The following is a 70,160-nucleotide window of genomic DNA, read 5'->3' as shown; positions in this document are numbered from 1 at the left end:
AGGTGTAGCTGTCGTTACGCAGAGCTACACGACAGTTTGGAGTCACCTAGTGGCAATTTGACAGAAATAATAACAGAACAGTTTAGGTTTCCTGATTCCTTGTACTTATTTTAATGAGTAAAATGCATTTTTTTCTCGTTTAGCTCCATCATACTTTACAGTAAATATTACAAATGGACTCAGCTTTTATAATACTCACATCATTGATGTCAATGTTTTTGTCCACATCCACCACAAACTTTCCCTCTGGATGCACCTGAAAATGATGAACAGACATAAATTTAAACTATCCACGACTGATTCAAAAAGAAGGATGCTGCATGGTGAATGTACACAGCATACCTTAACTAGCACTTTCTTTTTGTCCATGACCCTCACCACCTCTCCCACGTAGGATCCCTGTTCCTGTAGTAGCTGCAGCTCCTCACGAAGGAGACGCACTGAGACCAAAGTAACAAAGGAAATGTCTGACTGTGTACATCAGAATGACACAATTCCCAGTAATGTGGCAGGAAGATGAAGCACCATACCTTTGGCATTGAGCTCATTTCTCTGTGCCTGCAGACGTCTGAGATTCTGACTCTTCTCGTTCACAGTCAACTATGAAGAAAAAAAAAAAGCAGGTCAGGCATGATGGGCGAGCATGCGTTAAAAAGCAACAAAAACAAAAATGATTTTTCATTTCCTCACCTGCAACTCTTCTATCTTAGATAAGTAGTACTGCCGCAGACCTGATCCACCTTTACTCTCCCCCATCTCCATCTGCTAAAGAAACACATTGCAACATGGTGCAACTTCTTCACAGTGAGCTCTTGAACATTTAAATATGGCATATTTAATCTCCTAGGACCTGGCATCCACATATGTGGACATCACATTTTGGGTTATTTAGACCAAAATAGTCAATTTTGCTCCACAAGGGCCTGATATCCACTTACGAGGACATAATACTGCTACTGTTCTATTGAAATTTTAAAGGAATATCCTCATATGTGGCTCTCATTTTTCTTAGAAACAAAAATTAGGTTAAAAAAAAAAATTCTGGTAATTCTTTATTTTTACATCCATCGGGTCCCAATCAGCCCAAATATCAAAAAGAAATTAAAAATGCATGCTGTGGAAGAGTTCGGGTCTTAGGAGGTTAAATATGCATTAATCAATGACTGCGTTCATAAGCCATCAATTTTGTTTCATTCTTGTTTTAAGATAAGAAAGTATGTTGGCCAGTTGATTGCTATGCTGCCTGCCAATTTGTGTTAGTGATGATGATTTTGATAGCAAAAAAACAGCAAACTGGGTCAAATGAATTCTCACTGATGAGAAGTGCTTTTCCTTTAGTCCCCATTTCCAACTTAAAAGTCGTCCATCAAGTGTGGTATGGTGGTTAACACTGCTGTATCACAGCAGGAAGGTTCTGGGTTTGAATCCAGTCCAAGGTGGTGTAAGATTAATTGGTGACGGTGTGAATGTGAGCACGAATAGTTGTATATATGAATTAGCCCTGCAAAAGACTGGCGACCTGTCCATGATGTACCCTGCTACTGGCCCTATGACAGCTGGAATAGGCTCCAGCCAAAACGCAATGCAGAGACGTCACTGTGTACTCTGTATACCCTCAATATGAAGCAGCCTCTATGCATACAGTTTTAGTTAGGCAGATATCTCCTGAAGGATGCAAACTACGTCTCTTTTTCTTACTATAGCATTTACGCCACTACATTTAAAATTAAAGATTAAGATACCAATTATATAGCAGCCTACAGACTTATGCTGTAAAAATACTGAAGAACTGTAAAAATTTTCCCGCGAACATTATTTTAGATTAACCCAGCAGCATATAAATCATCTACATTAGCTTTTTGTGGTCCCGAAAAGTCCAACGTACATGCCCGATGAGAGGATCTTATGTTGGACAATGCAAAGTACACAACCTTTATCAGTAAATAGTGTATGTCGAGCTTGCCATTATCTAATATTATAGAAGAAGAATAGAAATGCACATTTGTCCAATTTTCATTGATTAAATTGGTGGACTGAACTGGTTGAAATTGACCACTGTTTACATTAGCCATTAGGCCTAACCTGTAGCACCAACACAGGAAATATCTTTTAGGCAAGGAATTAAAAACACAAACAAAAAAAAACAACCTATGTAACAATAAGCGTTAAAGTGTGTGATGCTAACTTTCTCCCAACAATTACAGTTCATTAGCAAACTAACATCAGTTAGCTTACGTACAGACGTGCACGTATATTAATAAAGTAACGCTTGGCGTTTCCCATATAATAAACTCAGATATATCTCTCTCATAATATGCTGAAATAAGCACCCCTGTGTGGTCAAAAAAGCTAAGAATAGAATAAACTGTCCGCACCTCGCTGCCAGTCATCGTGAGAAGCTAGCTGGGTTAGCTACAATGAGACAGCAAACCGGCACAATCGCTGCTTTCAATGAAGTGACGTTTCCGTTTTTACACTGAAGTCCCGCATCCTTCCCTCAAACAACCGATTTTGAATAATCTATTAGACCCACAGCAAAACAGAAACGTTTCCTTCGCATGGCAGTCATAAAAGCAACAAAGCGGCAGGAAAAAAAAATACACCTACATGATCAATTCCGTCCACCTCCATCTTGAAATTTCTACATCCGGTTAAAGCCACTGCAGACCAGGCGCTATTTCCGGTACAGCGTCTTCGTGGTATTTCTTTGATGTATAATATATACAAATGCAGACACCGCCACCTACAGTCCATTTTAAAAAACTACACCTTTAAAAAAATAATTCCAGGACGTGTGAGGACAGCGAGACGGTGGTGAGGTGCGCAGTAGGAGTGGCAGATGGGTTCAAGGTGGGGGTGGGATTACATCAGGAATCTGCTCTGAGACCCTTAATGTTTGCAGTGGTGATGGAAAGATTAACAGATGAGTTCACTCAGGCGAATCCATGGACTATCATGTTCACAGATGACGGTGTAATCTATAGTGAGAGCAGGGAGGAGGTAGAAGACTGGGGAGGAAAGGAATGAAGATGGTAGAAGCGAGGCGAAGAATACGTCTGTGAATAAAGGGCAGGCTAGTGTGACAGTAAAGATGTGAGGTAGTGAAGGTACAGGCATTTAAATGCCTGGGATCAAACATCCAAAGCAAACTGCATAGGAGAGGTGAAAGAGACGGTGCAGGCAGGGTGTAGTGGGTGGAGAAAAAAAAATCCAATATTCTCTTTAACTTTAAAAATAATTTCTATGTAACCAATATGAATTCTTGGAATACTAAGGAATTGTGTCTGTTAATATTGGGTCCACCTTACGATATAAAGCACCTTCAGCTGGCCCTTGTTGTGATTTGGTGCTAGATAAATAAAATGTAATTAAATTGAAAATAAGAGACCATATTCAAAGCATAATTAAGTCAGTAAACACATGCAAAAACGATCAAAGAATCTAATTCAGTTTTAAACGTTAGTCTGGCCTTTTCTTTGAACCAGTGTCACAATACAAGCCGAGACAGAGCTCTGTTAGTGAAGGGTGTTTTAGGGTTGGCTGTTATTTGAGGAGTGGTAAACAGAAGCTGTTTGAGTAAGACCAGACATACCTGTTGAAACGGCTGCTCTCAGAGGCACCTAAGCTTTGCAACCAGCCCCAACATGCACCTCACGGCATATCTGCAGCTCTCTAAGCATGCAATCGAGGGTGTGCGGTAGACGACATTATTACAACGGACAATATTCTATATAAATTCTTACCCCTCTGTAACAGGCTGAATGTTGTTAAAGAACACACAGTACGTGAACATTTGTAAGTATATTTATTGTAAAAAATACTCCAAATGTATAAAAGATAAAGGCTTTTGATTGATACACAACATGCAAACATTTAACAAAGATAAGCTGTACAAAAATAACATTTGTACACAACGTTTTTACCTCATCTTAAATTTTATGTGCCTTCTTCACCAAAGACATTTTGGCACAATGATATCTGTCAAAAAGGAATGTTTCAAGAACTTTAAGACTGATGTACAAAAAGTCAACAAAACAGCAAAGCTTTAACTCATGAAACTATAAACTGTACACAATATTTTGGCGCTTTTTTTTTCCTTTTTTAGCTGACATGCTGCAGTTACATTCCTATCAAATTATTAATAGCAGTTAACTTTCTTTGAAGGTATGGATCCGTCCAATCTAAAGAGCCTCAGCTCCTCTTCCCCTCGAATCACCCCACTAACAAATAAAAACGGCATGTAAACATTCACAAAATCAGAATGTTTCATTTCAACTTTCAAAAATGCTGCAAAAGCATTAAACGTATTATACACACTGGAATGAAATGCTTAATTCTACCATGCCTCCAGGAAGATCAGGCATTACTCTTATCTAAAAATTATGGCTTTTCAATGTAAGGGTAAACACATACCTCTTTCAAAACAGCACTCAAAGTGACAGTGAAAACACCCAAACAGCACCAGTGCTTAAACAGCATTTTGTACCAGAGACAAAACATATTACAAAAATAAAAAAGGATAAAGGTTATTTAAACAGGCTCAATATATCAGATACTACAAGGCAAAGATATTATTAAAGGTCATATAAGCATCACTTTGGTCCCCGAACTTTGCGTCAGTGACGATGGCTTTCTGAACATTTGAAGGTGAAAGAATTCTTTCCAGTTTCAGCTGAGTGGAACATTAACAACTCATGAGTAAACCTAAGGTGGCTGTGCCTCCTTTAGAATTGTACTTAGGTGAGTCGGATACCCAACACCTGCTCCAGCTCTTGCCTTCTCTGCTGCACCTATAGCAAAGAAGAGGTTAGACTCAATGGCAAAACCACAAACTGTATAGAAAAAATGGACGCTGTGACATCACACATTGGTTTTGAAATTTTGAGTTATCTTTCTAATTTTATTTTGTTGTAATGTTTTGACTTACCACATCTTGACATGTATAAGCTAACACTAGTTAGCACTAAAAAGTGTATTATTCACTGTCTACTTACTTTGGAGTAAACATATCTGCCCACTGCCTCTGGCACCCAGGGCTCATGGTAGAACTCGGTCCTCCTCTCCTCTTCTGGGTTTCCAGTCACATCTGTCATCAACTGAAAGAACAGAAATGCATCACTGAACACAGGGAACCAAAATTGAATGATTAAAGAAAAGGGGTTTCTATTCCCACATGCTAAGACGGTACTGTAAAGACTGATTCATGCACTGCCAAGTGACTGTAGTAGTACTGAGAGTCTGATGGATCAATGATTCACTGAGTCTGGTTCCTAAAGGCCTACATCTTAATCCAGGTGCTAACGTCTCTCCAGATGAGGAATGCAGCACAAACAGCTAACTGGTGTTTTTCTTTCAACTGAATACCAATGCTATGTTTGGACACAGTCCTGTGAACCAATGGTGCCTTTGTGTGCCCAGCAGTTAATTGTCTATGAAAGCTGGAAACATACTACCACTGCTCACAAAATAACTGCAGCTTTTTTAAATTAAATACAGGGAAAGCTTTGCAGGCAACTGTACAAATATGAGAAAAGCTCAAAGTGAGTGAAGATGATACAAATATCGTGTTACTAAACTATAACATGTTTTGCTGTTGTGTAGACAAGCACGTATGAGCATTTTAGAAGCTGGGGCATAGCGTCTACCTTCAGATCCCTGGACTGAGACTTCAGCCAATCCTTGATGAACTCCTGTGGATTATTGCTGAAGCTCAGCATGAAATCTCTTTCGGTCTTCAGCTGGTTAATGTACTCAATGGTTTCATGAATCTGTAGCGAATACAAACACCAGCAGCACATTTTCAGAATTAAATGGAGTATGCAATTTCTTTCCCCCTCCACGACTCTGGTGAAGTGCAGATGAAGCCTTACCTTCATCTCGAGGGCAGCGATTTCTTGCTGGTTGGTTGTAGAAGACAGGAAGCTGTTCATTTGACCCTTAAGTGGGTCGTCCACTTCCACGTCAATGTCATAGCATGCGGTCTTCTTCTGATCGTTGGGATCCACGCTGCTCGGGGGAGACACAATGACAGTTTGGAGAGAAGGAGTGATGCTGACAGCACACTTGTGTAAGCACACTAAGAAATAACAGGCCAAAGCATAAAGCTAAGGAAACTATCGTTCAGTATGAGCCTCACACACAGGGCTTTCTAATATTCACTGAGAGGCTGATGTAGCTCTTTTTTCAGACAGAAAGAGGTAACATGATCCAGGCTCCCCTACCTAATGACGTGATTGATAATAATGGGGTCAGGGTGCTGCAGCAGGCCCGCCAGTTTCATGGGAATCTCAGAGAACCTCATGCGTGGACAGCCGAAGATCTGGACAGGATTTAGTTAAAGAACAGGGCAAGTTAGACAACATAAGGGGAAAAACTTTTTTTCCTATTTGAGGTCTTGCAAAGGGCTACAAAACAACACCTCACAAAAATCATAATTGCTTGAATGCAAATCATTTAGCTGTGAAATTAAATACATGCAAAATGATGTTTCAGTGCCAAAATATCAAAGCGCCACGAGCCATTTCTAGCCATTTGCCATTACCTGTCTGAAATAGCGGTTGCAGTTGATGTACTCTTTCTCATGACTGTCCTGCAGCTTGTTGTTCTTGATGTAAAGCCAGAGAGCTTGCATGATGCTGGCTCGTGTCTGTGTGTGTACACCCAGAAGGCGAGCCAACCGTGGATCCAGTTTGTACTGAGGGGGCTGATCAAAGAAAAGCATCGGGACAAAGCAAATGTTGGTGGAAAAAAAGAAATATCATCAGGAAAAAATTTAGTGACGGTTGAGAAAGTAAGTGGCACCTGGTGGTCGAGCATGAGCAGAAGGGTGCATTTAACATTCACGTCTCCTGGCCTTTTGACCTGGAAACCATCCGTCTCCTGAGTGGTGGGCATTCTGTGCCACTGGAAGATGAAGACGTGATTTTTTTAAAGCAGATAAGCAGATTTTATTAACATGAAATTTACAAAACTACTTTACAACAATAATGACTCAGTGCCAGGTTAAATAAACCGTTCCATCGGCAGATCCCTAAGACTGGAAATTCTCACTTTCACCACTGTTAACCACAATTTTTCAGTTTAAAAAAAAAAGAAGAAGAGAGAATCTGGTTTATGTGTGGGATGAGTTCACACACAATAAGCCCGCCTACAGTCAAAAAAAAGAAAGAAGGATTGGCTCCAAACTTCTAGTGTTTCAATCTGAGCTCAGCTTCTTGACCACAGCTAAACAAGGTCGGTGCTGGCAAACTATTATCACGCTCTGAACTTCTGGTGTCATTGTGCCTACGATGTTCTGAATGGAACTGCAACCAAGGTTTATGTCATACCTCTACTAAGTGGTTATCAGGCCCGTAGAGCTCCTTATCAAGCTCAATCACCAGGCTTTTGAAGAAAGATGAAAACTTCCTCTTCTGCTTGCCAGCCTGGGAAGACAGAAAGCACGAAACAAAAGTGTCAGAAGGACGGAGCAGCAAGAAAGCAGTGTATTCTTATTGTGCTGTGTCAGTGTGCAGCTGCATTGTTTAGCTCTGACCGCATTGGGGGTGGTGGTGAAGCGCAAAACTGTAGACTAGAAAAAGCTGTCTTCACACCCCCCCCCCCCCCCCCCCCCCCCCCCCCCCCTTGTCTGCCCGCTCCCCAGCCCTGTCAGAGTCTGTTTGCTCAACACGACCCCTTCACTCCTTTCCCTCACATCCCTTTTTCTGTTGCTCCATGCAATACTCCTCCACATGCCTAAACCCATGAGACTGAGGAGAAATTTTAACAGACAAAAAAAAAAGAAAAAAAAAGAAAAAAAAGACCTCCTTCTCCTTCATGTGGCCCCAGATGACACAATGAGTCGAGCTAGAATTGATGTCGGGAAGGGAGGCTAGTCAGCTCATGGTATGCAACGGCCAGTGGTTTCAATTCCGTATTTCAAATGAGATCCTGAGTGTGTGTGTGTGTCAGCAGTTGTGGGGTGGAATGAGAAAAGCTGTAAACACACATCTGGCTGCGTAGTCTGAGCCAAGAACACTGGCCAACTCAAGTTTGAAGAAACACAATGAGAGAGACTGAAATACTTGCAGTCAGACCACACCGGGACAATAGCGAGAACACTCAAATGTGTTTTTTTTTTTTTTTAAACTTACTTCCTCCAGGAGTTTGCCCTCGACTCTCAGCTCCCAGGAGGATACCTTCTCCGCCTCCTCACCCTCGGGTTTGCTGGGAGTGTACGTGTTGGAAATGTAGATCCTGAGCTTGCGCTTTTGCTGTGTAATTTCAGAGGGACAAGCAGATGTATCAGGAATTCTGGCAACAATTGAGCCTCTCAAGCTCACTTGCCAAATTCACTCTCCAACAAAGACAAACGCTTCATTTCAGGCTATTAAGGGTGTTTACAATAACTTCATCCTTATGTATAAGTTCACATTATTAAGACCGGAAAACACTGCAACCTAACGAGGGATTCACAGGAAAAAGTTGTGACCGTTTTAACTTCACACCAGTCACACCGTTTGCTCTTCTCTGTGGCCGTGTCACAGTTGGATTAATTTACTGCTAATGCAGATTTTCCTGCTGCTAGAGTTGTTTTTGTTGTGACACATCTCAGCAGACCGAGTGTTTCTGCCACTAAGGTTAACGCTAACAGTTAAAATTGTAGCAAGAAAACACAAAGGTCGGATTTCAGTGTGGGAACCAACTGTCCTGCTGTTCTGTGGAAACTGCTTACACTGTGCTCCGCAGGAACTCGGATTACAGCTGAGATCATGTTTTACTGACTTCTCATTTGTTTCAGTGGACAAAGCCTAAAAATAATCTTCTCAAGGTATACTTTTAACTGCATGACAATGGATCAAGGACACATACCATAATGGGCTTTTTGATGGCTTCCTGAATCTCCATACGCTTTCGAGCGATGGTCTGGTCCAGCTTCCTCTCAAAGGCCAGGAGGTCCATGTAGGCCTGGGACTCCGGGACCAGATCTCGGATCTAGAAGACAGTAGCAGGTGAAGATTGAGGAAATACAGCCAACTGGGACAGCAGTGTGATTCAAGGGGGTCGAGGTTTTCCTACCCTCTGTGGCAGAACCTTGTCAGCCATCTTGCGCCTTTTTGCTCTGAATCATAGAGAAAAAAACAAGGAAAATTATTCAGTTTGGAAAGAAGACATTAAATGACCGCTTTAACAGTCTCTACGATGTGAAGGAGCGGATTTCTAAGAATATCTCAAACTGAGCTGTTGTTTTCCAGTGTGTGTGTGTCATCATTTTGCTTTCGGCCTCATAAGTATGACTTCAGTCAACCAATTTCACAGAAACTGGCCACACACCAACACATGATATAGGATCAAATAAAAGATCCCTTTCATTTAACCCGATTACCGGTAATTGGAAGACTTCACAGTGCGATAATATAATCTTGGCCAATGCGATATGTTAATCAAGTCCCCTGAAAGAGTGCTTCAGGTTTTTACTTACCGACTTCATTAAATTGATTTCGTTTCCTTAATTATACACTTCACCTTGGCAATGACTGAATTTAATTTCCATGTGATTAAATGAGAATTTAGGATGGTGGCACCATGACTCACTAATCTTCCTAGACTGAGATTATGCTAAGATACTGACTTTTTTTTATGAAATTAACCTTAAAAACACAACAGAATCATTGTGGACGAAGCATTACGGATGGCCGCATTTATGAGCGTGGCGTCACGGAGCAGTCTGAAGTCAAAAATACCCACTTGTGTCTGCTGCTTTGAAAGCAAAGGCCAGTCATGAGACGCTGGTATCCTCGTGTCTGTGTGATCTGAGCCGTGCTTTTAACAGTACAGCCACTTTACAAACAGACGGGAGAACAAATCATGAATGAAACGTTCTGTTGAGACAATGTAAATAAACCACAAAAGGGGAAAAAGTAAAAAAGATTTACTGCATTTTTATAGCTGGATGACTCCACGCATTTTGTCAGAGAAAATATTAATGGAAAACTCCCTATAGTGACCGTGTTTTCCTGTACACTCAGATTCATATCAGTACTCTTATTTTCACACAAAAATTACTTTATTCTAGTGAACTCTTTCCTGGAGTCATTAAGTCACAAATAATCCTAAAACGAATGTTAATGTTGGACTTGGCAGTGGGGTTGAACCTGGCTTTTGAAAACCTGTATTTACCTTTTTTTCTCCCTATGATGTCAGCAAGAGCAGATACCTTTATTATAGTCATCTCAGCCACACAGCTCTGGCTATGAGCCACTTCTGTTACAAGGGGCAGCCAATTATCAGAAAGTTGGCTTTGAGAGAGGTGTTAGAAACAGACTAGTGTTTATACAGACCTTTCAGTTTCCAGCTGAAGGACTAAAGCAAAGTATAAGATGAGGTACTTTTTGGATGCTCTTTAAGGGGTGGATGGATCTGCGTGTTTGCTTTGGCACAGATGCCATTCCTGACACAGCCCTCACATCTATCCAGTGTTGGGCCAGGAACTAGGAATGCACAAGTTTGTGACCCCTGAGGGTGCATTTGTGCATCTCCTCCCCATATAGAAGCAGGAATCTTGTAAGGGGAATGTGTAAACCACTACACCCATGGAGCCAGTATGCACAGTATAAGATGAGTAAGATTAAACTGTAAATCATCCAGAGCTACTCTAGAAAAGTACAAGACCAACAATATGGAGCTGGAAATGAGCACAAAAGTTTCTCAATAAAAAAGGGGGACATGTGACAAGCAGTCAAGTGCTAAAAAGAAAAATGGTTGCTGTTGCTTGATATTAAAATTAGGCTTGGCAAAAACTTTAGAGCTGAACCTATTTTATATCATTTCTAAGTTACTGGAAAAAAATACCTGGTAACAGTTTTAATTCTTTGAACAAGTGATTTAACTCTTTCCCCTATAAAGGCGACATCTGATGACCTCCCCAGCACCCGTAATCACAAACCTCAGTATTTATCAATAAAGATGTGCTTTGACAACCATTAGAACAGTTTCTGGGTTTTTCTAAGGGTCGCTACATAGGCAGAGACCACCCTCACTAACACTCCATCACTTGTGTAGCAAACCCAGTGATTTTCATCTATAAGCAGCAGTTCTGAAAAGAGTTTCAGCAGGTCACTACTAGCAGCTTTCAAGTGGTAAAGAGTTAATGATAAGAGGAAAAAAAGAAAACATTTTTGGATTTCATTTACTTAATGAATAATCAATAATAGATTTAATTGTTTTAAAGTCATGAAGGAGTAATAGCTAGTTATTTTAGATGGCAGTGAGGTCCAAACACTGGCAGTACCATCCCCTACATTTTGTCCCGTCTCCTCTCTTACCCTCGTCTGAGGCCTCCCAGCGCCTCTTGTTGCTGTTGGTGGTGCTGATGATGAAGAAACCGTTTCCTAGAGGCGTCCATGCTTGGGGGTCCCATGCCTGCCCGCATGGGAATGCTACTGCTACCATAAGAGGGACCAGGCAGCTGACCCCCCATTGACCCCATGGGGCCCCCCACTCTGCTGGATGGCATCCCAGGGCGCTAGAGAAAAGGAGGGAAACTGATTTCACAGAACAATTTCTCCATATCTACACAAAAAATTTAATATTTCATCTAGGACTAAAGGAAATCAAGGATCTGATTTATTAAAGAGATACAAAAAAGTACCTATTTAAAATAATAATAATGAAAACCAATGATGTGTGAAGCTGTTTGCAAATAAATTTCATATTGTATGATCAACTTATATCAAATTCTAGCTTTTTGGATCGGGTGGGTAAAAAGAATGCTCAGTGACATACAGTACTGTCACTTACACTGTTTGCTTTTGGTTGTACCACAAATATTGTGAGTCATAATATCCCCGTTAAAAACATGCCAAAAACATAACCCCACCTGCAGAAACAGTGCATTTATGTTTTTAAGCTCTGAGGTTTAATTATGAAGTTGTGCATATAAATACTGTTATGGTACTGCAGTGTTTATCTCCATCTACACAAAGCACAACCTCTTTCAACTTTAAGGTTTCACATATCAGGATATAATGAAAAGAAATCAGGTGCTTAGTAAGCTTTATAATTTGCTAAATATAACCTCAGATGAAATACAACACATGACATAATACACTGTGGTTTTATTTAGTGTTAAACAAAAATAATAAATAGAAATGCAGAAGCAGTAAAGTAACAGCCAGATGCTGCTAATCAAATGCATTTCATCAATTTATTAGTTTCAGGAAGTGTGAACACTTCTGTAACAGCAGAGGTTTTGACAGTTTGCTGGTTTGGAGGATTCAGGTGTGTTAACACAAAGACATCAATGATAATCCTTGAGAAGCAACTGCTGCCCATCAATCTGGAAAACCTTATAAGGTCATTTACAAACAATATGAATCCATCTGTCTAGAGTGAGAACTATTTTCTACAAATGGAAAGCATTCATGACAGTTGCCAATCTTCCCAGGAGTGAACGTCCCAGCAAATTCACTCCAAGTTCAAGCATTGCAAGAGCTACTTCTCAGGCCTCAGTTAGCATGCTAAATGTTAAAGTTCATGGCAGCACAATTAGGAAAAAAATAAACAAGTACGGCTTGTTTGGAACGGCTTCCAGAAGAAAGGCTCTCACATTTGAACAAACCACAAAACCTCTGGCGCAATGTTCTTTGGACAAGTGAGACCAAACTGGGGATATTTGGCCATAATGCTCAGCACTACATTTTGTGAAAACTAAACACAGCATAACAGCACAAACACCTCATACCAGCTGTCAAGCACGGTGATGAAGTCAAATGCAAGGCCATATACTTGACAGCTAAAGCTTGAGTGCAATGATCACAAGCACACAAACAAATCTACAACAAAATAGCTGAAGAAGACAAGAATCAACGCGGTGTAATCACACAAACTCCTCAACGCGTAAAATGCTTTGGCAGGATCTTAAGAGAGCTGAGCATAAACAAATGCCTGCAAATGCCGATGAACTGAAGCAATGTTGTAAAGAAGAGTGCACCAAAATTCCTCCTGATGTGAAGGGCTGATAAAGTCATACAGAAAATGATTACTTCACACTGTTGCTGCTAAAAGCAGTTGAACAAGCTCCTGAATCTTGAGGCGTGCTTAGTTTTTCACACACTGCTTCTGCATTTCGGCTCAGGTTTTTTTTTATATAAATAATAACACAGTGTAATAGGGCGTATTTTGTTACACATCTGAGGGTGTACTTATTTTAAGACCTGTTACTGACTAGATTTTTTTTCTTTTTAATTAGGTCTTTATATGTAACACATCAGTACTGTAAATAATGTATCAACAAATTGTGAGAATTCTCACACTTTGTCCAGTTTGTAAACATAAAAACAAAGTCTAAACCCAAATGGCTCCAACTGTCAAAACGGGGGGAACTGCGATGGTGTCTGTTAACTACAGGGGAAGCTGCAGATGGTGACAATACTGGCACGATATATGCAGGCTTGCCTCTGGGCAGATGGTGCTGATAAACTTTTGCTTTCACGCTAACTGACAGGAGGCGAAGCGGGCAACCACGTGATTTTCTTTTTCACACGCGCACAAAACGCTAAACGATATCAATTTGAATTAAACGTCCCACTACTTTTGTGAACCACTTTAAATGCCATAAAAGAAAAAAAAAGGTTACACTTAATTATTGCGGTAATTAATAAATAATTACACCCACTTCGAAGGCGGAAGTAGTGTCCACGCGGTGATATATAATGAGCTTTATGTTTGTTTGTTTTTATTTCCATGTCTCTCTGGCGACTATTTCAATTAGCTACTTTTATTTAAACACGAATTTTAAAAAAAGTAACGAAAAGCTTAAACAGACATGGGGGTGATCGGACAAATACCGTCACCCTCACCTTTCACTCAGTTTCTTTATTCGACACGGAGAAATCAAGCAGAACCAACCTGGGGGTATTGGGGAACGCTGCTCATGCTTCTGGGATATCCCCCCGGAGGCTGGGGCATTCCTTGCATCCTCATGCCCGCGGCAAGCCCAACGTTCATGGGGCTCATACTCGGATTCATCGGAGGACCCGTGAAGCTTCCCCTCGATGCCATCTTCTAGAGCCACAAGTGGTTAAAAGTGACGGGAACTTCAAACCAAATTCGGCCCAAATAAAAGTGCGACAGGCTGAAGTCTCCAAGTAGGTAGCTAACTAACTCCGGGTACTTCTGCTTAGGTCGGTTTCTGGTTTGACAGCAAGCACACTGTCAACAAAAAGCTAGCTAACGTTAGCTCACTTCCTACCGTTTCAAGTTCCGGGATTTGCTTCTACCTAGTGACTGCTCGTTTTGTGAACACACCAAGTGGGGGCTTGTCATCTCCCACTCGCGCCTTTACGACTGAACGACGCCACATAAACGATAACTAACAGCTATTACACCGTGAGGCGAATGAAAAACATGATAACGTCGTACTAAAGACAAACTGAGTATCTTGAGCAGATAGCTTGTCTGCACTCTAAAGCAAAACCAAGTACTCTCAACTACATGCTGCGTTCACAAACATCGGAAATTATGAAGTTCCAAATTTCAGCGCGCAATAATCTCAATTTTTTTCTTTTCGAACACCTTTAAACACATGCTAGTCCGAAGTCTTTATTTCTTTTGTATTTTGTAAAAGTATATATTTTCAATTATGTTTTATTTTCAATGCTTGATTTCAAATGTGACTTACAGAAACGTGCGCTTGGTTTTGTAATAGTGTAATTTTGTTTCTTGATCAGAAGTTCGAGACTTTTCTCAGTAGTGCCAAACTATAACCTGGAGTAATACTCTGCCTCCTGAACACAAATTTTTGGTAAACAGTAATGTGCTGAATCTAGAAGTCTTATGCCGCCCATCCTTATATTTTCCTGGGGGAAATGACGGAGTAAGGCAAGGCAAGTTTATTTATATAGCACAATTCAACAGCAAGGTGATTCAAAGTGTTTTACAGAGACATTAAAAAACAAAAACAACTAAAAAGCATGATTTAAAATGGGGAAAAAAATAAAGGAACAGTAGATAAAATCAGTAGTTAAAATGTACGTTTTGAAATTTAGTAAAACATTGCGAATTTGGTGCTTTATTCAAATGCAGCTGAGAACAGGAGTCTTCAACCTGGATTTAAATAAACTGAGTGTTTCAGCTGATCTGAGGCTTTCTGGGAGTTTGTTCCAGATATATGGAGCATAAAAGCTGAATGCAGCTTCTCCATGTCTGGTTCTGACTCTGGGAACTGATAAAAAGCTGGATCCAGATGACCTGAGGGATCTGGAAGGTTCATACTGGGAGTAGGCAATTTACTGAGACATATAGGGAAATGCAGGATAAAAGAAAAGGGAAAAAAAACAGAGGCTGTACAATTCTAGCGAGCTTGAAAGCCAACATGGTATGGCTACATTTATTCATCAGCACAGCATGAACTCTCTTAAGCAACTTAAATGCTCTTCAGGAATAGTTCTCTTAGCTATATGTCCCTCCAGTCTTCTTGAGGGACATTCAAAGCTCTTCTTTGTTTGGGATTACCTTCCTGCTAAAAAATGATGTCACTGCCAGTCAGACACTTCTCAGATTGCATTGCATGGTGGATCTAAATATGATGGTACTTTTCCATTAATTTTAAAGCGATCCCCAACACCATTTGCTGAAACACAGCCCCAAACCTCGAGAGAGCCTCCACCATGTTATACAGATGACTGTAGACACCCACTGTTCTACCACTCCCCTAACCTCCTCTGTACTGTCCAATTCTTGTGAAGTTTTGCATACCTCAGCCATTTCTCTCCATTTCCCTTCCTTAAGAATGGCTTGTTGATGGCCAACCTTCCTCTGAGGTTACTTCTGATGAGCCTTCAGTAAACGGTACATAGATCCTCTGTCAGTTTTTCTGGATTTTTTCTGTTTACTGTTCATCTGTTGTAGATATTTGTTTTAGGCTTGGCACTCCCCCCCCCTCTATTTGTCCAGTTTTTCTTGCACCTAATACCAAATTATGCCAAGTCTTCAGCTAGTAGCTCTTTAGAAACCAGCTTGTTGCTGTAATATACTCAAACTGTGTTATCTTTGGAATTATTTGTGTCTAAAAAAGTGCCACTTTAAAACTGGTCCTGTGCTAAGCTATCTGGTATATGCAGACATAAAACTGGTTCCTCCCGTGAGTTAAATGCCCCCTTTTATGCTTGAATTTAAAGAGAAAAAAAACATTCTCCCAAAGATGGTCAGGTACAAGGACTGAATATGAATATGAGTGACAAAGCAGCCCACATTTAAAGAAAAACTTTGAAAGACTTTCAGAAAGCCTTGAGAACTATTGCTCATCAAAATCTTTTAACCTATGGGCTACATTAATGCCTGTACTGCAGAGTTTAGGAAGGCTACACAAAACAACATTATCAGCTCCCCCTTGGCACAATGAACTCTGAATAAGAAGCTTGAACTGTATGAACATGGCTGTGTTTACAACATGACAGTTTTCTGAGAATATGACCTACAACCACACTAACCAAGATAATATTTAGCCCCACATCTAGCAACAGAAGCATGTGTACATCATCTGATCAACAGCACCCCCTGTTGATCAGTTAGACATTAATTCCATGTACTTGGTTGCCGTTTTATACATTTTATACTTTTGTTAAAATGAATGTGAAAACACAGGACAGATAACAAATCATTTATTTTGCTAGACAGATGAAACAAACTGAGCCATGATAGCAGCAATTCAACTATTAGAATATTTACACTATCACATCACACCAAGGACACATGTAACCCTTTACAATGTAAACACATGATACAAAGACATATTTCAATGCTAGAAAACAAGCAACTCTATCCCACCAAAAAATGAAGAAACCTGCTTTCTGCACCAAATACCTGCTTCTACACTTAAGGAGTTCGTGTCCTGAACATTGTGAAACAAGTTTCCACAGGTGAACGACAGAGATGCTTGTCTTTAAATTCTGTTTGAGAAATTCAGACAGTGAAAGGTGAAAATAAGACAAACCATTAGCAAGGATTGTCTTTGACATTATTGTTTTTTTTCAAAGAATGAGATTGTAAAATGTGAGGTAATATAAGGACATCCACTGTGTAATCATTTCTGTATTTTATGAAAAGAAAATACTGTAAGCGTACACCGTCTCTGAATGAATTACACTGCAGTTTACATCTGTGCAGTGAAATCATATTTGGTGACAAGTATCAGTCGAAAATGATAACTACATAAAATTATTAAAAAAAAACAAAACAAGTGTTGGTACAATGATTTTCTGAATAAAAATAAATTTGTCAAGTATAAGGTTGGGAGTTCTGAACTGCTTCTGCAGAGCAGCAAACACCACAAATGTTGCCTTTAACCATCAACGTCCATTCATTTCACAACATAAAGAACCAAAGGTGAAGTGTTGTTGGTCGTCCCGTGAGCGTGTCTCTGTGTGCATCTCCGCACACACGATGGTGAGAGAATGTGTGTTTGTGTTATTGAGAGAATGCCTCGTCTTTCATCAGCATGCGTGGGCTCTCCTGGTTGTCCATGCGACGTCTGGGACCCATCATGCCTAGAGGAACACACACGCCATTTATTTATTCAATCCAGACACATAATTGATTTCAACTGGTGTTTAGTGTCTCAATCACTACACTATTACTGGTTCTAAATTATATGTGCACCAGACAATTTATTAAGTACAGCTGTTCAACTGCTCATTAAGGCAGATATCTAACCAGCCAATCACATGGCAGCAACTCAGTGCATTTAGATATGTAGAGATGCTCAAGACAGCCTGCTGAAATTAAAATTGAGCCTCAGAATAGGAAAAAAAGATGATTTAAGTGTGGTTTAAAGAAAACAGAAAATATCCAATGAGCAGCAGTCCTATGGGTGAAAGTGCCTCATTGATGCCAGACATCTGGAGTATGGTAATAACCACAATACAGTTAAGGTACACAGAAGAGCATCTCTGAACGCACATGTTTAGCCTCGAAGCAGAAGACCACAGCGGATGCCCTTCCTGTTAGCTAAGAACAGGAACCTAAGACACATTTCCTGACCAAATTTGGACAATAGAAGGTTGGAAAAACATTGCCTGGTATGGTGAGGCTTAGTTTTTGCTGCAACATGCGTAAAAAAAAACAAAAACAAGAAACCATTGATCCATTCTACCTTGTCTCAACTGTTCAGACTTCTGGTGGCAGTGTAAGAGTGTGGGGAAATATCTCCTTGGCACAATTTGGCCATTATCAATGTGGACCAGAATCTCTGAGGAATGTTTCCAGCACTGCGTTGACCCTGTGCCATGAAACATGAGGGCACTTCTGTGCACAAATGGGGTTCCAACCCAGCACAAGAAAGATGTATTTAATAAAGTGGCCAGTGAGTGTATTTTGAATTATTTTTATAATATGCTAGCTAGCAGAAATTGTTAAGTTTTTTTTTTTTAAATATTTCTTTTTAGTTGTACACTTGGTTTATACCAGTAGGTGCCTGGGGGTAGCTGTAGCTCAGGTGGTAGAGCAGGTCGGCTACTAACTGGAAGGTTAGATCCCAGTCTGCTCTAGTCTGCATGCCAAATATCCTTGGGCAAGATACTAACCCAACATTAATAAAACATGGCATCACACGTCCATCAGAGTGTGAATGTGTATGAATGTTAGATAGGGAGCAATTAACAACTTAGAAAGTGCTTGGGTGTGATTGGGTAAATGTACAAGTTGTATAAAGAGCTTTAAATGTTCAGAGTAGAAAAGCGCTATATAAGAACCTCATGTTGCTACACTGTGAAGTTTCTTTATTCTACAGAACCAAACGTTCTACCGCATCATACTTTGGTGTGGTAGAAATCTTATGAAGTCAGGGATGTGACACATATAGAGAAAGCAAAACAGGATATCTTTATAGCCACCACAGTCTGAAGCCAAACACCTTTAACACTTCATTATGCGACCAAATATATGGTCATAGTTTCCTGTTGAATTACACTCATTAATAGTGGCTAATAAAATCAGCTGACGTTACCACGTAGTTGACATTTGGGACAATAAAATTCACCACTTCACTTTATTCTATTAGACATAGATTATTAGGGAATTCTTGTGTAATTTTGCCCTTGAAATCACTTACATGGGGATAGACTGGTAGAAGCAGCAGCTACTTTTGGCTGCTCCCTTATTTTTAAAGGGTTGCCAAGCGGGCAGCTCTGCATGCTTGGTTTGGCAGATTTCTTTTTTCTTTTTGATGCAACCTCAAAGGGATTTGTGTCTCCTCCTGCGATCGGGCTGAGGAGTTTTCATTTGTTAGGCGAATGTGTAAACCACTACAGTATGGACTGTACTGACAGATAGGCGTAACCTGGAAACATAATACCTTCAGCCAGACCAATATAAGGACAGAACAAAACATGTTTCATACACTGTAATGTGAAAATGATTCTATATGCTGACTCTGCTATGCTTCACTCTGGTATCCACTGTTATAAAGTGATCTGTGGGTAATTTAACTAATAGTATACATATGACAGCATATAGCAAAGCTGCACTGTTTTAAGATCTGATTACATACAGACAAGCTCCAGCAGGAAGTTAAAATCTTGTTTTCACTCACTGTTCTTATGCTTGAATGATTTGGATCTTCTTGGTGAGTTTGGATTCTGAGGTGGAAAGACAAAATATTTTATTTTTGAGTTTTTACATGCAGACAAATGCTGGGGCTATTAAAGCAGCAATGCCCAACATGTTTGTTTAGTTAAAGTATAAGGTTTGATGAAAAAAAAAAGTACCTTATCAGATTTCCTTTTCTTGGCTGTAAAAGAAAGATTTGTTTTAGAGATTTAACTCAGAGTTAACAAATATTAGTCACATTTAAATTTCACGCATGCGCAGCCCAAGACTACGAGAGCGTCACCTTTCTTTTCTGCCCCATAAGACCAGTCGTTATCATTGACGTCATCATTATCCTCTTGGTCACTCTCTGACTTGTTGTTGGTGTTGTTACCAGTGACTATTCTGTAAAAGAGGAACAAGCAAGGTATTGCACACGCGCACACACGCACACACACACGGAGTGAGTCAGCATTATTCACTGCAAATAACAGTTTGATTATGAAACAAACCGACTTCAGGCTGAAACTGATTTTTTTTGTTTTCTTGTTTCTGGAGTTCATAAGATTATCATTATTCACTATGCTGCAGGCAGCATAACGCCTGCAGCATATTTAGCTTATATAGAATACTGTGCAAAAGTCTTGAGCCCCCCCTTTCCATTTATGTTTATTTTGCTAGGAAGATGAGGGATAGGTGCGGTGATTTAATGAAACATGGAAACAGAGTATATAAGGTATATATAGAGAATATGGGCAATTCTAATGAGTTTCAAGTTTATGATATGCCTTTTTGTTCTGTTCTCTCTCAAGATGATCGCACACTGCCTCGACATTGAGGTCCTGGCTCTGGGAAGGCCAATCCATGACTTACCGGTATGGTGTTCCGTTGTGTGTTTTTATATCCGGGTATGCTTTACCTGCACTAGCAGTGTGATTGGGATCATTGGCTTGCTGTTGCCAATTATTTTCCAGATATTATTGCATGATGAATCAATATCTGGGTTTTTTTTTTCCCCACAGTGGTGACAGGGCCTCCAATGTGTTTCACAGATGGCTGTAGAAACTCACTGCTGTGCCTCTTTCCTGACCTCCACAGCGCATACTCACAATTTCACTTATGTATATATTACTCCATCAGACGTGTTTCAGTGGATTTTCAGTCCAGTTCTTGTGTAATTTTGCATGTCTCAGCCTTTCCTCTCTGTTTCCCTTCATTAAGAATGTCTTCTTGACAGACAGCCTTCCACTGAGTTCATTTCTGAAGAGGCTTGGATGAACAGGTCCTGTTTCATCTCTTTGGTGTACATAGTTTTTTTTTATTTTTTTAAAGGTCTGCCACTACTTCTTTTGTCCTCCACTTGTCCAGTTTCTTTGACACAATGCACATCACCCCAAGATATCCCAAGTTTTTGGATAATAGTGCTGTGGGAATCACTGTGTTTGTGCCAAAAAAATAAATAAATTTTGGTTTGTCAAACTGTGTTTTCTTTGGTGTTTTTGTAGATTCAAAAAGTAAAACTGGAACAAACTGCAAATTGTTGTTACAGGTTCCCGGTTGCAAAAAGTAAGAAATTAAAATTAGTTCATTGCCAAGTTGTCTTTTATGTGTAGACACAACACTGGTTCTGTCCTTAAGTTCGGCACCTTTTATATGCTTGAATGATTCACAGGTCAGTGTTAAGTAACTTAGCAAACAAAACTAACATTCCTTTAAAAATGGTCTAGTTAAAGCAGCCAATGTACAAAGAAAACCTTTGAAAGACCTTCAGAAAGCCTGGAGTTTCAAATATATGAACCATCTCTCAAAACCACTTAAAAAAATGCCAAGAACATGTGGCTCCTTGGAAGCCATAGTCAAACACCTTGGTTTTCAGATTCATAAGACAACACGGTGAAAACATTTGAGATTACCACAGCCTCTACTCACACAGAGTCTCAAATCAGCTGTGTTGGCTGCTTTTTTAATGCCCATACCTGCGGTTGGCTATACGGCTGCTGTTACGTCCCATCCCCAGACATTTCTCCAGGTGTGGAGCAAAGCGTGAGGCAGCAATACTCCGGCTACAGTTGGGACATACACACTCCTTGTTTTTCCACTGGTTGTACACTTGGCCAAACACATCCAGTCCTGGCTGGTCCACAATTTCTGGAAGTCGAAATAAAGTCATTTGATTTATACGTTAATTATTCTCTGGTGTACACTGGCTGATATTGAAGAAACAACTCAGCTTTACTTGGCTGAAGAAGAAAAGAAAGAAAAAAGAAAAAAGTCTGTGCTCACCGAAGTCCCTCATACTTTCTTGGTCCGTGTCATCCAGGAAAAAATAGCCCTGCTTTACTGCCCGGTGGACCTCAAAGCAAAGTCCCAGGCAAGCATCCTCCACTAGGTCAGACAGGATGTCCTGAGCTAGGGCCTGGCAGGGAAGAGAAAGACACACAGTGTTGCCTGATTGCTTTATTGTGTTTTTGTTCTGAAGCAATTCAGCCACACGTGTCTGCAGATACAATGTGCATTTCCAAGTCTACCAGAAGGCTTCCACGCCATTGTACCTCCAGCTTGCTGTTGTCCAGGCTGGACACTGAAACCTCCTCCATTTTCATTTGCCAGAACTACCAGATGAGCAGACACTGCTGTGGTCATGCTGTAGCTCAGCAAGCATTGGCCAAAACAGGGCTGCAGCGGGAGGGATACATAAGTAAGCAACACGGTGGCAAACAATGAATGCAAATCAGTCTGTGGGTGAGATGCGTGGACTTACAACTGCACGTTGAACACTGCCAGGGAGTCACTTCCCAACGTTTTAAAACCTGGGGAAAAAATGACATTAACTTGGCATGGTGGGTGTTTTTCCCCCTTTTAAGCACTGCAACAACTCAAAAAACCAACCAAACAAACAACAACAACAGACGAAAGAAGGAAAACGTGACGCTACAGCGGTGCTCCGAGTATTACCGTGTAACGAAAGTAGCTTAGCCCTAACCTTGGAGAAGAAAACAAAGAGCTTGGCTGTGAATGGGCTGCTTGCGAGATGAATTGAAAATGCCAAGAGGTTAAAGGAGAGGCGGTATCGTACTCACGACCCCCCTCAACAGCACAACTACACAACACGCACAGCTACTAGCCAAACATGCTAATCCTGTCACATTAATTAGAAGCTATGCAACACATTTAGTTGTGACTGGCTGTGTTATTTTATTATGTTGCTGTTTTTTTCTTCGACGCTGGAGAAACAGAGTAACAACGAGGCTCTTCCCCGAACCCCGACACCGCTGCTGCACTGCGGCTGTGCGCCTTTCAACTCCCCGTACAAACACCCAGCAAGGGTGGGAGTGAAGGGACAAAGCGACGCCCCAACCCTCACATAAAGCTCACCGACGGATAATAAAGCAGCCTCAACCCAAATCCCCTATTAATTGTGTTTATTTACCTGTTTCGGCAGGCACCCATCTTTACATCAGAGATCAGGCAGGAGCAATCGATCGCTACACGAGTTCCCACCAGCGATTGCTTCCTCTGCTCTTCTAAACCAACTCCAACAGAGTAGTGATGGGATTTCCGACTCTTTTTAGAGAACCGGCTCTTTCGCCTAAACTCACTAAAAAGAGCCGGCTCTTCAAGTTTATTTGTTGCTTTAATTAATTTATTATTAACAATAATATAAAATTATGCACAAAATGAATTACTAATGTAAAAAAAGTGGTTTATTTATGTTTATATAAAAATATATGTAGTGGCCTCTAGAGACAAAGCACATACAAATTCCAAAGCAGGTACAAATTCCAAAACACATTTCTAGCGTTAACTGAACTTCCAAGACAGAGCTACCATAGATCACTCAAATTACACAATTGAAAGCATATGTGTATTTGTGTATTTATACACAAACACTGATATATATTCAAATAATTTAAAAAAAAAAAAAGATTGTTTACCTGAAGCGGAAAAAAGTGTGAGAGAGAGGGTCAGAGAAAGAAAAAGAAAAAAAAAACAACCACCCACGGCTCGCATCCTGCACGTCAAAGATCCGGCTCTAAGAGCCATTTCGTTCGCGACACATCACTACAACCGAGTGTTTACCTCCCAGGGCAGCATGTGACTGTGTTTCCCCCACGCAGCTTACCAAAGAGCTACACTGTGCCTTTATTTCACTTTTTCCCCCACCACCCCTCCTAGTTTTTGCCCGGTTATTTGAATTTTACAGCCAAGATTAAACAAATCTTTAGGCAGACTTACAGCATTTATCGCAAAAACACGTGGGACGTAATAAAAAAACAAAAAAAGGCCATCAAAAATCCAGAAAATCACACCATTTTATCTCAAATAGGTGTCTACTGATAATAAACCTCCCAGTCATGTTTGATAACAAGATGAACCTTCTTAACTGGGACGTCCCCCTCTTTTTTCTTTAATAGTCAAATGAAGACAAGCCTGTTTTCATTTTAGTAAGAAATACCTTTTGTCCTTTTTTTGCTAGTTATTTTTCCCCATTTCATACCAACCTATGGATCCATCCCGACTGAAATCCAAAGATTGTTACCAGACAGTATAATTGCTGGATTAACAGGATACAGGCAAATACAGACTATCAAGAACATACTACTAATAATAATAATAATAATAATCTTCAGCTTCCATTTATTCTTATTTTATTAACTTTGCAAATATAATTGTCTGTTTTGGTCCCACATTTCTTTTGTAGGGATCTAGCCACCCTAATTCACAATGGCTTCTCTATGAAACCACATGACACACACACGTATCATCACATTACAAAAATAGCTAAATATAGGTGCTGTCAGTGTATTTATCTTTCTTTCAGCACCACCTCTGTGTGCAGCATAAACAGCATTCAAATGGACTATAAAACAGACCAGAAATTACAGGAGACACAGATTTGAGACTCTGAATCCTGAATTCAAACCTGCAGGAAAAATCAGTATGTAACTGCAAAAAAGGTGGAAGTAGTACCAGAACTTCCACGGGTGAAGAAAAAAAAAAGCTAGTGAAACGATTTAAGCTGTTTTTAATCAGACTATACATTTAGAGACACAAGGCAGCTCAGTGGCCCAGTGGTTGGCACAGTACATCACAACATGAATGTTTAGGCTCGACTCCTCCGTGGTCAGCAAGAATCACCTCCAGATTTCTCCCACAGTCCAAAGACACACATGGTAGGCGAACTAGTGATTTTAAACTGGCAGTCGGCGTGAATACATCTGTATTAGCCCCATCACAGACAGGCAACATTCCCAAATGAAATTTATGGATCGACGATATGCACGGCGTTTTTACTCCCCAGTGTTCACTGAGAGTAAAGTTAAATAATTGGACACGTAAGTGCCAGGAGGCATTGCCAAGAAGGCTGCAAACTGGCAAAACTTCCTTCTGTAAGGAATCTGAAAACACCCCAGTGTGTTTTGTGTGTTTCATCATTTGAATGCATTAACTTGCAAAAAATGATTCACAACACAACAGACAGATTAAAATTCCAAGCATCGCTGCAGCGTCCATGTAAATATAAACCATCTTGCTTCAGTGTGGAAGTCAGAACAAACCCTTAGACGGTGAAGAATGTGAGGTTGTGAGGTTTTTGTCACCCACTCGAGGGCTTTTCCCTCTCTTCAAATTCAGAACAGCATCTGAATTTTCTGCATTTGGTTTTTCAGCTGTCCATCTCATCACCAATTAATACATGTCAAACATTATATCATCTTCTTCCTCCTCCTCGTCATCATCCTGCAGATTAACGGGGGACATTTCATATTTAGATGGACTGAATCATTTTTAATAACAAGGAACATGAAGGAAAAAAGGGTCTAATATTTCACAAACCTCATCAAAGTCCAGTATGTTGTCGTCTTCATCATCACTGCTGCTCTCGATGATTTCGTCTTCTGAGTCCTGCGTGACATACAAAAAAATTAGAAGAGTGCAGCTTAAAGAACATTTTCTTCATCATACAAATTATACTATTCCCATTATCACTTATTCTCATTCCCCCTGAATATACATTGCTATATTACATTGACTTCTCCGACATTTACCTGAAGCTCTTCAAGCATGATGTAAAAATGTGAGTCATAAGTAAACCCTGTGAATAACTTGACTGCATTCATATCACGAGCATGAACTTGAACATGTGGGTGTATTACTTGGCGCTTGCTGTATAAATATTCAGACTTACTGATGGCTGCTTCAAAAATAGTTCGTCCTTGTCAGAATATTTCGGTAAGGTGTCCTCAAGATATTTTAATTTCTGCAATAATGGATAGGAATGTTATTATATTAGAAAACAAAAGACAAAAACAGGAGACTGAATTTTGAGGTACTCACACGAGGGTTCTGTTTTTGATACTCATTCTGCTCATCTGGAGTCAGTGTCTTTAAAACAAAAGTGTGAAAATTTAAATACTAATTAAAACTTTAAAAAAAAAAATGAAAATTATAAATAAATATTTTCCTACCTTAAACCACTCCTGCAGCTCGATGGAGTATTTCCTCAGCTTTTCATTTACTTTTAATTGGTACCGGGACTTGTCCTTTATGGAGAGTTCATGCCATTTTTTGTTGGCCGCAGCAAAGCGGTCTTTTGCATTTGGGATTTTTTCTTTTAGAATTTTCATCTGATCCTGGCAGAAAGCCACGTTGACAGACCTATAAAAATAAATAAAATTAAAAATTGTCTTTCAGGATTTCATTTGTCGAGTTAAAATTAATCCTTGAAGGTGAGTGAGTTTGACAACTATGCTCACATGGATGGCATCTTGGGCTCGCCGGGTATTTTCTCCTTGGTTTTCCTTTTGAAAATCTGCAGATTTATAACAAACGTGTTGATTTCAATGCCACGCAGTTAATACTTACATGAATGAAAAGAGAGCTCAGAAAACAGAAAGCTCTTAGAGGCAATTGCCAACAGATAGCTGAAAAGGTGACAAATTCCAAATTCCCCAAAAGTATCAAAGAAAAATGTTTGTTCTGTTAAATGAAAGTGGCAAAGTGTTGGCACCTTAACAGGACAATGTGTCATTCCTTCATTCTGGTAGTGGATTTGAACCATGAATATTCTTGCATCAGTGCTGAACACAGGACCAAGCCATACTCAGCTAGCTCTCCTGCCCCTTTGGTCTTTTGCTTTTTCTTCCCAGTGGAAAGGAACCAACACTTTTGCACATGTCTGTACATTTGTTATTATTTATAATAAAGAGCAAAGCATGTGGTCCAAACGCCCTTCCAGATTAAACGAATTTTCCATTTACTTGCAATGAACAGTCCTCTCACCTTACGCTTTGTAGGCAAACTGATCTTTGTTTTGCGGAGGACCTTGTTCCGCTTCTCCTCATCTAAACTCTGAAGATGAGAATACAACATAAAGTCAGCATTCACACAAAGCCCGTGAGATTTGTTAGCAATGCTGCACCTATGATCTTAGAACTTACCATTAGATACGTATGCAACTCACTTTCATACCGCATCTTCAGCTGAAATGAATGAACTACATGTTCAACTCTGCTTCAAGACATTATTAACATAACCCAACAAGATCACCTTGATTTCAAAACTTTGTTTTACATCACAAAATAAAAAAAGTAATTTATGCTGCTATACCTCTTTGGAGCGTGTGTTGTAGGCTTTTCTCTCCTTTTCACTTAAATTTCGCCACCTCTGGGACCACTCTTTTATGTAGGCTCTTGTTGGGACACTCATACTACCAATCAGCTCTTTGCAGAATAAATTGTAGCCACTTCTACAGATATACACACAGAAAACAAACAAACATGCTCAGTAGCCTCTTCACAGAAGACTAGATGTGATTTTAAACTACATTAAATCAAAGTTAGCATTAAACACAGGCCGCACAATCACACAGGCAGTCAGAAATGCAGTTTTCCAGCATGTTTGTTCAAGAAACTCAACACTTAGAACACCAACAACAAAATATTGTCTTAAACTAATGCACCATTACTGTGCCCATGTATAATCTTTATTCTTAATACGCTAAACATACGCACTGAACACAAACATAAAATTTGAATAGAAAACCAGAGCTATGCAATACACCAATTTCTGGTATCAATACCAAGTAAATAAAGGGCCTGTGTTGCAGAAACAAATACACATATCAAAACTTAACCTATAAAAGACAGCTTATGTAATGGAGAGAACTGATTAAATGTGCCATAGGCTATAAATAAAATGAACATGACAGTTGCCAAGCCAAGTGTGTGTATGTATGGCTTACATAGGTGGCTTGACAGGCAGACCCTCAAAGTCCTCCTCTGACTCACTGGTGCTTTCAGGGACCACCTTCTTCCTTTTGCTCTTCTGAAGGGATTTGCCATATTTTTCCCTGAAAGACAAAAACATTTGTTTGGCTTTCCCCCCCCTTCTTCTTGTACAGGCAGCCTACTGGGCCAATCCCACACATACACAGCTGGGAACGTATGTTTGTCTTTTACCTCAACTCCACCCTCTTATTCGTGAATTCTTTATATGCGTTCCTGTATTTCTCCAGATAAAATGCCTGAAAAAGTAAATAATTCATGACTTAAAATGTGAGCTTTTCTGACGATGGGAACAGGCAGTGTTGTAGTGACAGCTCCTGATATACTTTACCTTCTCTTTGTCGGGGAGCAGACTGAATTCTTTGCTTGCGATTTTCATCAAACCTGCACAGCTCATCCCTGGATTCTTCTTCTTAATCTTGGAAAAGACTTCCTTGTAATACCAGGTATTTACGGGCATGGGTCTCTTCGGGTACTCTGGATGGAGCTAATTTTTCGGAAATGTGAATACTCAGTAGAGGGCAAGTACAAGCAACAAAGGAATACACATTTAACGCTATGCACCTGACCAGCAGTGTGTAATCCATGTGGCCAAGGAGATACTGCCCAGAGCCATGGCATGTTCCAATGCTATAACAGTCAGCTGTTGTTCTGCAGTACACATACATGGCTTGCTGTGTAAACATTTCAAGCATAATCTTTTACTAGGTAAAAAATTAAATGGTACAAACGGTCTATTTGGCTGAAACAGTCTTTTTGGAACAGGAAGGGGACGTCCCCAAACTGTTCTTAAAAAGCTGGGACCATGAAATTGTGCAAATTGCTTTGGTATGCTAAAGCACTAAACTTTTCTGTCACTGAGATTAAGGGCCAGAGAACAACCCCACACTGAACGCCTAACCCAGACTCATCCATCAGATTGTCACACAGAGAAAAATGATTGCACTTGGTGGTGTGAGGCTTGGATGCAGCTGCTAAGCCATGGAAATGCACTCTTCAAAGCTCTCTACCCTCTTTTTTTGATCTAATCTGAATAAGAAGTTTGGAGATGTCTAGAGAGTGACTCTGCAAAAAAAAAAAAAAAAAAAAAAAAAAAATAATAGCGACAAAATTTCACAACTGCACTTGTTGCATGGGTGGCATCCTATCACAGAACCACACTGGAATTCACTGAGAGCTTTAAAGCAGCCCATTACTTTTGGATTTTGGTCCTGCGTAAGACTGAGGAGGCGCTTTTGATAAAAAAATTTTTTTTTTTTTGTAAATAAAGCGATTCACATGACATTTAAAAGACAGCTTTCCACAGGCCATTTTTATTCACAAACTGGAGGTATAGAAATTGTTATGATTCTGTACCTACTAGAGATGGACCGATCCGATATTACGTATCGGTCCGATACTGACGTAAATTACTGGATCGGATATCGGAGAGAAATAAAAAATGTAATCCGATCCATTAAATATCAAAAAAGCACCTCACAAAACTTGCGACACAGCGTAACTCGGCTCATAACCGTAGCACGTCGGAGCAGTGTGCTCACGTGATAGAGCGGCTGTGTGTACCAGCATTTCATCTCCGAGGAAGTGATCCCAGAGAGAAGTAAAGCAAGTGTGTAAGTTCATCTCTAAATGTTTGTAAAGCATTCCCACGTTAAGCTTAACAACCGATATATGGAGCGACTTCCTCTTTTCTCTCCCTCCCTGTCCTGCTGCTATTAATCGTGAAACTGATTAATGATCAGCTGATCGGCATTTCTGTCTCGAGTCCGTCTCTCTTGTTTGTTTTTGGCCCACTTTGCACCAGAAAGAGGAAACCAGCGGCTGAACAACAGCAGCACGTTTAAGTTTGATAAGCTGTTGTTAGAATGTATTTAATATTACTTTCTACACCAGGATCTTTTTCTATGTAGCTGACAGCTGGTAACTGTGTAGGGGCGGATCTAGCAAAGTTTAGCCAGGGGGGCCGATAGGGCATGAACAGGGAAAAGGGGGCACAAAGACATACTTTTCTTTCTTATTCTCATTTAAAATGTCTAGCTTTTAATAAATAATTATCCGAATCTTACACCCAGAGTTTTAATCTGATGTAAAATGTATATCAGTCCATTACTGTATATAGTAACTATTAAGTCTAATATACCCTAGTAAGCTATAGTACTTTTTCCTTTGGGAAGATACCATCTGTGCAGTCTGCAATTCTGTTGAAGAAAGATGTTGAATCTATTTAATTATTCTTGAAAAATAATTTATTTCTGTGCATTTTTTCCCCACACTGCATCAAATTAAAGTTGATTACGTCGAAAGCTAAATTGGCTAGTCATTCATATGTATATTAGGTTGTTACCTGGGAATTCTGGAGGGAGGGGAGTGGGGGTGTGTGATTGAGGGGGTGGGGGAGCTGCTAAAAGCTGTGAACTTCCTTTTGTGTTTCATCTTGATGCATTCTCAATCATCCAGGGAAATAAATCTCCAAAAGTCACCAACTTGGAGTGTTTCAGTTTGCCATCTTAGGGAGAATCAACACACATGGGTGTATGTCCTTTGTTGCTGAGATTTATTGATAAAAACAGTACAAAAAAACCAACCATTTGTACACATATTTACAAATAATAATAAAAAGTGAGTGAGTACATTTCAACATTTTCAGCAATCACTCACAATCCTGGCACTGCCATGGTATCTGTAGTCTGCATTTACCACATGTGTATCTGTAGCAGTGAACACATCGCACAGTGGCATGATTGTTCTTGCATTTGTGTTTGACCTGACACATGGCTCTTTTTCCAGGGCTCGGTGTGGAGGGTTGTGTCCAAAGCAACTGTTCTTTTCTTGCCTTCTTCGCAGCTATATGAGAGTGAGCCAACTCTCTTGCAAGCTCCACCAGGAAGTCCACCCGTCTTTCCTTCGTCCCGGTGCATGCTTGATACAGCACATGTGCATTCAGTGCTGCCATGTCGATCATGTTCGCTGCAATTTCCAGTGTGTGGGGATCATTTGTCACCAACTGCATCACGTGCTACAACCCTGGTCTACATATCACCGTTGATGAACAGCTTTTCCCATCAAAGACTCGGTGCTGTTTCCTGCAGTATATTGCAAGTAAACCTGACAAGTTTGGGATCAAGTTTTGGGTGGCTTGCGACCTAAAATCCAAGTACATTTGCAATGTCTTCCCATATCTTGGCAAGGACCCCAATCGTCCCACTGGGGAGAGACTTTCTGAAAATGTAGTAATGAGGCTGATGGAACCATTCCTAGACAAGGGCAGAAATGTTACCACGGACAATTTTTTTCACATCGCTTTCACTTGCGCAAAAACTTCTTAGACGGTGTGTTGATTTCTCCCTAAGATGGCAAACTGAAACACTCCAAGTTGGTGACTTTTGGAGATTTATTTCCCTGGATGATTGAGAATGCATCAAGATGAAACATAAAAGGAAGTGCACAGCTTTTAGCAGCTCCCCCACCCCCTCAATCACACACCCCCACTCCCCTCCCTCCAGAATTCCCAGGTAACAACCTAATATACATATGAATGACTACCCAATTTAGCTTCCACTTGGCTGAAGCTAAAGCTTAGCTAAAAGCCTACCAGCCATTTGGCTGCTCTCCAGGTTTTATAGGTAGAAAAGCCAAATGGCTGCTCTCTGGGAGTTTAAGTGTTTTAAGCATCATGAGGTGGAGGGTGGTTCCCTATTTTTTTTCGCTGGGAGTTTGCAACCCTATTAGTTAAGTTGCTTAATATTTCTACTAAGTACTCTTTAAAATACCAGAATAGGAAGGATGGAGTAGGTTTAAGGTCATTAGATTGATCAGTATTGCTGAACTATGAAATATTTTGGGTGCAGTGTATTTTTTACATACAGGTATAACAGAATAGCATTACTGTTGTTGTTTATTTAAACTTGAGTATGAACTTATACAAAATGCAGCACGATATTAAAACAAAAACAGTTTTATTGATTAAAAAACACACTATATCGGATTCATATCGGTATCGGCAGATATCCAAATTTATGATATCGGTATCGGACTTAAAGTGGTATCGTGCCATCTCTAGTACCTACCTTTGCGTTATTGAGGGGATCAGAAAGGACACTTTCAGCTTCCACAATGAGCTCTGTGAGGTTGCGAACCTTCCGCATCTGAGAAACAACAAGGATATGTACAGTGTAAATCATATATTTGCTCAAGTCTGGCTCTTAGCAGTGAAACAGGCAATGCTGAAGTGAAACTGAAGATTTGAACATCTGCTAAAGAATAGTTAGGGATACTGAACTAGTAAATGCAAGCTAAGTTACTAAGTTAAAGTTAGAATTTGACCCACCTTCTGAATAACCTCTTTCCACTTTTGTTTGCATTCCTCCGGAGAAAAAGGAGGGAAGGCCACTTTCTCCCAGTCTAGAGTTCTCTCTCCATGGGTATAACTGAGCTCTTTCTTGTCATCCAGGATGTTGGCTTTCATTGCAGCGAGAAGTTTCTGGAGGTTTTTCTTGCACCATCCTGCACACGTACAGAAAGCACAGTCAACCACGACAAAGGATCCAACGGCCATTAACGAGATGTGAGCTTGCAAAGGCACTCTCATGCTGGGAAGAAAACTGCATATACCCACCAGACTCTTCTGCATTCTTTCCAGCGAGGCTCATGTTTCAAACAGAGCTTGTTTCATTCACACAAGTCCTTGGATGTACCGGCTGCACACAAACTACCCAGACATTTAAACTAAACCACGTTATTCTGCGTGGCAAAGTTAGCTAGTTCGCTAAGCTATCAGACTGATCTAGCTTAAGTTAAAAAGTTTTTACTTTACTGCTGCTGCTCACCCAACAGTACGAAACAAGGCGTAAAACACACGCTGCTCTGTTGGGCAGGAAGTAAACGCGTGCCAACTAGCCAATGAAAAGTGACATTCTTCTTCTTCTACGGGTTTCCCCGCCCTTCTTCTTCGTCGTCTTCACGAATAATTGCACAAATTGGCGCAACACTGCCTTTATCTGGTGGATTGTTGATCAGACGGTAGATTAATGGGAACTCTTTTTTTTTTTTTTGTCATTTTATACGATCACAAAAAATGAGTTACCCTAAACCATTTTGTAGCTTATAAATCAAATAAACTACAAAATGTTCTTTCAGCTGTTTCTTCTTAGTACCACTAATAAGATTTGCAAATCACTGCATTCTGTTTTTCCAGTTACATTTTACACAATTTTCAGATTTTCTTGAATTGGGGTTGTATCTCCTTCCGCTACAGCTAAAACACAAACGTCCCAAACTTGAGCCGCTAACACTAATATAAATAAATATTAATACACAGCAGTACTTGGAGAATTGGCGACGCCTCCTTTTCTGGTGTCTCGGACAAAGTGTTTATCCGGAATTCAGAGAATCTAAAGAGAACTGTCTCCAGCAAAAGTTAATAACACTTAGTAAAAATGAAAGCGGAGAGGTTTTTTTTACAGAAGATAGTTTTTTAATTACAGAGATATGAAAAGAAGAAAGCCGAACACACAATATAATTACTTTATACACAATATTATATCTCTCCTCGTATTGCCACACACTCCTTTTTTCTTTCCAGCATAAGCTCTTCTATCATTCCAGCAACAGTGTATACACATCATTTATCATCATATATTACACAATATTCATACAGATTTTAGCTCTTAGATAATAACTTAAGCGTCCATTTTTTACATTCAGTGTGCAGTTGTTTGGGAAAAAAAACAAACTTTTATAGCTTTTATACCTACAATTTTACACTCAGCTCTCAAGCTCTCTGCTTCTGGACAAAAGGCACATGTAGAATTGCTTCTCTGACATCTTGCACATCCTTTTTTTCTCTTTTTTTGTAAAAACATGTAAATGAGAATATTTCCAGGTTCAGTTATGCAAATGATTTACCTGAGTGGCAGTTTACAACAGCTAAATTTACAGTTTAGCAGTTGGCTTTAACAGTTTTACAGGTATGTGGAAAACCCCCAACATTTTAAGTATTTTTGCGCTAAGAGAAAAAAAATTAAGCCACTTATAAAATAAATATCCATTCATTAAAAAAGTCTGTCATGAAAAACATCTACAATGGCATCTGAGATTCACAGTACACGTCCTTCCCAGGCTCCTCCTCAAATGTCACTTTGGCATCATCAGCATCCAACTGAAACACAAGCACAGAAAGAACCGTTTTAAACACACTGCAACACACATACCATCTAAAAAGGTCTGAACTTTCCACAGCGTTCAGCTTACGCATTTCATTTCCAGTTCGGTGAAGAGATGCCCGGTCATAAGCATGCGCAGAGGAATGGTGAGGATGAGAACGAAGGGAAGCGCCAGAGACATCTGACTGGACTTCACAAGCCACAAAACTCCTAGACACACAACCTGGATGGCCGTGTACAGGTGCATTCGTCCTGTGCTCACCTGTAACCAAGACAGACAGACGTCAGCCAAACACAAGTAACTGACGATTTTAAGTAGCTTTGGAAACCTGCCAACACATGCCTAGTTCAAGGACAAATTAAAAGCATAATAAAATTTAAATCATAGAAATAGCCTTAGGTATATAAATGTGCATCTGGCAAATACCTCCCAGCAGTTTTACACAGAACATGATTTTATCACTACAGTCTCAAGCTGGGTAAAAATTAATAAATATAATAGGTAACACAGTAACATCTCATTGTGTTTAGTCTTGCAAAACCACAACTTCATTATTTTCCCCATGAGAAACCTTCTGTTTGCCCCGCTTATGCTAGCGCCATGGACCTCATGTATCATGCAGTGATGAGAAGCTTACTCTGGTAGCATAGGGTTCATTAGGATGGTATTTCTTTGGAATGAGAAGAAGCTGCACACGATCCCACAGCTGAATGCCATTTAACGACGTGATTCCCATGTAGAGGAAGATCCCAAACAAGGCTGCCATGGGAATCATCTTTAGGATGGGCTCCATGAGAACTGACAGACCTTGATACAAGCATACATTCAGATAAATGATAAAGGATCGTACACACACATCAGTTTGAATGCAAAGTATAAGTCTAGCAATGCTTTTGTAGACAGAACTGGGTGATTAGACAGCACCTACCAACAAGCAAGGCCACCACAATGCCGCTTATTCTCTGCTCCATCACTTTCTCTATCACCGGTTTTGGTCCTTTGCTCATGACAGTGAGAGCGTTGGCATGTGTGACAGACCGCACTGTGGCAGCGCTGAGCCACGGCACACCGAATATCGCGCTGAGGCCTCCCATGCCAACTAAAACCAGCAAGTCAAAGTGAAACCCGGAGCCTTTGACCATCTTCCTCTCAGGTTTACTCACTATCAGACTGTTTAGAGCCATAAAGAAGGGAGACGCTCATTAAAGTCATGAATTGTCACTTTTTCTATGGTTCGTGTCAGCTAATAAGACCAACGATGACTCACGTTGTGATCTGAGACTCCAGAAAGATGAGAATAAACACAAGCACGGCTGGGATGCAGGAAGCAAACATCAGCCACACAGGGAAAGGTTTGTGCTCTCCGAAAGGATTGATGAGCCAGCCTCTTTTTTCAGGATTGGACACCGTCAGACCTCTGGGAACGATTAGTTTCTATAAAGAAAAAAAACAACAACATTTTCAAATATGTTACACTGCAACATGTATAAAAAAGTTAATGGTTCGAGCTGCTTCCTAAATCCACTTTAAATTTTCCATGTAATTTTGTTACAATGTAAACATTTAATTTAATGGAATCTGGTCAAATTAAATTTAGTTAATTGGTAAACATTGAGTTTATACCAAGCTTCTTTTCCGTAAAGATGAATCATTTGAACAAATAAACCTTTGATTTTCATATATTTCGATGCATTTTACTTTAAATTATTGCTTCATGTTTATGAGTGTGCCTTTGTAGTTTGGAGTCACACGCTAACCTGAGTGTACGTATCCTGAATGTTGTAGTCCACAAGCGTCATGAGGACAATGGCAATAGGAACACCAAAGTCACCGATCAAACGCCTGATCTGTTAAACACACATCACCGACATCAAGTCTACTATTTGAATTTCATTTCATTTCATTTGGTTTCTTTTAATCCTATTATTTTAAAGTAAAGGTGACCTCATAAATGGAGTGAAACCTTCTGGGCATGAGCTCACCTTTCCAGGAAGGAATGTCCCGTTCTTGAACTGACGCAGGAAGTAAGCAATAAAGAAACAGCCCATCATGAGGCACATAGAGAGCAGGGCTGTGTTGGGGTAAGATGGCTTGATGGTGTTGACAATTAGAGTTTTGTTGCCGGTAGAATTGTCATACGTGACAATCTCTTCGACCTTTGGGTGCCAGGGATACTCGGCACTTGCATTCACGTGTTCGTAATTTAGAATTAGTGGATGCGCCTTGAAGATCTAAAGAAAAGTTCAAGAGCATAGGTGAAAATGACGGCTTATGTTCAACAAATAAATCGCAGATGAGAAATGTTTCAGATTTTATTACAACATGTGACACACACTTTTTAGCCACAATAAATAAAACCACTGAAAGATCAGTTGAACAGCACTGCACCAATGATGTAAAAAGTCATGTGTTAAATCCAATACTCTAGGCCTACAACCAATAAGACCAAAAGGACCTGATACCAAACACCCAGTGCCAGACACCACAGGGTCCCCAGAGGTCTTGTTTCTTTGCCCCGGTAAGTCAGAGCTATTTTTGTGGAATGAGAGTAACTTGCGCAATATTTGGCTTGAAGTTTTAAAATTGTGGCTGATTGGTGTGTGTGTGTGTGTGTGTGTGTGTGTGTAATGAATAAAGATTGTTTACCCTCCCAAGTTTGGCAAAAGTTTCATAGATGAAAATGAGGGAGATGAGGATGGAGAAGATTTCCTGGGTGAATCGTGAAATGAAGCGAACCAGGAAGCTGCCCTCAAGGGCCACAATGATCACCACAATGACGACCAGCCACGCTCCCACCCAAACTCTCCCAACAATATACTCAATGCCCTGGGACTTGCAGAACTGAATGATGGAAATGAATGATGATTTGAATGTAGTATTAATGAATGAAAAAATATTAATTGAATTAAAAAAAGACAATAATGGAGTTGTAATGTTTGTTAGGGTTAATAAAAAGGCTTTTTAACTCACTGCATAGAAGGCCTCCTCAAATACCAACAGTGGACCAGAAAACCCAATAACCAGGACGGGCTGCGCGGCAACAAAGCAGAATATAATTCCCTGAATGCTGGTGGAAATGAGGAGCTCTGGCACACCCATCATGTTGTCCACCTTATAAGCTACAGGCAAAGATAAAAAAACAATTTATAGGATCTCCAAAAATACAAAAAACAGAAGAAAAAAAAATGGTACCACAGTCATACACACCCAGGAGGCCTCCAAATGTGATGGCAGGAGACAGGGCAGCAAAGTAGATGAAAATGATGGCAGCAAGGACCTGTGCGTTTAGAGCATCGGTGATGTCACTCTTGTAGTACTGGTAGCGCCTTTTTATGTCTCGAATCATCCCCCCAAACGGTCGACCAGTACGAGAAAGGGGATCTTCAATAGGAGGTCTGGAAACGATTGAATCTGGGGAAAATGTGAAATCTGAGCTTAAGCCACTATCAGATCCCAAATAGTTATCCAAATAAGAAACTAAAAGCTGGCAAACAAATAATCTGTTTATCTTATTAGTTAAAATGTCAGCCAACATGGTAAATGCGTATGACTCACCACTGCAAACTTTGGCGTTGTTGACGAGGTCATAGCTTTGCAGTTTGTCCTGTAGCAGTTTCTTCTGAAAGTTGATGACTGAGCTGAGCATCGCCTCACTCTTGATCTCGGTGGGTGGGATCACGATGCTGCAGTCCATGAACTTGGACACAGCGTTGATCAGCTCTCGAGCACTCTTTGCCTGAAGGGCTGTCTGATTAAACACCTAGCACAGATTGAGCAGAGACAGATATGAAATCTGAAGATTGCAGGATTCTTTCTTAAAAATGAATTTTCCAATAGAAACTGTTAATCAAATATTATTTCACGGGATGATAAATAAATAGAAAAAAATATTAAAACCTTTGTTCAATTAACTTTATTTAGTGTTGGCTCATTTAAATTGCAGTTTGAACTTGGACTTGCAACCTGCAATAACTCCTTTTGCCACTTGGGGGCAGTGGAAACAATCTAAAACAAGATAAAGCCATCCATAGGCAATTGCCTCTGGATGTGCCTCGGTATAATTAAAGAAAAAAAGATAATTGTCGATGTCCTTTGATGTGACGGAGTAATACGTTTCCTGAAAAATGATACCACTGGTAATTGCCTGTTATAGTTGCAACAAAAAAACCTAGATTGGAATGAAATTGCTTTAGAGCACAAATGTGAGTAAAAAAAAGTCACAAAAGAGGAAAAATATTTCTTAAGCTTTCTGCTTTCTTCTCAGTAATGTCACCGTTAAGCCACATTAACCCTTGCTACTTTCTCTTTTGCTGAAAGAGCCTGAACAGAGAGCGAAGACTTGAATGCTGTTTTTGCACTGAGTAGTATTTTTTGTCTTTTAAAAGCCTCAGTCAACTCACTTTATTAGCCATTAGTGCTGCCATAGCACGCCCAGTCTCATAGTAGTCCATGTCGCTGCTGCTGGGGCCAATCAGAAGAAAGACAAAGCGTACAGGCTCTGGGGCTTCCAACGCTGAGTCCAGTGCTACTGCTTCCTTCAGACGCACAAAGACAGCTGTGGGCTTCTCCAGAAAATCCAGGGTTCCTGGTCAAAAGAGGACCCTGCATTAGTTAACTTGCGTTTAACTGCATATTAATCACAGATTTTTTTTTCATCTGTTCTAAATGTACCTTAACAGGACATTTTTCATGTTTCTTATATTCTTATGGACAAATCCATTTTCTTTATTCACATTTATGTTTATACTAAGGCCCAGAATATTCTCCAGAAGAACCTCAGAGATGCTGCATGGTCATAAAATACACCAAAAGTGTACTTAACCATGTACTCCCACACAATCTAACTGCCTGCAAGCTAAAGCCACCCATGTACTTATTCACTGTTTTTTTTTTCAATTTAGATTCTCAGCTGAAAGCTATCCAGCATGCTTTTCCTTTGGTGTGGGGGAGGAAGGCTCTCTGCATCAGCTGTGTGCTTGAGACTCAATGTACTATGGTGGTAACTTAGTTCAGATCAACTCAAATAACCTTGGTCCTATCAAGGAAACCATCTGGAAAAGCTTTAAAGCTGAACCTGCCATTCAGAATACCATTTCTTTATCCACTTGTTTACCATCCACAATGTCACTGCCAGGGATACTGAACTATGGGGGCGGGCCAAAGGTCACAGTCTATGCATGTGTGCATTAACTGCTTGGTTGTGCTGGAGGTTCCTCCCTCTTAAAAGAGAGTTCTTCCTTCTCACTCTTGCCGGTTGCTTGCTCATAGGTGTTTGTCTGATTTTTGTGGATTTCTCCCTAATATTGTTGCGCCTTGAGGTTGCTGTTGTTGTAATTTGACACTTTTTGCATTAGGTACACGTGTGCAGCAATCAGAATGTAAACACCAACACTGTACTCCACATCAAACATGAAAAAAGCAGCTTACCCACTAGCACCATGGAGGCCTCAACATGCTCAGATTCATCAGTCTAAGGTAAGGCAGAAAGGAAAAAAGACTTTTCTATTCAAGACTTTGTGCAACAGAACCAACTTTTAAACATGCTGCTTTTGTCAGTTATGCTTAAATAAATGATAATACCAGTGGGACAACTTACTCTCTCCTTGACAGAAAACTTTTGCAGGTCAGTCCCAGTCAACATTTGGCTTTCTGGGTCAGTTGTTTGGCTGAAATGAGAGCAGCACGTCACTGTCATTGTCTCTGTGACCCATAACTGAAACTACAGCGGCAAACTACAAACAGTAAACTATTCATTGGTAGTTCTCTGTTCATTGAATAGTTTACAAAAAAAAAGAAAAGAAAACAAGACTGAAAAGTGGTAGAAATGTCATATTTGATTGAAACTTTTTTTGTAATATTGTTAAGTTTATTTAGAAAAAACAGGAGTTTTCAAATGCACAAAATGACCTATTCAATATTTGAAAAACTTTAAGAGAAATTGCTAGAAATGTAATAAATGAGTCCTTAAGTTGAAATTTTGACATAATAACCTAACTGTGTTGACTTATGGATATCAAGAATGTTTTTTTCACATTGTATTTTGTTTATTCTGCACAAAAAATATCAAAGTATAAAAACAACAATCCATAGCTTTAAATGAATAAAGCTATGGTCCAGACCTATTTTGAGGTTGGGACCACAAGCTTTCTGACTTGTTACCCACAATCAGAGGGTTTGTTATGCTTATTTTGTTATCTTTGTGATTTAACTCTCAGACTGCACCGCACAAAACAGTTATGACAGTGTCCATTGTCTGTGTATAATAAAGGATTCAACAGGCAGACAAAAGGGTTTGATGGTCAGGGATGATGATTCATAATTATAGTTTGGATTCCACAACAGCTACAATAGTGTCAACCACTCTGAGCAAGCTAATGCAGTCTTTTCCTTTTGGAGTCTTGGATAATAGCTGGCTGAATGCCTGAGTGTATTTCATTTGTATTTGTGTTTGTATTTGTGGATGGTGTCTCAGACGATACCTGTGGTTTTGCAGCAGAGAGTTCAGCACTCCTTCCCGATCTCCTGACCTGATTTCCTTCTTGTTAACCATCTCACTGACCATCTTCTCTGTGATGGTATCCAGGGTCTTCTCCTCACAGTCTAAAATGGTCACACCTTGGCAAACACAATTTAGAAACATATGTGGTCATGTTCAATAAAAGGGAAAGAACTGCTGCTGTGGTTTAAGAAGGGACTTTAGAAGTAAAAGCCACTAAAGAAGCACTAGAACTAAAGCTATATGTGTCAGGTTGGCTAAGACTGAATTTTACAGATGCTAATCTAAAATAGCTTTTTTGATAATGATATTTTGCAACAACAATCTAAATCAGCAAAGCATTTAGTAAACTGGAATATAAGTATAGACTGCAGCACAGTTTTCCTTTGATCACACTGTAACAGGGAGGAGTGTGACACAGCATGGATTTACATAAAATATCAGTACCTTTAAATCCTATAAAAGTAAAGCACTTCAGAAAATTGAAAATAATTATAAATAGTGTAAAAAAAAAAACCTGTAAATGCTCATGTTTTGCTCACTGACCTGGGCTCATGGTGTGTCTGAGCTGGATAAGGCTCCTGAAGGTGAGGCAAGAGATGGGAGTGGGCACCCACACCTGCGCTTGAGGGTCAAAGCTCTCCTCATAACCCACCCATCGGCCCTTCTCCTGCCAGTAGCCCTGCTGCTCCTGCTCCTTCATTTGTTCCTTCAGCTTCTTGTAGACAGAGAGAAACATAAGCACAGGACAAAGGTGCAAGGATAATTTGTGTCTGTGAGGCAAGTGAATTTTAGACAGGGCAGGTGGATGATATAGAGCTGCTCACCACCCCCACCCCCACTCCCTCACCCCCACCCCCCTCCTTGCAGTGCAACATGTGAGCATGAGGTGTAGGCCTACAACTGCACAACTGTGGTTTCAGTAATCTCTTACATTTAAAGTCATCTACAAATTTAGGACATGTCTTTTTGTAGCAAATAGTAATAGTAAAAAAAATAAATAAAAGATGGTTTATCCGAGGTGATTGTTTCCAGCTACTATGACTTGTTACTGCTTGCCTTTTTTAATTCCAGGTTTTAAAATCTTACCTCATTCATTTTTTGACTTTACATACAGTTCCAAAAATGATTTTAAACAAACCAAAACGAATAAATAATAAAAAACCTTTATCTGCAAATTTTACTTCAAGGTTAAGAAAACAATATTTTTCATGCCATATGATTCCCAAGTGTGCTTTACTCTCTTCAGGCAGAATCAGATAAATCCTGGTCATACTTCATTACAAAACAAAAACATTAAAGACATTATGAGTGTTGTTTTCCAGTGACTGCCACTGTAAGAAGGCTAATTTCAACATCATCATCATTATTTATTTTAATTTGGTTGAGTTAATGTTTTACTTACTGTTACTGCATCAATGAATAGTGTAGTTAAAAGAGCAATATAGCAGTAAGCAAAGGTCTAACTAAGGTCATTGCACATACATGGGCGTAGGTTCAGAAGGCTTAGGAGCAATGTTCCCTCTAAGCTGCGCACGTGCGCAATTGCGCACTGCTGGCACGGTCTCTGCGCACAGAAAATCTGCGTTGCGCACAAAAAATAAAATCTAACCTGAATTGAAATTAAAATTAAAACTTTAACAATTCTGTTTTGTAGTGTTAGTCAGTAAGTGACTGGCTGCTCCCCTATGGGATTAGAACGATGCCACCTTATCCCATAGTCCAGCCAATAATGCGATTCACATTCGTATATACGCAGCTAATCAATGTCGTTGACAGGCTATGACAGCGTCCTTATGTGCTGACACCGGTGCTTTAGCTAGCAAAGCGGCGTGGCTGATGTGGAGTGAAGCCACACAACGTGTACAACCATTGGAGATGTGAGCAGGACAGACGGAACAATTGACAGAAAAAGTGTGGACTTTATATAAGTTTTTAAATTGTGTTGATAGGCCACGTAAAACCAGAGTTATGATAAAAATATCTGCAATGTTCGGTTTTCTTCCTGAATACTATCGTTGTTTATATTTACTGCAGGAAGAAACGGTAAAAACGGCGTTTTATAAGGAAAACGCTTGAAAGCGCTCTCCGCCTGTGAGCAAAAACAAAACCAAAAAAACCCCACCCTTTCCTATTGGTCGAAAAAAGTACCATGTCGACCAATCAAAAAAATATGGCAACATTGCATTTAGTTGTTTAGGAAGGGGGAAGTTTTAGGAGTGACGGTGGTGTTTTGAGATGTGAGAGATTTGCAAAGTTTAGCGCAAATCTTGTGTAGTTAGTGTGTAGTGTAGTCAAATTTTTTTATGTGTGTGTCAGAACAATGAGGCGACTGCTGACTGTTACAGCTGTTACAGTTCAAACAGGAGTTCAAACACAGAAGTTCTACTGAATGATAATCCTAAATAGAACAACACCTTGTTTTGTCTTGATAAATCACACTGTTACTCAGCTGAGTAAAGACATAAAGGCTTTACAGCTTTTTTCCCGATTTTTATTATTTTTATTTTAATATTGCGAGGGAAGTGGACACGGATCATGAAAATGTGGGAAGGTGATGTCCAGCTGACACTTTCATGTCTAAAAGGTAAACACGGTTTTCTCGCCTCAACAACCGCCAGGCTCCAGACCTCTGAGTCAAAATGAGTTTCCGGTGTGTACACGACTGGACACCCATGTTTCGAGTGTCAATACATGTCGAGCATCTAGAGTGGGTATACAGTGTGTGTGTGTGTGTGTGTGTGTGTGTGTGTGGGGGGGGGGGGGGGGGTGACCCTTACCTGACACTTTGCAATGAGGTTACTGTCAATGTTTCAGTTCTAGGCAGCTGGAAAAGACGGAAAATACATTATTTACAAAACAGAACTGAGCAAAAGGGCAGAATTCAGCTTAGCCTGACTAGACAGTGTTTAAAGTGCATGGGTGTGTACTTATAAAACAAAATATGTGGTGTGCTAAATAAGTAACATTGTGCATCCTCTCTTTTCTTTTGAGGACAAAATGCTAGTCACCAGAATGTAAATCAATGTATTTAACAGTGAAGACAGTCAAGTTTAAGGTCTGGCTGTAACAGTAGGGTTACAGAGGCAGAGGTAGAAGTTAAGATAAGTATGAGGCTGAATCAAAGTGTAGCGTCACCTGTTCAACCTTGTGTGTATGTGTGTGCATATATGTGAATCATTAAGTGTTTATGTGCAGATTCTTTATATGTACAAGGAGCAAATGTTAGATGGGTAGCTGTAGGTGCATAACAGGTGCATTTTTCTGCAAATATACAGTATTCTGTGAAAGTCATGAGTCACTCCTCTTTTTTTTTTTAATTTTGCTTCCAAGTTGCCAGACTTTCTTATAAATTTTTGAAATTGGTCTTGAGCGACTCATGGAATGAACCCGTGTTGTGTCTACACATAACAGAAAACTTAGCAAAGAACCAATATGAAATTGTGTCTTTAGGCGTTTTGTTACCGGTGGCCTGTCGCAAAAACATGAAATTTCCTCCAATTTCCTAAATCTACAAAAAAAAAATGATAAAATAAAAAAATCTAAAGATAATGCAGTCTGACAGAACTAAAATTGTATAACCAAAACGGTTATTCCCATATCTTGGCATGGTGTACAGTGTGCCCTTAAAGAAACTTGACACACGGAAGACAAAAAAAAAGACAAAAAAAACCTACAGCAGGTGAACAGTATTGAAAAGTCATGCCCTATCTATGCAATGATGAATATTCTTTTGTTCAAATCATTTTAAGGATGTACAGAGAAGTTCAGGAGCTAGATAAAGCAGTGAGTGTCCACAGCATCTGCAAAACACAGTGGAGCCTCTGTCATGGTTTGCTGCTACATTTCAGCCAGTGGTGTTGAGCTCTTGTCAAAATTGATGAAATTATAAAAGCAGAAATGTCAGCTTTTGTTCCATTTTGATTGGAAGCAGCTTCATGTTTTTAGCATGACAATGACACAAACACACTGCCTGCCAATGTATTAAAAGCATACCTGGATAGAAAACACACATAGTGGTACACTACCAGTCATGGATTGGCCTCCCAAGAGTCTGAAGCTAAAGATGAAGCAGTGTGGGATCATCTTGCATAAAGACATCTAAAGAAGCGCCTTAAATGTCCATTATAAACCTGGAGAACTATTCCTGGAGACTACTCAAAGAAATGACAAGAACGCTTCTCTAAGAGTGTTCAGGCTGTGCTGACGAATAAATATGGTCATACCAATTATACACTCTCAAGCTCTGGAATCATATATTTCTGTTTTGGCTTTATATATAGTATCTCCATTTATTTTGACACTTTTATATAAATTGCTGCACCATTTTTTTGCAAAAAAAAAATCTGCATCTTTGCAAGTGTCTCAAAGATCATTAAAATTGCAGATGAGAAAAGCATTCTTATCTTATTGTTTGTGCATACTTAATCATCTGGGCATGTATTCCATAAAAAGTGACTTGTTGTTTTACACAACATGACTGATATTGCCACATTCTGTTTTGCAATGACTGTTAAATTTCTTCAATTAACCAATAAAGATTATTCCACTGCAGCAGTGACTCTAACACACATCACAACAACATTAAGTGTGCAACTTCAATGAAGTGCTCCATTCCCATATTTTCATGCTTCAAAGCAACAGCTTAACTTAATTTTTGGACAAATACCATTCATAGCTGTAGCAGAAAAGCTGACACTTACCTCCTGCAGTCACTGCTTAAACTGACAGCAGTGGCAAGTGACTGACCCCAGAATGGCAAAAAAATTGTGACTTCATACGCACCACCTATTTAAAGCTTCTTCGGTGCCGATGTGTGTGTGCATGCTTCTCGATAATGGGTGGGACTAATACATGCATGCACACACACATGGACACGTGCACTCTAATTCTCTCGAAGCGCAAATCCAGCAGAGCAATGTGTTCCGGTCTCACCCATAATATTGATAGTGAATACAGTGGCTTGGTATGGAAGAAAACTAGTCAAACTGTGTCATTATCCAGCCCGCATCTTATCATATTTAATGTCTGTGTTTAGAGGACAACAAGGGCTTAGACTTCTCTGCTGGGCCTGGTCACCTTCAGTCTTGCTGGAGTAAAACATTTGCTTAAAGCTGGCTTTCATCTGCTTTTCTTCCTCCCACCTTAAGACGATCAGCATAAAACTGAGGTGTATTAATCACATTTATGATTGCATATATAGCAGAAACTGCTGCCCGACTGTCATTTTGGGCTGACTTTTCTTCTGAACTAGACACACAAACAACAAATTCAAAACAATTCCACTCATTAACTGCAAACATTAGGTGACATTTAACTCTTCTAGTCATTAGAGGGTGATTTTAAGAAGTCATTAGAGACTAATTCTTATTCCCCAAATTGTTTTAATCTTTAAAAAAGTGTGATATTACATTTCCTGTAATGCAACTTTCTGCTTTTTGAAAGATTTATGTTTCTTGAGCTCACTTTAATGACTCGGCTGGATTATGTAAAAAAAATGATTGGTTCTGCACAGGGCAATTCCTGGAAGCTTATGCTTGTTAGTTTTTTAATAACATAATAATCAAGTTGTAAAGCATATCATAACAGAGGTGTGCTGTGTTTAATAAACTTTAATGTAAAGAAAAGAAATATTTGCATACCTTCTGTTGACGGTAAATGTTATCATCCTGCATCTTGTTTCTGTCACTGTACCTCATTATGTAACTGTCTGGAATCCATTGAGACTATTTTTTTCTTGACACTGGGTTGTCAGTCACCAACATGAGTGACGAAATACGAGAAGTCCTCTTCCTATATGCAAATCTGAAAGCATTGTTTCTCTGCACGCTGATATATTTAATAGTGTCTGCATGTGTTTGTCCTGAACAGAAGCTCAGAGGCCTCTGCATCCCAAATCCTCTGATGTATCTCCCATTACAAGTATAAAGAATCTATAAGCAAAATAATTTTTTTAATGTATGTTTTACTATCTTTTCTGTTTCATGCATCAAGCAAAACTGACATTCACTAAAGTGTAATTCTGCAACAGCAGCAATCTCCTAATGTAATTCTAAAAACCAATATGGATGTAAATCTATCAAATTACTCTTTGCAAAAGCAAGAAAACTAGGAATTAGCAATGTATACTACTATATAGCATTATTGGATTATTATTGTTATTATGGTTGCATTTATGTGCTGTTAAGCAGTTTCATCTGCACAAATGTGTCATACTTTGTATGAAAGTGTAAATGCAACCTGGCTGATATCCTTCATTATATCCGTTAACATAACATTTCATTCCTCCAAGAAATGTTTAGCAGTGACATCAGTCTCCAAGAAAGGCATCGGTGTGAATACTTGATAGACATTAATACATGTATACACTATACATAACAGTTGATGCAAGCACAGGCTTTTGAGTTTTCATGCAATATTAAATTACAAAGCAGAGACTGCTTTTTTTGAGCCTTTTCTGTAGTGTTGTGGTTAACACATTTGCCTTAAAGGTGGAAAACATCCAGTTCAAGACCAGAAGGAGACACAAGCCCAGCCTCAGAGGTCATAATTTTCATTGCTGGTCCCAAGCCTGGATAAATGGAACGGTTGTGTCAGGAAGGGCGTTTAGAAAAAAAAAAATCAACATGTGGTATCATGTGCCATTGAAACCCCTGGGAAATAAGGGAGTAGCTGAAAGTAGTTGTCGGTTGTGAAGGACACACAAAGGGAGTTTTTTACCCTCATGTAAATATCTCATTTATGAATGAAAGGTAGCCAACTAATGCAGCTAGTGTTCAATCAGTACAGTTTAATTAAATTTTATTTATATAGTACCAATTCATAACAGAACAAGCTTCGATTAGAAAGAAACTCAGCAATCACACAATCTCTTATGAGCAAGCACTTGGCAACAGTAGGAAGGAAAAACTCCCTTTTAACAGAAAGAAACCTTTGTCAGAACTAGGCTCAGGGAAGGAGCAATCTGCCGCAACCGGCCTGATAGAGGGTGAATAATGTGAAAAGTATTGTTCCCAGCATGGAACCCTGTGGAACTCCATGACAAACCTTTGTGTGTGAGAAAGATTCACCATTTACATACAAAAATTGGAATTCATAAGATTGATATGGTAAATGGCCTGTATTTATATAGCGCTTTACTAGTCCCTAAGGACCCCAAAGCGCTTTACATATCCAGTCATCCACCCATTCACATTCACACACTGGTGATGGCAAGCTACATTGTAGCCACAGCCACCCTGGGGCGCACTGACAGAGGCGAGGCTGCCGGACACTGGCGCCACCGGGCCCTCTGACCACCACCAGTAGGCAACGGGTGAAGTGTCTTGCCCAAGGACACAATGACCGAGACTGTCCAAGCCGGGGCTCGAACCGGCAACCTTCCGATTACAAGGCGAACTCCCAACTCTTGAGCCACGATCGCCCCGATATGATTCAAGCAAGTGGAGCACAGTGCTACCACAGTACAGTCAACATCTGGCTCTCAAGTAATTGAAATAAATTACAATTCAATAGTATTTCAACAATGTTTATTATTCATTTTCAGTTAGTAAGAAAATAAATTTTAAAAATTATTTATTTTCTCATTTCAAGTAAAATAAGGCTTCGATTTTAGATTTGCTTAATTTTAATAAAGGTGTTGTTTGAATCACCCCATTTCTGTAAACCATCTCAACTTTGAATATTATTTTCTCCCTATGTGTTTCCCCCATGAGTTTTCTGTTTTCACACATGCCCTGAATAAAGCATTTGATTTGCTAAGTAATGTTATGTGGGATGAGTTACAAAGCATGTGACTCGTCTGTGTGTTGCCTTTGTATATACATTGACCACCAAAGACAAAGGAAAAGGCTGCACAGATTAAAATAACCTTACCGTAAATACAAGAAATGCTGTGCAGAGTAAATTAGAAACAGTCCATCAAAATCTAGTAGTAGATCTGTTAGAATGGAGAAACATCTAGATGCAGATCCAGCCCTGTCTATTGGTGACCTAGGGTTTAGATGAAGACATTAACTCAGAGAGGCTGATCGAAGTGAAGGGGTCCAAGTAAACATCAATCAAATATCAGTTATTAAAGTTGCTGTACTTTAAGGCACATCTGTGGGATAGCTGTAAATAATTTTTTCTCTAATTATTACAGTTTCATCTGGGAAGAAATTCCTAAAGTCATTGCTAGTTAAGGTTAACAGACTTAGCTCATTAAAAATTGGACTTTTTCTCAGCCTGGCTACAGTGCTGAAGTTAATTTGTCACGAATAGTAAGATGTCCTAGCTTTACTGAGGGCTTTTGTAGAATAACAAACTATTTTTTTAGGCCAAAAGTGTAACACCAATTCTTCTTCAGCCTATCCATTATCTACTTCAAGGTGGAAGTTTGTGAGTTACCAGGGAGTCAAGCAATCAAGCATCTGTAATGTACTGCCTTCTTTTTCAGAGAAAACACAGAATCCAGGGTCATACGCAGTGCAGATGCTACAATATTAATAAGATATAATCGATTTCTGTGGGATAAAAAAATGCAGAGAAACATATAAGATTGCAACTGGTCCCAAGTCTGGATAGTCATGTTTTGGGGTGTTTAATAAATTCAGCCAGATTTCAGGAAAAAAGAGAGCTTCTCTATCTAACATCTCCTAACAAGACCAGGTTTCCCCAAAAAGTTTCCTAGTTAAGGTTGGTGGAGTACTGGAGGTCACCCAATGCAGCCTGATTTCCTGGCTGCTCGGGAGGACCAGCCAAGGGAGCGCTAACTGGGGCTAAGCTACTTTGGCCCACACTGACTACCAGTTGGGCTGGTTATAGGACTGTGGAGGCTCTCAGGTCATCGTACTCTAAGGAGCTTGGAAAGAAAAGCATCTGGACTTTTTAAAGTTTCTTGAAGACTTTTCATCTCTCATCCAAGAAGTTTCTTCAGTTCTAAGAGCAGTTGGTGGAGTCCCAGATGGTCTTCTACTCTTTCTGTCGTATTTGAGGTTTGTAAAACAATGACCAAACAATGCACTTTGACGTGCAAATAGATACAGAAATGGTGCAAAAAATGCTGGTAGCAAAATCCCATTTAAAAATTCACCAAATCAGCAATTCAATACCAGCAGAAGTGATTCCAGCCCAGTTGCTACAGCTGTCACTAATATGCTTGGTATGTGTGCAGGGCAACTGAGACTATGCTAAACAAACTCAGGGAGGGAAATCCTTACTGTGTGTTTGGCAGCATGCCAGCATCCAGATCATGGTACAGCTGAATAAATTCATTCCATAAATATTATTATATATACAGTAGTTTTATCTGTTACCATAACACTTCAGAGTTCAGAAATAAATAGGTGACATGATGGTGGCTACATCCATCTTTTATATAAAGTTATAGTTAAAAAATGAACGAAAATTTAGTAAACAATTCTAATATTAAGGAAACCTTTTATTAGCCGATATGCTTGGATACTTTATGGCACCTTGCTTATACTGTAATCTTTTAAAAAAAAAAGACAGTTTCTTTACTTGTACTGCTTTCCACATTTCGCATTCTTTATAATGCTGACAAGTGATAACAGAAGTATAGCACAGCCCTTCAGCACTGTTTCTACTATAAAGTACCATCACAGAAAGTGGTCACAGGGTGGAAAAGTCATCATGCAAGGATGGAAAAAGACAAGAAATGCCCAAATTCTTTTCAATGAGCATTTAAAGCGTTAAAAGGAAGTTCACTGCTTTAACAATGATCTTACAGCTGATAATAGGTGGGCAGGCAAGACATCAGCCACACTCGGTCAGATGAGGAAGCAAGTAGGAAGCAGGAAGGAAAGACTTTAGCCAGACAACATTCTGGCCAAAAGCATCAGAAAAACAGCTTTCTGCTTTCTACACGCTAAAGCTGAGCAGCATATGTGTAGGCAGCAGACTGATGACAGGAGACAACAGATGATCAGCAGATGGTCAGGTGGAGTCTGACAGCGTCTGAAAGTAAAAATGCAAAAGAAGAGGCATTTGTTCTTATATATTGTTACTTACAAACTTCATTCAGTGTGTCCTATTAAATTAACTAACTTTAGGTTAAGAAAAAAACTGGCACTACTTCAAAAAAGTAGGGGCAGGAGACAAAAAAATGATACAACATAGTAATGCAATATCAATACAGGGACACCACATATAGACATGTTGTTAAAATACTTTGGGAATACTATGATCAAGAGGGCTATCCCATGCACCACCATCCTGAGATAATAGGAAAATACACTGAATTAATCCATCCATTCACTTCTGCTTATATGTCGCGGGGGGGAAGGGGGGGGGGGGGCGGCTGGCGCCTACCCAGCTGTCTTAGGGCGAGAGGCAGGGTACACCCTGGACAGGTCGCCAGTCTGTCACAGGGCTAACACATAGACAACCATTCGTGCTCACATTCACACCTATGGGCAATTTAGTGTTTCCAATTAACTTATCCCCACTAACTGCATGTCTTTGGACTGTGGGAGGAAACCGGAGTACCCGGGGATGACCCAAGCAAACAATCAACAGTGCTAAACAGCGTGCCACTGCACTGTTGAATTAATTCATCTGTGAAACCATCCAACACTGGACTTCCTAATGCAGAGCAAGCTAATGGCTCAGTCACACAGGTACAAATAGGACAGCAGGCTCTGTGCATCTACATAAAATAAAAATGACAATAATAACGATAAATGCTGTCTTACTTATAAATACAGACAGACTGCTAGGACGTTGCCATCAGTCTAAATTAGTTTTTGTCAATGAGCACAACTTGAGGGGACTCGAGGTCACTGTAATTTTTAGTAGATATACTAATGGTATCAATTTCAAACTCCTACGTTGCCCACCTGCTCACCCAGCGGGACAAATACACATCCTCAGCCTTTTATGAGGGGTAATAATAAACTGGATTATATGTATGGCAAGTGCTTTAATACTTCAGGAACACTTCCTTAAAGTTAAAACTGACTCCACTGAATGGGAACAGTCCCATGGAGAATAATCATCTTTAGCACAGCAGGGGGCAGCATTCTTTAAAGGATTATTGAAAGTGACTGTGATAAAATCGCTGAGGTTCTTCAGGTTCATGTGCAACCAGAACTCATTTCTCTGTGTACATATCACTAAGCACATTTAAGCAGAAATCTTTAAAACAGGAGATTCTTTGAACCTTCCTCATGTATAATTGTAGCGACTGGAACCACTACTGTAAATTCAGATGTGTGAATTGTAGATTAAATTATATTACATACATATAGATTATGTTACCTGGCAAACTTTGACTTGAGTAGTTACTAGTTAACTTTGGTTAACCATCACCCAGGGATGCTACATTTAAAGTTTAAATTGGTGACACATTGGACATCTGGATATATTTTTTTCTTCCAAAACCATGAAGTGGATTACATAATCAAACAAGCAGATTTGTTTGGCTACATTTAAAACAAAGACCCCAAACTCCAATGTTAATGGTATACAAGTCAGGGCACACTTTCTTTTAAAAATATCTGCATAACTGAGGATTTCTGAGGAACTCAACTGAGGATTTACACTCTGCTCAATATTTTTAAATGATCTCTATGTCCAACTCCCCAAAAAACAACAACAAAATATTCCCTCTGGATATGGAGGTTCAGTCACAGGTTAAAATATTGAAACGATGAACTTATAAAAAAAGCATAGACAAAAAGCAAAGTGTTCCTCGACAACAAAAGACAAACTGCCCCGAACCCTTGGGGGCTCTCGCTTTTATACAAAAAAGCCCCTCATCCTCTCTGTAAATTTCCACTCCACGATCTCAACCCTGTAGGGGTGCAGATTCTGGACAAAACTGGAATTTTTCAGCCCTCATTTACTATCATTAAGGGGTCACTGTGACCTGCAACACTTCACTATTTCTCACCACAGGTGCTCTGATGATGTGCAACATGTAATATCCAAACACAGTAAACACATAATATATCACTTTGGCAAATACTCAAATATAATATGCTGATTACTTGAGCTCAGAGCAACCAATATGTTATGAGATAAAATGCCATACTTCTAAAATATGTCAGGCAAGGAGAAAAGGCTCATACTGAAAAAACCCCACAAGTGTTCAATGGTCTCTCTGCCATGACACGTGTAGAGACAAATGCGTATGGCCATGGAGTTGGTAACGAGGGTCACTCACTTTAATCAGCTGCTTCAAACCAACATTTTTGACTGTGATCGTGGGCTCTGTTCCAAAAGCACCTCCTGTCTCCTTTTCCTAACCTCTTCTTTGACCTTGGTGACCTTTTTATCAAGGTCAAAGAAATGTGAGAAGGAGCAATGATAAGGAAGATAAAGAGAACAGCAGTCCGTTGAGAATCAGAATCACCTAACACTAGTCTCCTTATATGTTGAAACTAGTGTGTGCAGAAGAAAGATTACAGAATGCATCTTAATACACCAAGGTTGGAATTTTAGAGAAAAAGCATTTTTTCTCAAATTTACTACTACTTGTGTCTGCGGCAGAGTAAAGCCATCTTTTGATGTTTATAAGCTTACTTAAATAGGCACAGTGTTTGTGACTGAAAGTTGTGAACGGGAGTATTTTTGCTGCTGGCCTTAGCATCTCAGCATATGTATTTGTAGGAGCTTTCCTTTCAGGAGAAAAATGTTTACACGACTCACGAAAATGTGAATTATAAAATCTGAGGGACACAATTTACTGCATTTTTACAAATCTAGTCCTGAAAAAAATCAAGAAACAAGAAGTGCTTACTCAGTATTTTGGGTGGATGGCTTAAGGCTGCCCAAACTGTCTCTGTCCTAAAACTCTTCACTCAGTCCGGATGAGAGGTAAGCTCCGCTTATTGGTCATAAGTAATACTGGGATTGTCATAAAAAAGAGCAGAAATCATCAGAGCCGAGCTGTCTTTTTTTCAGCAGTGTGCACAAAGCAAGTTACCGTCACTGCTGAATCTGTAACACAATTAATTTATCTCAACCGGATTACTGTTTTCAGAGAAAAACACATGCGTGAAACCTGAGCTTACGCTGGATAATTTTGGTAAATTTCTACCCACATCTTTGTACACAAAGGATAGCATACAGTTAGTAGATCACCCTGGAACTGTAACATCACAATAAATCGCCTTATAGGACGGTATTTGCTCCTCTCCTTTCATAAAGGATGCTTTCTGTGCTAAACGGGACAATAAAGGAGGCATTTACGCTCTTTTTCCTAGTATTTGGAGATGTGGAGTGGCTCTTATTATGTGCTATGCGGATACTTCCTTGTCATTTTCCTCAGTTAGGGCTATTCCAAAGCAAAACTGAATATTGGAACACACCGTGTGACGAGCTTCCAAAGCGCAGGTGTTTTGAAAAACACTGCTCCAAAGTGGGGGTGAAAACACCCACATGACATGACCATGGGTGATTAAGGTTTTTGTATATCATCCCAGTTTCAACAGGTGGATTATCTGCTGCATTTAGGCAGGTGAGATGCCCAGATTTCCATCTCTTTACAAACTAATAATAATGGATTGGATTTATATAGCACTTTTCAAGTCACCCAAAGCGCTTTACAATGCCACTATTCACACACTGGTGGAGGCAAGCTACCACAGCTGCCCTGGGGCAGACTGACAGAAGCGAGGCTGCCATATCGTGCCCCTCTGGCCAACACCAGTAGGCGGTAGGGTAAAGTGTCTTGCCCAAGGACACAACGACCAGGACAGAGAGCCCGGGGATCGAACCGGCAACCTTCCGGTTACAGATGTGCTTCCCAAACCTCTGAGCCACGGTCGCCATCGCTAGAGCCATCTGGGCTATGCCTTGTAATTACTGAATTTATACTCATACTATTCTACTATATTTATGTCCTTTCTGTCATTATTATTTTTGCTGCAGTCTGTGCTGCCCAACAAGGCTTATCCATTCACTTTAACACCAGGGTCCAAAGTATAACTACATAAATATTAGGGGTGCAACAATACTCGTATCGGTATTGAACCGTTCGATACAGTGCTTTCGGTTCGGTACGCATATGTATCAAACAATACAAAATTTTTAATTTATTTTATCAACTTTTCTTCTGACGATGCTGTCTGTGTTGAGAGCTCAGTGGATCTGCGTTCGACTACTCCGCCCAGGCTGCACTGTCGAGTGCAGATGTGTGTGTGTGTGGGGGCAAGCTAGCGAGACAGAAGTTAAGCTCGTTGCAACATGGCAATTGCCTCAACACTACCCGAAATTGAACCTCCCCCACCCTCATTCACATCTGGCGTTTGGAACTATTTAGGTTTTCATGTGAAGCATGACCCTGAAGGTAAGCACGTCATGGACAAAAGTAAAACAGTATGTCGGATGTGCCACGCAATGCTCAATTACATTGGTGGGAACTAGTGCGTTAGTGGCAATAGCTCGTTAACGTGTTGACGTCGTCCAGCCCCACGCATCCAAAGATGAGTGATTCCTCAATCAGATAGATTTAAAAAAAAAAATTTTTCTTGTTTCAGCAACATTAAATTTAAAAACTGTACTTTTGAGTTAAAATATATATTTATAATTTTAACAAATGACAAATTAAAAAGGCATGAACATTCTTTTGTATCGAAAAAATATCGAACCGTGACACCAAAGTATCGAACCGTATCGTTGCACCCCTAATAAATATTGTCATATTTAGATGATTACTGTCATATAGATGGGAGAAAGAGAAAGCTATACTGACTTACATAAGAAGAGAGAGAGCGATACAGTGAGAGAGAGAATAGCACACTGCGTTTGAAATTCATTAAATCATCGCAATTGAAACAACCTTTGCTTTCAATGAGAAACTAAAATATGTAAAAATTTGAATCTCCAACTCTTGTCTGTTCTCTGGTTTTTTCTATTACTCTACCAAAACTCCTACTACTACTTTCAACAGAAAATGACTGCTAAAAAATTGCTGCATGAAATGCCTTCATCTTCAGTGTAACCTGAACAGCCAGAAACTCAAGTAGTCACAAAACTGTATAACAAAAAAATAAAAAAAAAACAACAACCCAAAAAACGCAAGAAAGCACATCATTACATGTGATGTATTTCTTGACAATGCTTATGATAAATGAGATTTCTTTTCTTACCTTGTTTTAAATTCTGAATGCCACGTCTGGTGCAACTATTCCATTAACACCAGGAGAGAGGCAAGCAGGTTCTGGGTAACCAAAACTTCAGTCACAATATCTGACATCCACAGTACAGTAAATGTTGATAATAAAGTTAAGGACAGTTCTTTTATCCTCCGCTGAGTCACCTCTGAACTGCTGCTTGTTTGCTCAGATTTAAAAGGTATTGGTCAATGTGAGTTGTGATTGGTCAGAATTTGCCTCCAATAACGTAATAAATGTTACACTGTTACCTTTTAGATTTTTGTTTTTTTAAGATTAGCACAGTTAGACTGTGAAAATAAAACACTGAAATAAAACCTAAAACATCTTTGATAGCGTGAAGAATAAACCCGATCGCATTAACTGTCACAAAGCTTAAAAGTCAGCCAAACACAACCAAACATTGTGATCTTTTTTCCACGGCTCCAGGCAAGGCTGGAAAAACTCAGCCCCAAAACAGCCAAAAACCTGTGTCCTTATAATAGTTAACATGGCAGCCTTTTCTCAATATATTTCATTTTATGAACAGTTGTCAGTTGTTTGTTTTTTTTGTCAGTTGCTTAGCACTGAGTGTACAGGGATCCAAATTTAAATTTCAGATCATTTTAACTCTCTGGTGCTAACTACTGTCAAGTGTTCTTCTTTGGTGTATCTGAGGTGTAGCATAAAGAAACACACTGATTATTGAGCAAACAATGGTTATAGTTTTCACATATAGAGTTTCAAAACAGAATGGGTCAAAAGGTCAAAGATCAAAGTAATTATATCCATTATACTCAACCGTGTATTGGTCTCGCACAAATCTGAGGACAGATGTGAGTCTATTTCTGTTTCTCAACCTTCAGCTTAAAATAAAACTACTATTAATGGATTCACACTAAGATATGTGCTAGGTCAATAAATATTTTATACTTTTCTCTTGTGTAACTGTTTAAGTGTGTTTGGGATGATTGTCTTTAGACACGGAGTTGTATTTTTATTCATTATTTGCGTAGACAAGCATTTACAGACCAATCTATAAATGTCAACTCCTTTGCAGCCGCTTATCAGCTCATACTATGTTACACAAAGAGCATTTACAGTGATGGTTCAGCTCCAAGCCAAACACGCTGAACCCTATCTGATCCAAACATTCCTTCTGAAAGTCTGCATATGTGTTTCCATACATTTTGGGGAAGTTTGATCTTGCAGCTCTTGCAGATCTTCTTAGCTGTCAGTGAAATAGCAGTTCTAGAGATAATCCCTACACCAAGTGAGAAAAGCTTATTTTTTCATAATACACAGTTGTGTAAATAGTGATTAGTGCCATTTCTTTAAAGGGGTTGAGTAACACTGTTGAGTTTTGCACGGTTCTTATCAGACACCCTAACCAGCTTTTGCTTATGTTGAGTAATCTCACAATCTTGTACTTGTTTGCACATATTTTCCAGGGAGAACCTATAGGGCATTAGAAGGAAACAAAGGCAGAAACTGACTTTCTTAATAGCTTATTTATTCTTGGTCAAAAACACGATTGAATTTTCCAATGAAGTAGTTTACCTGTAAAATACATTTAGAGAGGTGGAAGTAATTTTATTACCATAGCCTAATGTATTCAGCCAGTTTCTTTTACATGCCATTGTATATCTTGCATTAGCTGTTTAGGAGTTAAGACCATTTTTATGCACAGCTACCTATTTCCAGAGGGTCAAAATAAATTTCACAGACTAGCAGAATTTTAAACATAATGATTGATTTTCAATACTTGAATGAAATCCCTTCACAGTCAATGATTACCTGAAGTCTAGAACCAATGGATATCACTAATGCTGTATTTCCTAGTGGTGTGCGGATCGATACTGAAATATCGATTCTTCCGATACCAGCAATTTATGTTCTAGAATCGATTCTCATATTATAATATCGATATTTTAGTACTCTGGGGTAAATTTGTAGTTTTTCCATTAAAATGAACGCAGTGGAAAGAAACTATACAATTCGGATCGTCTAATTTGGAAGGAACTACTTCCTCTTACGCCTTTCATAGTCATATGCAGAATACGGCTGTATAAATGTGTTGCAGCCCCTGGCGTGCACACTCACAACAATGGCTGAGCGCAAACAGAGTCCTGTGTGGAGACGTTGTTGTGGCAACACCACTGACCTCGTCAAACACCTCGGAGTAAATCACATCACAGAATATGATAAGCTTATGTTGAGGCAAACTGAAGAGGAGGACAGGGACAGGTGCTGTTAGGGCGAGACAGACGTCTCTCGCAGAGTCCTTTTGTGCTGCAGGCAGGCAACATGCTCAAATAGCGCACAACGTCAGTTTTTTTTATTTCTATATGATTATTCTGCATTATTAAGCAATAAAAAAAGTTGTCTGATGTCCTCTAATCATTATGAAGCAATATGGTTATGTTATTATTACAATTACATAATACAATTATATATTGTATTATGAAATGCAATGAAACATTAAGTTTTTGTACAGAGTATCGGTATCGGATCAGTATCGCCGATACCACCCTGAATTTTACTTGGTATCGGATCGGAAAGGAAATCAGTGGTATCGCACATCACTTTGCAAGCAGTTTGCTTTGGGTAATTATGCATTTGCACCATGATCACAGTTCATCTGTTCTTCAGCATTTGACTGAATCTGAGCAGAGAGTACAGCCTCGTGCACTTCAGAATTCATGCAGTTACTTCAGTCATATCATCATTAAACACTGTTGAGCCTGTTTCACTGGCAGCCATGCATACTCATGCCATAAGATAACAAGTTAGTAAGTTAATGTTGGCTTCATCCGTCCAAAGACATTTCGAGAACTGTGCAGGGTCTTTTAGATTCTTCCTGTCAAAGGCTAATTTTTTAATTTTTTATGCACTGAATTAGAGTTTATTACAAAACCATAAAGCAGGGTTATATAGACGAGTGTGCAATTGTGCCTTCTGACAAATGAATGCTTTTTTTTTTTTTTTTTACAAAAACTGGATGGAGAAAGGAATTTGAAAATTATTTAAGTTTCTTGTTTTCAATCCAGGATTTTTTAAGGTTGCTAAAGCTTCTGTTGCATTTAAAAATGATTTTAAAAAAAATTGTTCCATTCTGACTGGGAAAAGAAGAATGCCTTAATACGTACTAGCTGTACATATAAAATAAACCCTTCTAAAGTTAATCGAGTTAATTTAAGATACTTGTTTATAGGGCTGGGCCATATCATACCGTTCACAGTAATACCGGTATAATGGTAATGGCCTGTATTTATATAGTGCTTTACTAGTCCCTACGGACCCCAAAGCGCTTTACATATCCAGTCATCCACCCATTCACACACACATTCACACACTGGGTCGGGCAATGATAAGAAAATGAAATATCGCAATAGAATATGGGTAAAACGCGCATGTGCAGTGCCTTTGTTTTCATACGCACATGGCGGAAAAAGCATGCCGGCGACAGAGAATGAGAAGAGCGAAAGTGGATCGTTGAATGAAACGGATGAACCAGAATTGGTTTGTAAAAATGCTGCAACTTCAGTGGTGTGGAACTGGTTTAGCTTTCGTCCGTCAGATACACAACAAAGCACTATTTTTGGTAGCGCGTGCTAGCGGGCCGTCGTTATTACCGTGTTTTTTGGAAAATACGGCACACTTAAAATCAATCCTTTGATTTTTCTGAAAATCGGCTTGATGGATTGTCGGAGCACAGCCCGGAGCATTACTGAGGATATTTTGGCCAATTTCCACTGGAAATGCCTTTTGGTTAAACTGTCAGCAAGGAATTTGCATTTGCACTGTTACATTTTTATATAACTTTAATGCACATAAAAAACAGCTGCTTGTTTAAGTGAAAACACATTGATGTTTTTGGGGGGTTTTTTTGCACTAATAAAGTCGTGGAGTTAGGGCTGTGCGATATGACCAAAATCTCATATCCCGATATAAAACATCTATCGTCCGATAACGATATAAATCACAAAAATTTAACATTATCTGTAAATTCTGTAAATCTCGGGCAGCTGAAGTGTTTCCAGCTGGGCGTCGTGTATCTGGTGTCGAGTGTTTTACCGATGCAGGAAACTGCACATTTTTACACATAGGTTGTAACAGCCGCCGTTTTCTTTGCGAGTATTTATTACACAGCGTGCTGCAGTTTTGGAAAAGCCTAACGTTTGAGTCTAAGGTTTATTTTTTAGCACCTGACGGCTCTTTTTTGCTTCTCATCGGTAAATACTCTGCATACTCTTTCATGTGATTCTGTTTATTTTGAAAAGTCTCAACAGGATCTTGAGCTTTATTGTGAAAGGTTTATGTAGAAAATAAACAAGCGGACACGTGATGGTTTTACCATCGTTGTTGCTAACAACAATGCATAAAAACAGGCGCTTGTCCGTCTGTAGTGTGGTTATATTAAATATAAGACAAACAGAGAACTTTAAGAAATTAATATAGCCACTACAGTGACCATCAAAACGATGAAAAAATATTGCCGTAAACAGTTTATTTTGCAACACCACAAAACAAACGATAGCGTAAAATGAAACAATAGACGTTTTTATATCGTCATCCGATATATATCTTATATCGAGCAGCCCTATGTGGAGTTGTAAAGTATTTTGTCTAGTGTCAATTATATCGTCAGTTATATCGTTATCGCAAATTTTCAAATGCATATCGTGATAAATATTTTTGGTCATATTGTCCTGCTCTACTTGTTTATGTTTTCTTTTTCTCCTGACATGATTGTGCTTGTAATTGTGCCTAATCACATTTTATTTATGTTATTACAGACAAGCCTTAGCACACCTTATAGGTTACTTTCAATTTAAAGCTCATACATCTTTCAAATCATATATGACCATATGTACATATATATCTTCATTATCTCTTCTCATTATATTTTTCTCTTCCTCCACCACTGCTCTGTCTCCTCCTTCATTTTCACCTCACCCTCTTCCTTCTTACTTCAAGCCTCATCTCCTGAACTGAAGCCATGAAACACATGAAAACCTGAATAAACACGCTCATTTATTCCCGATATTGTCAGAATTAATTACTGTCAGCAGATTAGACATATGACTCCTGTCTCCAGACAGCTGACAATGAACCGGCTAAACAACAACAGCTGGTTATAAGCTGGTGTAACTGCTGGTGTAAAGCGTGTCAAAGCAAGATGTTACTGTAATCCCGTTACATTTGTCAATAACACAGTAAGCTAACCATACTCTGCTATGTTCGGTAATTACATCACTGTTAACTGTATGAGTTACAAAGGTTCTTCAGTTATCTGCACGGGGTGGAGGAAAGAAAACAAACAAACAAATAAATGTGCCTTTTTGTTTCCTGCATGCTACCTACAATCAGCTGATTTCAGTCCATGTGCAGATGAAGGAGGGAAATGGTGGAGCTTACATTACAGTTATTTTAATTGCATGAAAGGACAAACTGAAAACTGCCTCCAAGACAGAAACAGCTGCATTATACTGCTGCTCTCTGCAAGCATCTAGCTAGCTAGAGATTTGTGTTGACACTGGCACTGTAGCCTAAGGTTAATACTGTTAACTAGTAATTGCGAGACAATGCGTGTCAATTCATTGCGAAGTGTGAAAGTAATGCAACGAGCAGTGTAACGAATTACGCAAAGTACTGCATTACTTTTAAGAAAAATAACACGTGACGTGTAAAGCATTAAGTTTTTAGACTGTGGTTATTAGCGGACATTATGACAGATATGTTAGGTTCTAAAAATCACAATTTTCTTCTGACAAACACTTTGATTAAATTCTCACATAGCATCCGAGTCCAACAGTCCACTTCACTAACAGCAGCAAAAATATCACACACACAAAAAAAATCCTCCACAAAAAGCAAAACAAAACCCCCCCAAAGCAAACAAAGCAGTCTTACCCTCTGAAAAGTGGGTAAGGATAAAGATATCCTTAAAAACTCACCTCAGTGTCGCCGTCATCCGACAGAAGTGAGCTTCACTGGTTCATCCTTTCCTTTTACAAAGTTTTACACCCTCCTTCAGAGTAAATAGATGTGGAAACATATTGACAGCAGAGGTGAACTGCAGACTTGCAGCCTACACGCTCTTCAGATCAACGGCGGCAACAGTTGTTTGTCCTACAGCGGCCACCATCCTGTTATTTCCACACTCTCACACCAGGGGTCGCTGAAATTTGGCAACGGGACTTCCTGTCATATAGCAACTAGTTCTGTGTCATACAGCAGATTTTGGTGTCGATCGGATACCAAATAAATTAAGGGCTGTATTGCCAATACCAATACTGATACTAATACTTTTAAGTATCTTTTAGGGGAGCTTATGTAGAAGCTTATGTGGAAGAGCAGTGTGTCATGAAATGTACGAGCTAAGTCATCCTACATTTACCAAATTCTGAACACATTTTAATGACCATAAAATGACAGTGTTGTGATTTTACTATCCACATTAAAAATACCTTACCAGTAAAAGAAATACCTTTCAGCTTTCGTTACTGTGTTTTTGGAAATGTGCCTGTCTTTAAAGGACTTTGGGTCAGCTTCTGCTGTTTTAGTGTGCTATAGGCTATAAAGAGTTGATGTGACAGACAACAAAGTTTTTTTCATAGTGCTTGTTTGAGGTACATTTTTTCATTTAAAAAATGATAATAAATATGTATTAAACACAGTTCAGTGGGATTCATACTGGACTTTGACAACAGAAGCAAAAAAATTGATCCAGATGCGTTTGTATCGATCTGATACTGATACCAGCATTGATATCGATACTATCAATATTTGAATCGATCATTTGAAATTTTTAATTTTAAATAATTCCTTTGAGGTGAAGTGGTTTACCAACTTATTCAATGACAAAGGCACGATTTGGAATACCTTTTCAAACAATCTTTTTGTAATTTTTAATTGATTGATTTATTTTTACCTGAATGTAGTTACAAGATTAAAAAAAAAACCTTTAAAGTTATCTAGTTCTCATAAACAAGCTCTTTTGGCTTGGAAGCTTGCATGCAAACCTAACTTCTCTCCAAAAAGTTATTAATGTATATAATAATGGAAATATACTTTATAAGAACAAGTCACTTTATTATTAAAATCGAGTTGAAAATGATATTGTGCTACTTAAACATTTCTTTGGCGCCGAGGGAAATCTTTAAGTTTATCCAGGTTTATCCAAGATTAACATACCTGTTATAATCAAAGTATATGCAGTGGTGTTTGAGGCTCTGTCAAGACGTGTGCTGTAAGTTTTTTGAGGCACAATAGCCAACATTCTAATTAGTGATACATTTTGGCTACATAGAGGAAAATTCTGCTTAACCAATAATGTTATGAAGGTTTCTTTTAAAATACTACGAAATGCCGGAGGACACCGTAAAGAACATCAACTTCGATAGAGTACATCGCTTGGGGGGCGTGCGGTCGCGGACCGGGAGACCACGGCCTATTGTGGCCAAATTCGGTCAATTCAAACAGAAGGAACAGGTGAAGAGTCGCGGCAGAGAGCTGAAAGGAACGGACTTCAGCGTGAACGACCAGTTCCCCAAAGAGATCCTGGAACGACGCAAGGTCCTGTTCCCAGTTCGACGTAGCTTCATCCAGAAAGGCTCCCGTGCTGTCATCGCCGTGGACCGGCTCTACATGGACGGACAGCTCTACCGCGACCCCGGCACCACACCGTGGTTGTATTGACTGCACTCCAGATAAGAACCCGCTACACTCTTTTCTTATTCATTCACACTTTCTCTTTTAACATGGGTTTAACCTAGTAATATCAATATGATGTCATAGCAGATATAACACCGCCACCCTCCGTCATTGCTTTAATTGGAATGTTACAGGCTACAACAATTAAGGGCATAAAATGTAAGAACATAGAACATAAAATCAGTCTCTATGCGGACGATGTGTTGCTTTTTCTGCAAAACACACAAACCAACCTCTCTGAGGTAATTACTTTAATAAACTGGTTTTCAAGAGTTTCAGATTATTCAATTAACTGGCCAAAATCTACAGTTCTCCCCATTAACTGCTCCTTCCATAACTCTTCCTCTGCCCCACTGCAATCCGGAAATATTAAATATTTAGGTATTAATGTCTCTCCTAAGCTTTCAGACTTAACTAAATTAAACCACATCCCACTTCTAAAGAAAGTAGAAGGCGATCTGACTAGATGGAAATCTTTACCCATATCACTCATGGGAAGGGTCGCCACTATAAAAATGATGATCTTGCCAAAAATAAATTACTTATTTTTGATGATCCCTAACAAACCATCACAAAATTGGTTCAGATCTCTGGATTCACATATTTCCAAATTCCTTTGGAAAGATAAACCCCCGCGTATCAGCTTAAAAACGCTACAAAGAACCAAGGATAGAGGAGGATTAGACCTGCCTAATTTTCACCAATACTTCTTAGCCAACAGGCTTCAGTTCATCTCAGAATGGTTAAAACATACCTTCTTAGTTGAGCCCTGGCTAGATGTTGAACAGGCACTATGCAAGGATCTAGAGATTTCAGACCTACCATTTATTAGCTCAAACGTCAAAAGACATGAATGCTTTAAAAGTATCAACATCAGCTTTTCTCTGACAGCATGGTGGGAGTTTCTAAAAATAACGGAGTCTTCATCAATCCCATGCAAACGTACACCTATCTGGAATAACCCTGACATATTACAAAACAATAATATGATTAATTTCCCAGAATGGAGTTGTAAAGGAATTAAATACTTAGAACATATATTAGAGGGAACAGAATTTATTCCATTTGACAGACTAGTTGCACAATATGGGATCAACAAGACAAGCTTTTTAGAATATCAACAAATTAAATCCATAGTAAAAAAGAAATTTAACCTCAGTCAAGTTGAATTACAAACACCACTAAGTGCGGCACATTTTCTTACTCTTAAATCCCCCAAATTATTATCTAAAATATACAGAACACTTTCTAAATTAGATGAATCAATATCCCTTCCTATTGCAAAGTGGGAAGCAGATTTATCAGTCAGCTTAGACCAAAACTTCTGGTCTCAGATTTGCTTAAAAACCTTTAAATTAATTAAAAATCCCAGTCTGCAATTAATACAATACAAAATACTACATAGAGTGCACTATACAGGTCATCGGATGTTCAAGATGGGCTTTACATCTTCCAACAACTGCTCACACTGTCAAGGCAATACACCAGACAATTACATCCACGCTCTTTGGTTCTGTCCACCAGTGCAAAAGTTTTGGCGCGAGATATGTGAAGACTTATCAAAGTGTCTGAAATGTAACATTCCAACCTCCCCCTTAGTGTGTTTACTGGGCAGCTTAGATAATGTCACTTCAGAAAAGAATATAGCCCATATGATTTTCACTGCCCTATGCATAGCCAAGAAAACAGTCCTCATGAACTGGAAAAATAAAAATAATCTTAATTCTAACCAATATAGAAATTATCTATTAGATTATATTAGTCTTGATACAGCCTCTGCCACCACATCAGATCAATTGCTCTGGACTCCTTTTATCAGCTCCATCACCTAGTGGGGGTGGGGGGTCATAGTTTGGTCCCGCCTTCACTGTTGTGATTGGTGAGGGGGTAGGGACAGGCTTAGGGCGTCGGGGGGTTCCCCGGAGGCATCTTCCTTGGGGGGCTCAACCCGGGGTAGCGGTCATGTCCGGTTGGGGGCTCTGTTGGCTCTCAGGTGACTGTTTCCTCGCGGCTGCGTGCAGCGGGGCTAGGGGAGGGTCTGTGCTGACGGACGTGGGTTACTGACCTGGTAGCCTGGCTGCCCCTGGGTGGGTCCGGGATGGGCGTGAGGTTCTGGGGGCGCTCCGTCTCTGGGCTGGGGCCCGGGCCGGGCCTCGGGGGCTTGGATCCTGGTTGGTGTGTTGCCGGGGTTGTGGGCGGGTGGGTGCATGGGGGCCCGGCCCTGGAGCAGGGTGCCGCCGGTGCGTCGAACCGCCTGGGGGGCTCTTCAACTGGTGGGGGAGATGGTCACATCTTGCAGGAGCTTTCCTCTCTTCAGGAACTCTCTCTGCAGGAGGGGGAGATACAGGAGAGGTGGAGGAAGATCTCAGCCTGGGCGTTTACTGTCTTATGTAGTCTGGAAGATGAGTGGGGTGGGTGTAGTTTTCTCTGTGGTGGGGTTGGGTGGACTGTCCCGGGCTCTGTGGGGCCGGGAGGCGCTGCTGCACTGGGCCCCGGTCTGGATGGGCCTGGGCCCCCTTTCCCTGGCGGGTCGCGGAGTGTGGGAGTGCCTACTGGGGTCAGCGGGGGAGCTGGCCCCAGGGAGGGGTTACCTGCCCCTCCCTTCCTTCCCTCCCCATCTCCAGCTGCCTCTCTCTTCCCGCTCCACCACAACCACCCACGCATGCAGGGCCTTGGAGTAGGGGTATGTCACCAGGGTGCAGAGGAGGCTAGCCCCCCTCTGTCTCCTTCTGGCTGCCTCTGCCTCAATTTTATCCCACAACTTAGACATTCACATTATTCACACTCTCATTACACATACATATAGGATCTTGGGGGTGGGCACAATCACGGAGTCCAAATTACCATCAGGGTGTACACCTCACCCCTGGCGTCGTTGCCCACCTCTCAATTTTAAATACACTTAGACATTGAGGGCTATCAGGAGGGACTATGCGCTTACCTGCTGCTCCTTGGCAGGTAGCTCCATGCCCTCCTGGGTTTTAATTGCACCTTAGAACACACATGCATCAACACTACAATGAGCGGGTGGAGGGAGGTTTGGAGTCTTCTCCCACCCCCATTCTCTGCGGCCTGCTGGAGCGGGAGGGGTAGGTGGAGTTGGCCGTCCGACTGCGGTCTGGAGTGTGGGGCCTCCCTGCTGCTACGGAGTCGGGGTGGTCTGCCTCTCCCCACCGCAGGGAAAAGGGTAACACCACCTGGGTCTGGGTGCAGTTCCCCCCTCCAGGGGCAAGGGTACCTAGACCCGGTTTGTAGAGTACGCTTGGGGAGTGTGATCGTGTGTACAGCGTCTCTTTATGTCTGTCTCCATGTTGGTTGAGTGTGGAGTGAGTGCATATGAGAGCATGAGGGGGGGAATGGATGTTTGTGTCTGTGTGTGCCTGTATGTCCGTGTCTATATGTCAGGTTGGGTATCAGACGCCACCTCTCTGGGGACACCTCAGGCCCTCCAAGGTTTGGAGGCCTATCTCCACCTACCACCACTTCCCCTGCCGGTGGCGGACTCCCTCAGGTGTCGGTGCGTTGGTGGTTCCTTGTGTCTGGGGGTGGGCGTCCAGGTACACACCGGCTCACTCCTTGGCGGCCGTTTATCGGGGCCTGGAGCCTGGGGCTCGCTCGGGCCCCTTCGGGGGTGGGGTGCCCCCGGCCTCTCGGCCTGGGGCTCGGTCACTCAGGCACAGCTGGCGGCCGGCGGAGCTCACGGGCGCGTCACTGCAACTCCCCCTGGCTTCTGCTCCGCGGCTGCTGAGTGAACCCTCATCTGAGACTCTCCTCAGCTCTTACTGGAACAGTGGCGCGGCTGCCCCTCTGTTGGTCTTCCATGGTTTCTTGTGTTCTGGGGGCCTCTGGATGTCTGGAGTTTTGATCTCCTCCATACCTGCTTCACACCCTGGAGGACGGGGCTGTGGCCCCCCCACACTCCCTAGCAGATCGTTACATGGAGAAACCTTTGGAATACAAGCGCGCTGATCCACACAGGTATGCACATCGGTGTTCACTGCTCGTAGACCCAAATTACACCTTTCTTGGCTGCTACTTCGAAGCACATCTGTCCTGCGTGCTGCACAACAACATTGAATATTTAGTATTTACTGCTGTTTACACTTAGCTAGATTAATGCGATGGTGTTGTGTTTAGTATGTTGCTTTGTTTTGTTTGTTTTTTTTGCCTTTTTTTGCTTGTTTTCTATTCTTCTCTCAACAGGTGATCCAGGAGATTTTTATTTTTTTTCTCCCCCCCTTTCTCACTGTCCCTCTCCCCTTCTGTTTTTCCTTTCCTTCCTCTTTCTTTCTCCCTTTCCTATCTCTCACTCATGTCTGTCCCGTCTGTAACATCTGAAAATAAAATATAATAAATAATAAAAACAAAGATCGACCAAATGGACCAATACGGCAATGCCACGATGATCCATTTGGCAAAGTAAATCCATTGGGTATCCTTGTTGGTCTTCAGACAACAATTCTGATGGCTAAAGAACCAAATGGGACAGGCGAGACAAAAAAAAAACAAAAAAAACAAACAAACTACGAAATGGGTATATACCCAGTTAAAAAGACATTGGATGGGTTTACGCTTGATATGAATTATTGTTGTTCTTTGTGTAAGTTATACATTGAAAGTATGATCTCTGTTACATAACCTGGTCACAGAAATTATAAATGTAGCAATGTGCTTGTCTTTTGTTTTTCAGTCACAGAGTTCAGTCACTAGATACATATGTTTTAGTGAGGTCAACTTGACAAGTACTGTAAATATACACTGAACAAAAATATAAACGCAACACTTTTGTTTTTGCTCCCATTCCCCATGGGATGGACGTAGAGACCTAAAATTCATTCCAGATACACAATATAACCATCCCTCCCAAACAGTGGTCACAAATCAGTCCAAATGTGTGGTAGTGGGCACATCTGCTATATTGAGATAATCCATCCCACCTCACAGGTGTGCCACATCAGGATGCTGATCTGACATCATGAGTAGTGCACAGGTGTACCTCAGACTGCCCACAACAAAAGGCCACCCTGGAATGTGCAGTTTTGTCTCACAGCAAAATGCCACAGATGCCACAAGCAATGAGGGAGCGTGCAATTGGCATGCTGACAGCAGGAATGTCAACCAGATCTGTCGCCCGTGCATTGAATGTTCATTTCTCAACCATAAGCCGTCTCCACAGGCGTTTCAGAGAATATGGCAGCACATCCAACCGGCCTCACAACCGCAGACCTCGTGTAACCACACCAGCCCAGGACCTCCACATCCAGCAGGTTCACCTCCAAGATCGTCTGAGACCAGCCACCCAGACAGCTGCTGGAACAATTGGTTTGCACAACCAAACAATTTCTGCACAAACTGTCAGAAACCGTCTGAGGGACGCTCAACTGCATGCCCGTCGTCCTCATCGGGGTCTTGACCTGACTCCAGCTCGTCGCCGTAACAGACTTGTGTGGGCAAATGCTCACATTCGATGGCGTCTGGCACGTTGGGGAGGTGTGCGCTTCACGGATGAATCATGGTTCACATTGTTCAGGGCAGATGGCAGCTGAGAATGTCCCAGTTCTTGCATGGCCAGCATACTCACCGGACATGTCACCCATTGAGCATGTTCGGGATGTGCTTGACCGGCGTATACGACAGCGTGTACCAGTTCCCACGAATATCCAACAACCTCGCACAGCCATTGAAGTGGAGTGGACCAACATTCCACAGGCCACAATTGACAATCTGATAGACTCCATGCGACGATGTGTTGCACTGCATGAGGCAAATGGTGGTCACACCAGATACTGACCGGTTCTGGGTCCCCAGACCCCCAATAGCGCAAAAAACTGCACATTCCAGGGTGGCCTTTTGTTGTGGGCAGTCTGAGGTACACCTGTGCACTACTCATGATGTCAGATCAGCATCCTGATGTGGCACACCTGTGAGGTGGGATGGATTATCTCAATATAGCAGATGTGCCCACTACCACACATTTGGACTGATTTGTGACCACTGTTTGGGAGGGATGGTTATATTGTGTATCTGGAATGAATTTTAGGTCTCTACGTCCATCCCATGGGGAATGGGAGCAAAAACAAAAGTGTTGCGTTTATATTTTTGTTCAGTGTATCAACAGGTTCATCAGCACATGGTATTGTAATAGAGTTAGGCTGTTGTGGTTTTCTAGCTGTGGAAAACAGAAACCGGAATCTGCAGTGATGTTGTTAGAGATGTTTTGCATATCATTATTGTTATGGGATGTGTAGATAAGCAGTAATAAATATGTCAAGACGATCACCTTATTTTCTTTAGTCTTTTTATCTCTACAGGTGCCCTGGATGAGGCTGTGGACTTCATCCAAGACCTGGAAGCCAGGTTGGAAGAAGAAGCCCTGCCATCTCCTGTCCTCTTCCGCAGATATCGGTCATCTGATGACCTAACAGGATTCTACACTAAATTTCCATCTGACAGTGTCTTCGGGAGGTTTTAGGAGTCCATCTGCTTATTGACAGTGGGCTAGACTAAACAAAGAAAACTGGTGAGGAAGCCTGCCTAGAACCCTCACGCCACGCCATTAATAGATGAGTTTCTGATGGACTCTTTGAGGGGTGTTCATGGAGCTGCTGACATGTTTATTGTGAGCAATGCCAAATTGCCATCACCTGGACCAATTATCTATTCATTCATCATGCTGTCCTTCCTTCCTATCTGGATCGGCAGGGAAAAGGTCAAGGCCACTATGCCCCTCAAATTCCAGAGATGCTGCCAGAATGTGACTGTCATGCTAGACTGCCTGGCGATCGCACAGGAGACATCCTCTTCTCTGACCTTAAAGTCACAAACATTCTCCAATTG

The 70,160-nt window shown here is 40.3% G+C and overlaps 5 protein-coding genes across 14 annotated transcripts in view; all 5 read right to left on the bottom strand.

Moving 5' to 3' along the window:
- psmc5 (proteasome 26S subunit, ATPase 5) overlaps positions 1-2,742 on the bottom strand; it is a 4,620-nt gene extending 1,878 nt beyond the window's left edge. Inside the window, exons 1-6 of one of the 4 annotated variants that reach the window (XM_004575430.3) lie at positions 2,608-2,742; positions 691-765; positions 531-600; positions 343-440; positions 200-256; positions 1-46 (exon numbers count right to left, since the gene is read on the bottom strand). The exon at positions 1-46 is cut by the window's left edge and continues 185 nt beyond it. In XM_004575430.3, the coding sequence (XP_004575487.1) occupies positions 1-46; positions 200-256; positions 343-440; positions 531-600; positions 691-765; positions 2,608-2,631 (370 nt within the window). In that variant the 5' untranslated portion in view covers positions 2,632-2,742. Of the gene's footprint in view, positions 47-199; positions 257-342; positions 441-530; positions 601-690; positions 766-2,375; positions 2,573-2,607 lie in introns of those variants that run through there. The other 3 variants (XM_004575431.5, XM_012916110.5, XM_076887492.1) reach the window with 3 other exon arrangements.
- Positions 2,743-3,788: 1,046 nt separating this feature from the next.
- On the bottom strand, positions 3,789-14,474 carry smarcd2 (SWI/SNF related BAF chromatin remodeling complex subunit D2). Its single transcript, XM_004575433.5, has 13 exons — positions 13,888-14,474; positions 11,304-11,503; positions 9,058-9,100; positions 8,851-8,973; positions 8,133-8,252; positions 7,329-7,424; positions 6,802-6,903; positions 6,542-6,703; positions 6,222-6,319; positions 5,871-6,006; positions 5,646-5,768; positions 4,995-5,096; positions 3,789-4,790 (listed from the first exon to the last, which is right to left on the bottom strand). The coding sequence occupies exons 1-13, from the start codon at positions 14,038-14,040 to the stop codon at positions 4,737-4,739; spliced, it is 1,512 nt and encodes a 503-aa protein (XP_004575490.1). The 5' UTR covers positions 14,041-14,474; the 3' UTR covers positions 3,789-4,736.
- Positions 14,475-16,624: 2,150 nt separating this feature from the next.
- Positions 16,625-23,117, bottom strand: atxn7l3b (ataxin 7 like 3b). Of its 4 annotated transcripts, XR_013099867.1 has the most exons (10): positions 22,994-23,117; positions 22,325-22,373; positions 22,116-22,239; positions 21,847-21,979; positions 21,540-21,711; positions 19,868-19,968; positions 19,743-19,765; positions 19,568-19,613; positions 19,088-19,315; positions 16,625-17,525 (listed from the first exon to the last, which is right to left on the bottom strand). XR_013099867.1 is itself a non-coding variant. In XM_004575437.3 (9 exons), the coding sequence occupies exons 3-9, from the start codon at positions 22,164-22,166 to the stop codon at positions 17,446-17,448; spliced, it is 606 nt and encodes a 201-aa protein (XP_004575494.1). In that variant the 5' UTR covers positions 22,167-22,239; positions 22,325-22,373; positions 22,994-23,116; the 3' UTR covers positions 16,625-17,445. The 4 variants fall into 4 exon arrangements, 3 of the variants coding, with proteins under 3 accessions (XP_004575494.1, XP_004575492.1, XP_004575493.1); XM_004575437.3 differs by lacking the exon at positions 19,088-19,315 and having other exon boundaries at positions 22,994-23,116; XM_004575435.3 differs by lacking the exons at positions 19,088-19,315; positions 22,994-23,117 and adding an exon at positions 22,519-22,939.
- Positions 23,118-24,195: 1,078 nt separating this feature from the next.
- LOC101463832 (nucleolar transcription factor 1) lies at positions 24,196-32,775 on the bottom strand. Its single transcript, XM_004575443.5, has 15 exons — positions 32,464-32,775; positions 32,176-32,351; positions 31,916-31,993; positions 28,180-28,335; positions 28,023-28,087; positions 27,806-27,913; positions 27,172-27,310; positions 27,003-27,044; positions 26,845-26,913; positions 26,319-26,374; positions 26,031-26,220; positions 25,900-25,947; positions 25,751-25,822; positions 25,399-25,467; positions 24,196-25,302 (listed from the first exon to the last, which is right to left on the bottom strand). Exons 1-15 carry the CDS (start codon positions 32,495-32,497, stop codon positions 25,252-25,254), a joined length of 1,353 nt encoding a protein of 450 aa, XP_004575500.3. The 5' UTR covers positions 32,498-32,775; the 3' UTR covers positions 24,196-25,251.
- Positions 32,776-33,298: 523 nt separating this feature from the next.
- On the bottom strand, positions 33,299-61,579 carry slc4a1b (solute carrier family 4 member 1b (Diego blood group)). Of its 4 annotated transcripts, none has more exons than XM_076887491.1 (18): positions 61,565-61,579; positions 43,287-43,333; positions 41,053-41,221; positions 40,490-40,625; positions 39,607-39,676; positions 39,438-39,480; positions 38,411-38,595; positions 37,566-37,770; positions 37,218-37,421; positions 36,981-37,129; positions 36,657-36,851; positions 35,993-36,241; positions 35,768-35,857; positions 35,278-35,444; positions 34,939-35,180; positions 34,648-34,817; positions 34,098-34,271; positions 33,299-34,005 (listed from the first exon to the last, which is right to left on the bottom strand). In XM_076887491.1, exons 3-18 carry the CDS (start codon positions 41,207-41,209, stop codon positions 33,925-33,927), a joined length of 2,517 nt encoding a protein of 838 aa, XP_076743606.1. In that variant the 5' UTR covers positions 41,210-41,221; positions 43,287-43,333; positions 61,565-61,579; the 3' UTR covers positions 33,299-33,924. The 4 variants fall into 4 exon arrangements, with proteins under 4 accessions (XP_076743606.1, XP_012771557.3, XP_023011396.3 ...); XM_012916103.3 differs by lacking the exon at positions 61,565-61,579 and adding an exon at positions 45,210-45,273 and having other exon boundaries at positions 41,053-41,224; XM_023155628.3 differs by lacking the exon at positions 61,565-61,579 and adding an exon at positions 45,210-45,273.
- Between the last annotated feature and the right edge of the window lie 8,581 nt (positions 61,580-70,160).

Source organism: Maylandia zebra, linkage group LG8 (genome assembly GCF_041146795.1).
Source record: "Maylandia zebra isolate NMK-2024a linkage group LG8, Mzebra_GT3a, whole genome shotgun sequence".
Classification (NCBI taxonomy): domain Eukaryota; kingdom Metazoa; phylum Chordata; class Actinopteri; order Cichliformes; family Cichlidae; genus Maylandia; species Maylandia zebra.
Note: the sequence above shows the minus strand (reverse complement) of the source record. Positions and strands in the feature narration are given on the sequence as shown.

Excerpts from the sequence above, each read along its gene's own strand:
- smarcd2 (XM_004575433.5), bottom strand. The coding sequence starts at position 14,040 with ATGGCATCGAGGGGAAGCTTCACGGGTCCTCCGATGAATCCGAGTATG. Across the intron at positions 5,769-5,870 it reads TCGCTGCCCTCGAGATGAAG|ATTCATGAAACCATTGAGTA; the intron begins GTAAGGCTTCAT and ends TATTCGCTACAG. Across the intron at positions 4,791-4,994 it reads GCAGATATGTTTACTCCAAA|GTGCAGCAGAGAAGGCAAGA; the intron begins GTAAGTAGACAG and ends TCTTTGCTATAG.
- atxn7l3b (XM_004575437.3), bottom strand. The coding sequence starts at position 22,166 with ATGAAAATGGAGGAGGTTTCAGTGTCCAGCCTGGACAACAGCAAGCTG. Across the intron at positions 21,712-21,846 it reads AGAAAGTATGAGGGACTTCG|AAATTGTGGACCAGCCAGGA; the intron begins GTGAGCACAGAC and ends TTCGACTTCCAG. Across the intron at positions 19,766-19,867 it reads TTATGGGGCAGAAAAGAAAG|CCAAGAAAAGGAAATCTGAT; the intron begins GTGACGCTCTCG and ends TTTCTTTTACAG.
- LOC101463832 (XM_004575443.5), bottom strand. The coding sequence starts at position 32,497 with ATGAGCCTCGCTGGAAAGAATGCAGAAGAGTCTG. Across the intron at positions 32,352-32,463 it reads AAAGAATGCAGAAGAGTCTG|GATGGTGCAAGAAAAACCTC; the intron begins GTGGGTATATGC and ends GTACGTGTGCAG. Across the intron at positions 27,045-27,171 it reads ACAACACACGCTCCAAAGAG|CTGAAGATGCGGTATGAAAG; the intron begins GTATAGCAGCAT and ends CATTCATTTCAG.
- slc4a1b (XM_004575439.3), bottom strand. The coding sequence starts at position 41,245 with ATGTTTCTCTCTGTCTACAAGAAGCTGAAGGAACAAATGAAGGAGCAG. Across the intron at positions 37,422-37,565 it reads CAACGCCAAAGTTTGCAGTG|ATTCAATCGTTTCCAGACCT; the intron begins GTGAGTCATACG and ends CATTTTCCCCAG. Across the intron at positions 34,818-34,938 it reads TGTGGTGGCCTTGCTTGTTG|GTCTGTCAGTTCTCATGGAG; the intron begins GTAGGTGCTGTC and ends GCTTGTATCAAG.